Source organism: Pinus tabuliformis, chromosome 1_2, assembly GCF_031772625.1.
Source record: "Pinus tabuliformis cultivar Carrire ecotype Pingquan chromosome 1_2, CPIR1, whole genome shotgun sequence".
Lineage (NCBI taxonomy): Eukaryota > Viridiplantae > Streptophyta > Pinopsida > Pinales > Pinaceae > Pinus > Pinus tabuliformis.
The window spans coordinates 1,182,268,739-1,182,340,827 of record NC_142298.1 but is presented as its reverse complement, the minus strand read 5'-3'; the positions used below and the strand labels follow the sequence as shown (position 1 = coordinate 1,182,340,827).

Sequence of the window (72,089 nt, the reverse complement as noted above, 5' to 3'; positions counted from 1 at the left end):
TTGAAAGGAACATAATGAAAAATCAAGCTGGTAGTCTTGGGTTTGGGATCCAGGGGAAAGTATTTGTGTATATGTGTTTTATGTGTTATGCTCTCACATTATTTATTTTTTGTGTTTTACAATTCGTATGTAGGTAATTTATGCACAAGGTTAAAACCTAGAGGTCAGATAGTATGTGGGAAGAAAAATCACGAAGAAGGTTATCTACGTGGAAGCATTTGACAAGGTGTGAAATGCTTTGAACAAGGTATGCAACGTGCATCGAAGTTTTTGGGACGTACACGTACCCGGACAGACGTTTTTTTGGCTGGTTGATGGAATAGGTGATGTAATGCCTACAGAGTCTATCATTTCTAGTCCATGCATAGTGGCGCTCATAGGGGTAACAGACCAGGGAGCATTGGAAGAAAGGCTCGCACCATTGGAAGAACTCAAAAAAGAATAGTTGGGACTCAATGAAATGATCTAGTAGGGTGATCGTAGGCTCCAAGAACTCATGAATGAAAGATTTTGGTTGAGGGAAAAAAGAACCATTTTGAAGCGGAAGTCAAGAAGCTTGAGGAGGTAATAAAGAAGGACTTTCTTGATTAAAAGTCCTAGTGATAGAGCAGGATGAGCTCGATTACATTGACAAACTTAGGGACCACCGCCGAGAGTTTCTCAGTTTGTTGTATGGGATGGGACCATATGCTATTAAGGTGATCATAGATGGTGACGTGGTGCAGTTGGTAAAATTAAATGGCAAACTCTTCCCACTAAACGGTAGTCGGTTGAATCTATACATAGGTGGCCCGACCATTTCACTAGCCATAAGACGTGCAATCTTAGCACTCCAGGTAGCTGAAAGGAGGTGTAAGACTATAAACTACTATCCTTGAGAGTTTTGCGATGTCAGGACTGCGCACAGTAGCAAGGTGTCACAGGGTCTCCGACAACTCAAGGGTAGTTGTGCTGCCATGCGGTTTGGCTGGAAAGTGACAATTATAGTCATTATTCACGATGTGATGCTTGGTTTGAGACAAAATGGAGCAGACAACAGGCATTTAAGGAAAAATTTATGGGCTAGAGTTGGGAAAATATGCCGCCAAGGGAGCATTAATGGACTGGATTTGGGGGGAATGGTTGAATTCAAATTCACAAGGCACTATAAACACTTGGCCACTTGAGAATTGAGCTATTGCATGCTTAGAGAGTTATGAACTTAGATATGTTTGATTTTTTGAATTCAAATGCATTGTTTGAGCACTTACCTAAGCCATTGAGATTTTTGTGGAAGGGAAATATGACAGCGGCTGAAGAAGCCATGGATATTGGAGAGATGGCCGTTGAAGAGGGTGCACAGGCCATGACAATAGGAGATGCCCCAAAAAGCACTGGGATAGTCGCAAAAATACCTAAATCGTTGCACAAGCCAAGGCCCAAGAAATACAAGTAGTCTATGGTTCCAATGCGCATGTCCCCTAGAAACCCGATGAGGACTAAACTTACCATGGAAGAAAAGGGGAAGGTGATCAATTTGGAAGTTGATGAGGAGGAGGAAGACCTTGAGGAAATCCTAGTGGAAGAGGAGGACGACGAAGAAATGGCAAAAGAAACCCAGCATGCAGACCCTCTGACTAGGTTGCCCACGTATGCTCCTCCACGGAAGGGGAAGGCATGGGTGCCAAAGGACCTAGGTGAGAGAAATATCTCTCTGCAGACCCCGATGTTACCTGATGATATCGTTTTTGATGGAGTGCACTTGGGAGGGGTGTCGGTTCTAAAATTTGATCTCGCAGACCACGAGAAATTCCCACATTTGGCAACCATATAGCTAATGCGGCTGAAGAAAAATACAGCGGTGGGAATCATAGAGTTGGAGCCGCACAAGTGGTTACAAGGAGTAGAGAAAGGAGGGTTGTTAAAATTACTTTGGGTGCCACATTACCATCACGCCTCAATGACTATCTTTATCATTAGGCAGTTTCTCTTCCTAGTGCAAGATGGGTGTTTTTGGCTAGAGTAGCCCATCCCCATCACGGATCATTTGATTCATAGAATTACCCAAATCCCTTGTAAAGGGGAGGATCCAACAAACATATCCGAGGGTAAAAGTGATGACTTCGCCATCGTGGAGGCCATGAGGAAGAAGTTCAAGCCGGAGAAGAAAAAGAGAGTATACACAATCTCCAGTATTAAAAACGTTGCAGTCAAAGTCGCAATGTAGATATTCATCTAGAAATTCATATGGAACTGTCGCGCGGATGAGGTGTTTGCGCTGGTAGTTGCACTTGCCACATAGTGCGCAGAGGGGGTCTAGTTTAACTGGGCGGACTACTTGTGCAGGGAGTTCCTGGAAAACTACCGCGAGGCATAAGAGCAGGGGAAGACTTTCCACTATGCATGGCTTCTGTTGTCCATAATGATCATGGCTTGGGAATTGCTCGAGGACAGCCAGTTCCCAACAATTGTGAAGGATTTGTCGGAGCTAGTGAAGTACGCTTCACTGTGGGAAACTAAATATGCATAGAGGATTAGAGACATCAAGATATTCTGGGTGTTCATGGAGATGAACACCAAAATGGGGATTAATCGCAAGCCACAGTTATTGCCCACAGTTTATAATAGTCTGCAAAGCTTTGCGGAGTTCAAGGTAGAATTTCATCACATGTACATCAGGGCAAGGAAGCACCCTGCTAAGGCATGGAAGGAGATCCCTTATCTAGCAATGGACAATGTCATATTCACTGTCCTTGAGTTGTGGCTACCAGAGTGACGCGCTCTAGCCAACTCTATGGTGGGTGTGGAGAAGTCCGCTGCACAGAGGAAAAAGGAGGAGGCAAAACTATGGATGGCACAATTGACCGAGAAGAGAAGGAATGAAGCAGCAACAACAAAGGCGCAGGAGGCATGGGACACTACGAACACAGTAGAAGAGTAACAGAGGGTAGATGAGAATGCACGTGAGGGAGAAAAGTTGCCTTCACCCAAAAAAGAGACAAAAAGAGAGTAATCACCAATACTCTGACGCTTCACCGGCAACGGCGCCAAAAATAATGGTGGGCCCCAGTATTGCAGAAATAACGTTGCAACTCTTGGGACTCCCTTCTTTACTTTTATAAACCTGGTAGTTCATAACAAACCTGGAAGCGACGATGTTGTATGCACAAGTACTAGCTCTTGCTGCAGCTGTCACTTGGTCAGCTGGCACAAGTCCGCTAGGGGCTTAAGCCAACTTCTATGAGCCCTGAGAAGAAGCTTTTTAATTGATGGATGAAAGCTAACTCAAAGAAGGTTGTTCTACTTGCAAACAAAAACTGGAATGCTGAAAGGAAACGTAAACCCTAGCAAACCCTAATTTTACCAGCTAGCCCTACTGATGCAAGAAAGAGGATGCAAGCTACTAAAAGAGATGCCATTGACTTCTAGGAAAGTAAATACATGTATCTAAGCTACTTCTACAGTAACATCTGAAAAAAACATCTTTTTGTATTTTTGAATAAGTTGCCAGAATTATCATGCATGTGATTTGACTATTTTTTACTATGCAGAGGTGGATTGGCGAGAGGAAATGCTTGGAGGAGGTCAGGAAGGTTCAGAGAGGGCCTAAGGGGTCTCTAACACCCTTCTAGAGTGTTTCACAGAGTTTGGCTATCAAGAAACCTCATTCGTGAGCTTCTACAGGAAGTTTGCAGGGGTTCTACAGGATGTTCTGGAATTTTTACAGGATGTCTGTAATTTTTCTACAGGATGTTCAGAAATGGGATTTTGGAGGATGGATGGAAGAATAAAGATGAAGGAGTGGGTATGGAGGTGAGATAGGGGTGTGAGGATGTCCAGGACTTGGTGAATGAGGCTGAAGAGTGGCTAAGGCGATTGGGTTGGTTCAAAGATAAGAGAAGCAATGTTGTGTGAGAGTATAGGAACTAGGGCAGAGTGTGAAAACGTATCAAATGAGAGACAAGAACATAAGTTAGGGGATGGAGTAGATTGGATTGATGGAGTATAGGTGGATGGAGAGGTATTACAGGCGCTCTGCACGTTATCTTTCGAATTAGACAAATAAAGACTTGGAAAATCAAGAAGCTAATTACTTTGACCTAATCTGACCTAGATAACAACAAAGAAATGGAGCAGAAGTTTATTTGCAATGAAACCATGTATACCAACTATGCAGCAAAGCAATCAAGACTCTGAACATGTAACCAACTTCTGAAAATAAAAACCGAACACTAATGATTGCATGGCGAAGCAAAGACTGTGTTTTTGGTGGCAGCAAGGTCACCTTGATCCCAGCTCTTGATCCCACTAAGGGAGAGGTGAAATAAGAGGTTCTTGATGGCCCTTTTTTTGAAGATCTTCCCTGTTATTAACCTATCAACTAAATCTAAACATGAAAAACCTTTTTAATCATCAAAAGAAATCTAAATAACAAAGCAAGATTTAAATCTAAATAGCAGATTTTATTCTAAGCATGCAGCAAAAACACATAAAGTTAAACAAAGGAGGTATTGGGCACTTGAGATGGGCCCAACCCCAAGAGCTATAGCCTCCTAAAAAGATTTAGAGCTGGTGCAAAGCTGGATTCATCTTTATTGATCAAAAGAATAGTTACATTCCAAAAACTGTCCACAAGGAAAACTTGAAAATGTGTTGAAATGCAGAGCTAACCTATTGCCTAAAAAATGACTAAAATCAAACTACAAACTAGCTAACTTCTGCCTACAAAGTGATTAACTGAAATCAGGCCCTAAGCCCTCTTATTTATATAAATTGAGGACCCCAACAGCCCTCCTAAACTTTAGGAACGCGGCTGCCAAAACTTGTAGTTAACAGCACTGTTACTAGCCCTTACTCGGCTGCCCTTGTGATAATTGATTTGGTGGCCTTTGAACTCCGAGCTGATGGTGGAGAATTCGAGGTAAGGGCCCATAAATGAAGGGGACACCTTCCTAAAAATCCTCTCCACGAATTTGGCTGCCAAGTGCTCATTTAAACCTTTGATTTTGTCTCCAAATTGACCAAAAAGACTGCATAAAGCACACATTAGAATTGTTGGTATAATGACTAACCCAATTCACTCTATTAGCATAAATATAATAAAAAAAATGCAATAAACTAATGAGAATGGCAGATTAAGTCGAATTAGGAGGCTAAATGAGCCCATATAATTATCCATTTTTGGGGCTCATCATCACCCCCTATTGAAAGTGTTGCTCATCCTCTGAGCAACTACTCTATCTCTCCATCTTTGATGGACCTAGTGGCCCCCCTATCATGCCAAGCTTTTGAAGTGATGTCCTCTTCTCGGTCATGAAACCATGCTTTTCTCTCTACTTCTTCCCAATGCCTATGCTCCTTTTCCTAGAGAATTCTTAGCTTCTTGTAGAATTGTCTCAGCATCCTGTAGAGAGGCCTTTATGTCCAACATTTTCATTCTTTCTCTCCAGGTGGATGTCTTCAGGCTTCCCCGTTCATAGGTGATGGATTCCTTTGAGGGATTCCTCTCCTTTTGTGTAGCTGCGGTGTCTAAAATCGTGATTGGATCTTTTGACGGTGGTTGGGGTCTGCCAGTTTTTATCTGCATGCTCCTTCTTGCCTTAAAATACATGGAAAGCTCCCTCTTTCACTTCCCTTTTTGCTTTGGAGATGTGCTTAGGGTGGCCAGCACAACTTCTGCCTCCCTGGCTAAAATCTTAGGTGATTTTTCCTTTTGTTGCCCTGTCTCCATGCTTCCTGTAGAAAGTCATGTGTTGACTGTTTTCTGGCTTCCTGTAGAAACTGTCTTCACTATTTTGGTCTGCTTGGCTGGGGGTGTCTTACCTTTTAATTGTGGTGTGGTTGCCTTGGTTGTGCCTTCACTTGTTTTAACTTTTGCAGTCCTCACCTGCATTAAATTCTGATATGACACCTTACTCTGTTTCAACAATTATGTTCATGCCTGCAAAAGACCCTGACCAAGTTTGTTCTTCGGTTCTCTTTTCTAGAAAACATCCTTAATACCTATCTCAAAACTATAAATTTGATGAAGGAAAGCTCAGGTTTCTCTATTCCAGAAGGCTGTGTCGTACTTCTTGTAGAAGACCCCCCCGTTTCCTATAGAACTCCCTTGCACCTCTGAGTGGGCCTGATATGCTGGAGAATTTTGAACCAGGCTGGAAAGCTCAGTGGAGGATGACGGGTTCATCACTTTGTGGAAGCGGAGGATGCATACTTAAGTTGAGGATGTTGCAAGTGTCAATGAACAGCAAGTGCTGTTTTAGCTGAGCATTTTTTATTACGGCATGATTTGTGGTGAGGGAGTGAAGTGGCCAGGTGTACGTGGCCACATGCAGACAGCAGTGTTGTTTATGAACTATATGTTTTCTACCTGTAATCACTGCCATCAATTGCACTAAGGTTTAAATGGTCACCATTGTCTGTTTTTTTTTTATTTTCCCGTGAATGACTACACACGTGCGCTGGTGATCCCTGGATGAGTGCAATCGAATGGGCTAGCTTTCTGGCTGAATCCCACCATTTCATTCATTCATGCAGTTCTTAAATTAGATTCATGCAATAGAGGAACGAGTTTTAGTCACATACCTGGAAGTCGAATGTGGTTGCCGTGAGGTGTTGTGGCCTTTCATTTGCTGCATGCATTGGTTTCTGTGGTTGCATGATGGCTTGGTGTCTGATTCATGGCTATTTTTTCTTGTGCAGGTATCCTCTGGCTAGATCCATGCTGCAGGAGCTGGCTTCACGTAAAGATCTGCACCCTCAAGCTGCTAATGTTGAATTTTTTCAAGACAGAAACTTGTTTTCTCCGTTGCTCCCGAATGATAGACCGGATTGATCTGAAACTTTCTGAGCATGTTCCTCTCATCATTATGCACCTCCCATAACAAAATTGCGATCAATGGATGCACAGATTTCGAGAAAAACAGAAAATGGATAACGATTATAGAGATCAATTTCTCGGAAACCATGCATCAAAATCGGCCTAAACTGCTTGGGTAGGCTACTATCACCCATGTGTATCTCCCCATGAAACAGGTTTTGAAATGGATGCACGGATATGGAGAAAATGCAAAAATGGTTGAAGGTGATGGAGGCTGATTTCTTGGAAACCGTGCACAAGAATTGGCTAAAATTGCTCGGGCATGTTGCCATCGTCCCTATACAACCCCCCCTGTTTTTGGGAAAAGTATCCAATACGGAATGACCCTATCCCACTCTAAGGGTGATAGTATCTCAACAACAACTGAATGCAAAGCTATTCAAGATTACTTCTTTATGAGATGAGAGAGAGAAGAGAAAGGGGATCCACTAACTGTTATCTTCCGCTAATGGTTGATCCAATCCTCCCTCTTTGCTGCTTGCTCCTAGCTCCTTGCTCTTTCACCGGCCCAGCTACACAAAGATCCTACAAGAAAACTACAAGAAGCATACATCCATACTACAAGAAGCATACATCCATAATCGATTCAGGGATTAGCATAAATCAAATATACAAGCATCAATTCACCATTGAGACACATGCATATAGAAGAACCTCAAATACTTTATTAATGGAAGAAGTAAAGTTTTGAGAGTGTTACAACCATCATAGGCCCAATCCAGCAACACCTCCCAGCAGAAAGAAATCTCCTCTTCACCTCCTTCAAGCAAATCACCCAATAGTTCTATACTCAAACCAACAGCACTTCCTTACTTGCACAAAATTCCAGCCTCCATAGACCTCATGAGAGAGCTCTATATATAGTAGTTTTGGAGAAAGGATGAGTCAGCTTGAGACTGACATGAAGCTGACTAGTGTCCTCTCCCACTTCATTTATTCTTCAGCTCTTGAGTCCACTTGGAGACTCTTGCTTCCACTTGGAGATCAAGACCCTCTTACTCATCACAAGGCGAATTCCTTGATCCAAGTGTCAGTTTGGAAGCTTCCTGGGAAATTGACACCTTGCAGAATGACTGTGCCAATTGGCCAATCTCGCCCAGCGCAGGTAGCTTTCATTAGATTTGACATTCAACGCAGGTACAGAGTGGAGCAGTTGACATTCAGCGCAGATGCTCAGTGGAGCAGCTGACATGATCCAGAAATAGCTTGTTTTTGAGTGTTTTCAGGTGGAGAACTGATTTTCAGTGCTGTGGTTTGCTGACCTTGTTCCTCTAGGGGTAGGAACAACATGTTTAGGGACTTTGGATCCCTCAGATTATTGACATTTCATGCTTCATGCTGTTAGGCACAAAGATGTCTATAACAGTTGCCCCCTAAAGTATGAGGTCGTTTATCGGGTGAAATGCTTTATTAGGAGGATCCGAAGTTCATTCAATCGCTGAGAGGTGCTCTGCAATAAAATACAATACAATACATTATTTTTCATTCTGCTTTCATGATCTAGCTGAGGCGGGCATTCCCATGCTCAGCTTTATAAATTCATTTTGGTACATATGACAGACGATCGTCTGATGGTAGACTGATAATTCTCTGCTGAAATTATCGTCCTTTGAGTAGGATTATCATCTGCTGCAATAATGTACATATCAAATGTCTTTATATTTCCTGAATATATATCGCAGCCCGGATGGATGAAACTAGATCCGGGGTCTTCAAACTTGTTCGATCTTCACTCTAAGTACAAGTCGATCCATGTGAGGATTGCGCTGAAGTCGAACATGGAAAGACATCGCTTGATTACTGGTCAATAATGTGAACTGTTAACAAGCGCGAGAGGAATCACCAATAATGATAATGACCCTCAAGGTACTATAGTACAATTCACATGGTGTGAATATAGGACTTGGCGTCGAACACCACGCAACATCTTCTGGTCGAAGGTCATTGATGTATACCTGTCGCCGGAAGTGAGAAACTTGCCATTGAGGCATGCAAGCTTCAAAGCATTGGGGTGGTTGTTCCTAGATCAACTTCTTGGATAATGAGCTGAAGTCGACAAGAAGTGATCCGTGAAAGGAGGGCCTTAATGAATCCCACATTAGTGACACGGAACAGAGCTAATGATTTTAGTGGAGGTGAAAACAATCTGTGAGATATGATTCAGGGTGGCGATCATGGGTGGATGAAGGATAATGTATGGCAGTGGATGGGACACGGTTGACTCTTCCTGAACAACATCTCTTGAACATATAACGACACTGATGTGATGGATCGGTAGCATTACCCCAAATACGGATGGTTTGGCGAAGACCATGGTGATGAGACCGGTGAATGAAATAACCCAACCCGATGTGATACGGAGGACAAAGTTTCATGTTCAAGAGCGACTTGCTACCATTAAAGCTTTGAGGTTCTCCCAATTTTTCCCCAGTCATTTCTGACCAGTACCTCTTTATTTTTGTCAAGCTTGAGGAGGATAACATATGCTTGTTCTATAACCTGCCCTTCGGGCAGGCCCATCGCTATGTTTTAACGAGGCTAGCGATAGGGAAACTCGTTCTCGTCTAAAGACAAGTTTGTCGCTATTTAATCATTTTAACGAGTCTAGCGACAAAGACAACTCGGTCCTTTTCATTTTTACAGAGTCTGAAGAGGTACAGAAAGTTAACTCCAAATTTCCTTTTTCGTCATCTAATCCCTTAAGTCCGAAAAATTATAAAACAATACAGAAGGGATGAGTTTTCGATATCTTTAACGAGCCGAATAAAACAAGCGCTCGACCTTTTTGTGCAATAATCCCTCAGGTCCAAAAAAGTTTAAAATCTAGAGGAGGGATAGCTCTTCCAGTCCTTTTAACGAGCTGGAAGGCCAAAACTCGGCAAACTTTTCATATTTTACGAGTCAATTGAAAAGAGTTCAAAGAAGACTCATCTTTTGAGGAACGAGTGATAAACATGGATAGCAGCAGATTCCAGGTACAGGTTGGAATTTTCCAATCACGGCAGTGTCACAAGGATGGCTAAGTGAAATCACTCTTCGCAGCTATTCCTCAAAATGGGTAAACAATCATATGAGGGTGAACGATCGGCCAAATGGAATGGAGGTGGCAGGTGCAAACACGACCAAGGCTTTTTATGGCTCATAAATTTACGATCACAATGGTTATTTACCGGGATAGGTTCATTTTTTAATGAGCTTGAACTCTGGTGGAAACCCTTGCTCACACTTTTCTATTTTTTAACGAGCATAAATTCCACAGTAAAACTGCTCGAATCTTGCGTTTATTTTTTAACGAGCATGAACTTTATGCTAAAACTGCTCGATATACCAGTCATAAGATAAGAAATGTCTCCTGTGAGATCTCTATTTTTTATAGAGCTTCATCTTCACTAAGCTTTGCTCCCTCTCATCCTTTCTTTATGCAAGTTTGGAAACGGCTAATCCCAAAAACAGATAAATAACCGCCCCTAGCTTGCACTCCAAAAGGTTTGCATGCCCCCAGGTATAAAGTACAATTTCAAGGCTGCCCCTACTTATCCGATAAAACATTTGTTTTAAAGGGTGAGGCTTGCCTCTTCCTGGTTACCCAAAGATGGTTCTATTTGCTGCCGCAAATCAATCTCTTTCTTCGGCACTGCCTACCGAAGTAGACAATGGTGAATGACTGTTGTCAAACAAGTAACCTTAACAAAAGAATCCTATCCCAGAACAACCCCTCTTCCAAATACGGACGGGGTACGGACTAGTCATATTCTTTCGCGGAAATTCTACCTTATACCCAGGGTTTCCTCTGCCCAAAGCAGACCAGGATGCATGCCCCCTGGGTTCCAGTCCCATCTTTCCGAATCACTCGCACTCATCGGGAAGGAGGACTGGGGGTGGAGACATTTCTTGAGTGAATAGACCATTGAGGGTTGGTATTTGACTATTTGCGATGCGTGATCCCGGAAATGAAAGTTGGTCTATGAGCTTGACCACCCTTCCTTTGTGTGGAAAACACATTACTCTAAAGAGTGAGGAGACTATAGCTCCCATGCAATATATATAGTCACGTCCAAGGAGTAGGTTATAATACAAGGGTCCTTGAACGACCATCACGTTCATTTGAACGGTCTTCCCTTTCAATGTAATAGGCACATTGGGGAGGATTCCTAATGGTCGACTGGTTTCTTTATCAAAGCCCGAGAGATTTCTTATCTCAGGCAAAAGCGCCGGGGAACCCAGTGCTTTCCAAGCAACAGAGGAAAGGATACTCACAGATGCCCCTTCATCAATGATAGTTCCAGCCTTCACCATTCTATAAATTTGGACTATGATTCTGAATGGTATACTGGCTGGCAACCGGGGTCTGCCTAGTTGGTTCCAATCAAAGGACATAACCAGGTTGCTTGGTGGTGGGACCGAATACACGGCCAGATACGATCCTGATGATGTTCCTTCCTGCGATAAAGGAATAGGCGCATTGCCCTGATGCTCATCAGAATCTGTGTTGACGAAAAGAATCTGGATGGTGTCATCCTTATTCTCTTCAGTGAGGGTGTCATTTGAAGATGAATCTTCAGTGACGGTGTCATTTGATGATGAAACCTCTGAAGGAAGAACCGGGTCAACTGCCGTATTGACCTTTAGACTTTCGTCTGGTCTGGATTCAGTAGGTTCATTTTCAATGATAGACGCTTCAGCTGACCACTTGAGCGGGCTAGCTGTGTTTTCAACCAACGAAGGACTTGGCACGAGTTTTTTGTATCCAGGAGGAAGTCTCAACGGTGAAACTGGGCGATCTTCCAAAACTCTCTTCGCTTCGTCTAAGAAGGGACAACGGTGGATGGCATGATCGCCTTCGCACAGTCTACAGGGGGATCTAGCTCCTCCCTTTTTTCTTGAACCTTCACTTTCGCTGGTTGACGGTAAGCACTCAACATGGCTATCAGAGGTTGATGCTCCCGAATTGTGCAACCAAGGGGACCCGTCCCTTAGTATCCAGGGAATACAGGGACAATCTCTATGGAAGTGGTCTCCTCTACATATGACACATGGCGATTTAGGCCCGGTCTGTGCTATGTGTGGGTTTTTGTTAGATGTCTTTTGCTTGCCCCTAGTCGCCTTAGGCTCCTTCTTCTTCTTCTCTTTCTTCTTCTTTTCCTTCTTCTCCACGGGAGCTTGACTTTTGCCAGCCCCACCTTTCGAAGATGAAGGATTGGAGGAAGAGTTATGGGAAGTAGAAGGCCAGTGGGAAGCTCTAGACTCATCTAACAGTTGACTCGACTGTTCAGGAACCATGGTGTTCTGAACTACATTAATTGAGAATAGCCAAATAGGCAGGCCAATTGTCAGTCCTGGAAGCGACAATGTTGCCATGTGGGGCGCACTAACTTCTCCCCAAGAGGAGAAAGGACTAGGATTTCCATCATGTGGAATTCCTTGGTTGGGGCGTTCCATGTTCTCAACCTACAGATCAACGCAGGAATAGGAGGTGATTATGTTCCGTTTAAAATAAATTTTATAACGACGCTTTTAGACACAACTTGCTTTTTCACTTTTTAAGAGTCGAGAAAAAGCTAAAGATGACTCTAGTCCCCTTCGATGTTTTAACAAGCCCGAAGTGACAAATGCTGGGATGGAATTTTTCAGTTATAGAGTTCGAAAAAGGCCAAAAGAAACTGCTCTAGAGTTCTAGGCAGAGGGTGTGCCAAACCTTTTGCAAAACCACAGAATACGTTTTACGGTATGAGTGGTCGATCTTTGCGAATGCTGTGTTCACTGCATTGCGATCAGTAGGGCGGCTGACATGGTTTCCTATGGATAAAGGCTTTGATCCTATAGGGGTCTCCCAATATATACACGATGGTACGTGGGAGCACAAGTCCGTATTGATACTTATCGCTTCACCGTGGAGGAATCACCCAACCACTCAACGCTAAGATATCACGTTTAACGAGGCCAGAACACGTCTCTAGCTTAGACCTCTACGTGTTTACGTTATGTTTCAATGCGTTGTTATGTAAATTCAATTTATTTTAAGGTTGATCTTGTTTAGCAGTTTGCCTTTATGGATCACCACGAGATGTATAGTAACACTCCTAAATGCAGTCTAAGATGATAAGCAAGCTTTTCAATCTTTCAACTTTGAAAACCTTAACTACTGAGGGAAAAGAAAGATAACACCTTTTCACACAGATCATAGAGCACACACTAATGCATTTTTCCTAAATCGACATGCAAACTGTCAAAATGCACATGCACAATGCAAGTATTTCTTTTCTCTTTCTTAATGTTGGTGCAATACAAAAAGAAAGCTGTTGTATAATTTTGAATTCAATTTCAAGTGAAAACAAACAAGCTTGTCCAAAATCAAAAGACACCTTAAGATTTACTTGTTTCGACACTAGAAATATGTAAACTCAAACCATATGACGAAAGCGACAAGCTCAATCAGCTATGAACAACAAACAAACTAACTCTTAAGATCAAAACGACACTTAATCACAGGTCTAGATCTAAGAGGCCACAGCAAGACTGGTTCACTTTCGTTATGGGAAACTGTAAATGTACAAGAAATACACAAAGAACAAACACAGTTTCTTTATACAACCGAGGCGGAATAGTGACAAGGAGAGATGGTTTCAGATAGGCACATTGACTGGTAACAAACAGCAAAAACAAGAGTGAAAACAGGGCAAGAAACAGCAGGAAACCCCAGTAGCACAAGGCAAGACTGGTCCAGCGCAGGTGGGACACTGTCTGTTTTACCTTTAGCGTAGGTAGCCCCTTCGAGAACTGCGCTGAAATGTAGACAGCCTTTGTACAGCCTGCACTGAAGAACGAAACTTTCGTTTCTCTTGGTTTCCGGGTCACAGATTGCTCAAAAATTCACAGTTTTTGCTCAAATCAGAAGCTATCAGTCAAGGACACACTAAGGGATGGAAAGGAGGATGAAAATCTATCACTAAGAGCTTATTAGAGTCCTTGTGGATCAGCTCTTCAAATCATAAACTTGCCCAGAAACTGAGCTAGAGTAGCTGCCCTCTACTTTGTATTTGAAAGATCCAAATACAGTTCAATTCGGTACTCCCTTTGTTTATGAAATGAATAGCAAAAACAAAAACAACCAACAAGATACGATCCCCAGCGGAGTCACCAATTTGTTGTTGGGAAAAGTATCCAATACGGAATGACCCTATCCCACTCTAAGGGTGATAGTACCTCAGCAACAACTGAATGAAAAGCTATTCAAGATTACTTCTTTAAGAGATGAGAGAGAGAAGAGAAAGGGGGTCCACTAACCGTTATTTTCCGCTAATGGTTGATCCAATCCTCCCTCTTTGTTGCTTGCTCCTAGCTCCTTGCTCTTTCACCGGCCCAGCTACACAAAGATCCTATAAAAGCACAAGAAAAGGAAACTACAAGAAGCATGCATCCATAATCGATTCAGGGATTAGCATAAATCAAATATACAAGCATCAATTCACCATTGAGACACATGCATATAGAAGAACCTCAAATACTTTATTAATGGAAGAAGTAAAGTTATGAGAGTGTTACAACCATCATAGGCCCAATCCAACAACACCTCCCAGCAGAAAGAAATCTCCTCTTCACCTCCTTCAAGCAAATCACCCAATAGTTCTATACTCAAACCAACAGCACTTCCTTACTTGCACAAAATTCCAGCCTCCATAGACCTCATGAGAGAGCTCTATATATAGTAGTTTTGAAGAAAGGATGAGTCAGCTTGAGACTGACATGAAGCTGACTAGTGTCCTCTCCCACTTCAGTTATTCTTCAGCTCTTGAGTCCACTTGGAGATTCTTGCTTCCACTTGGAGATCAAGACCCTCTTACTCATCACAAGGTGAATTCCTTGATCCAGGTGTTAGTTTGGAAGCTTCCTGGGAAATTGACACCTTGCAGAATGACTGTGCCACTTGGCCAATCTCGCCCAGCGCAGGTAGCCTTCATTAGATTTGACATTCAGCGCAGGTATAGAGTGGAGCAGTTGACATTCAGCACAGATGCTCAGTGGAGCAGGTGACATGATCCAGAAATAGCTTGTTTTTTAGTGTTTTCAGGTGGAGAACTGCTTTTCAGTGTTGTGGTTTGCTAACCTTGTTCCTCTAGGGGTAGGAACAACATGTTTAGGGACTTTGGATCCCTCAGATTATTGACATTTCATGCTTCATGCTGTTAGGCACAAAAATGTCTATAACACCCCCTGTAACAGTTTTGCAAATGGATGCATGGTTTTCAAGCTAGGGAAAAAACAAATTCTGTTCTATGTATTTTTTCTTCAAAGCATTCTGCAAGTTTTTGCATGGTAAAAAAAAATGAGCTTGGGCTATGATGCAGGCATGGAGATGATGGGGGAGGAGTTTGAATATTGCAGGAGGACTTCTGAACCCTTGAGGAAGCTATCATGTTCGCCAAACTACCTTTTTGAAATCCATTTCTGGCTTCCTGTAGAAATCCTGTAATTTCTACAGGAACTTCCTGTAGAACACACAGTTTTTAGGAAAGAAGCACAATGAGATCGAAAAAATGATGGAGAAGGGTGAGGGATGGAAACATGGATGCTTGCAGGCCTCATGGATAGATTCCCAGCCTTCAGGTCATATTCAAAGATCAATTTTGGTGTGTTTGTAGGCTTCCTGTAGAGGACACAGAACTTTCTGTAGAATGCACAAAACTCTCTCTGTCTTTGTTTTGAGTGATCCCCCTGACTTGCAATGTCCTTCTTGCAACCTGCAATTATGCAATGGAAATTAGGTTTATTTTTATTTTTCTTTTTCTCTTTTTTTTTGAAAACAACTAGGGCACCTCATGGAGGTTTTCACCCTAATTGCCTGCCCTGGGCGCCTCCAAGGGAGGTTTTCACCCATAGATCTTATTCTCCTTTCTCTTATTTCCCAACCCATTGAATGCCTCATGGAGGTTTTCAATCAATGAGCCAATCTAAGGTGCCTCCGAGGAGGTTTTCATCTTAGGTTTATATTTTCCTCTTATTTTCATTTTTTTTTAATCTTTTTTTCTCTTGTTTTCTTTTTTTTTTCTACCTTACCCTACTTGAAAAACAAAATCATTTTCAAGTATAAGAATACTTCCAATGGATCCATGTGCACATCGAGATTAGAGACAAGATGATGTGGCGACTTGAGATGCATGCTTTGACAACTATACGGATTTCAGAGACCAAATGATTTGACTTTGAAGGGATCAAACATAGCTGAGGAAGAGAGTATTGCTACAACTTAGTGACCGTCTGAAACCATATTTCAATATAGCTCTGATATCGTTGGTCCTCTTGCTGATCTGGATCATTCTTCATGTCACCTTCTATCATGACCTTCTCATCTTCCTCTTTTTGCTGATTTTTCTCTTGAGTTCATAGAGGATTTGATGGTAACCATAAGGGAACTCTCTCGATCTCTGATTTTGATGTCTTCTCTTCATTAAGTACAGCCCATGGTTCTTTGATCTCCCCTTTTGAATCTTCTTTTGCTGGATGTGGTCCTTCAATGGTTTCAAGATAATCTCTTTTTTGAAATTCTCTTCCTGAGCTATGGTGAAGACCGTTGGGCTCAAGAGGAGTCATTTGGAACTATTGTACCTCAGCTTTGCAATTGGGTTGAGCTACTCCATTGTATGGTTTTGGAAATGGTGGTATGGGTAGTTGAGTGGGGGTGTATATTTGAGATGGATGTGGATGGGGTTGTGGTTGGGCAGGTGGTGGAGGCAAATGAGTGAGATGAGAGTTGTACTGGGGCCTCCACCCCTGATGAGGTGCATTCCACTGAGACTATGGCTGAGCATAAGAGTGAAACGAATGAGAAACTGGAGAAGCATGGTATTGAGTAGGATACGACCAAGGAGTGGGTGTGGACCAGGAAGGATGATCAGGGGGACCCCAAGAAGGCATGGAAGTGGCTTGATAGGGGTCGTAATAGGTCTGGGATCTCCCTTGCATTCCCTGCTAGTAGGGTATGGGTCCATGTGGCCTCCTTTGGTTCATATAATGGAGTGATTCGGTGGCTCCTTTGGCTTTCTGATATGCAGCTTTAAGTCTAGGCAAGGAAGGGCACTGATTCGTAGGATGCTATTCTTCACAGATGAAACACACTTCTAGGGAGTGCATTGGACATTCATCCCTAGGATGCTTTCTAGTGCACCTGGGACAAAAGATAGCCAAAGCCCTCTTGGATTTCTCTTGTCTCCTTTGGATCTGTAAGGTATCCAGTTGCATGGCAAGAAACTGCCTCATCTCGCTCTTGAAATCTTCCATCTGATTTGAAAATTTGTTTTTGGATAAGGTACTGCTCCCAACATTTCTGATTGTAGCCATTTGCTCCAAAGGAATGTTTTCTTCTTCTTCTTCCCTTGAGGTTCTTCAAATATGTCTTGTTGTCCACTAAGGGTTCTTTAATCACATCCATCGCAGAAGAGAGAAGGTTGGCAGTGTGAAGCAGTGGGGGTGTTCTGCAATCATTTTTCTGAATTATCTCTTCTCCTACAAGGCATGAAAGGAAATCTTTTTGGTTGATTTTTGCTTTCTCTGCTTGTACCTGCAAAAACTAAAATAGATTGAACTGCAACTAACTATCTTGCTAAAATGAAAATGCGGAATTGAAATGAAAGCAGGAAAGGACTAATCTATTTTGCTAAAATGAAATTGCAGAAATGAAATGCTAGGCTACGCTTGCGGAATTGAAATGCCAATCTACGCTTGTAGAAATGAAATTGTGGAATTGAAATGTTAATCTACGAAAGCAGGAAATGTCTACTCTACTTTTTCGGAAATGAAATTGCTAAATGGAAATGAAATAAACTACTTAGCATAAGGTTGTAGTAGAAAATAGAAGAAAAGAAACAATCACCAATACTCTGATGCTTCCCTGGCAACGGTGCCAAAAAGAATGGTGGGCCCCAGTATTGCAGCAATAACGCTGCAACTCCTATGACTCCCTTCTATACTTTTATCAACCCGGTAGTTCGTAACAAACTTGGAAGCGATGGTGTTGTATGCACAAGTACTAGCTCTTGCCGCAGCTATCACTTGGTCAGCTAGCACAAGTCCTCTAGGGGCTTAAGCCAACTTCTATGAGCTATGAGAAGAAGCTTTTCAATTGATGGATGAATGCTAACTCAAAGAAGGTTGTTCTACTTGCAGAAAGAAACTCGAATGCTGAAAGGAAACGTAAACCCTAGCAAACCCTAATTTTACCAGCTAGCCCTACTGATGCAAGAAAGGGGATGCAAGCTACTAAAAGAGATGCCATTGACTTTTACGAAGGTAAATACATGTATCTAAGCTACTTCTACAGTAACATCTGAAAAAAACATCTTTTTGTATTTTTGAATAAGTTGCCAGAATTATCATGCATGCGATTTGACTATTTTTTACTGTGCAGAGGTGGATTGGCGAGAGGAAATGCTTGGAGGAGGTCGAGAAGGTTCAGAGAGGGCCTAAGGGGTCCCTAACACCCTTCCAGAGAGTTTCACAGAGTTTTTCTATCAAGAAACCTCATTCGTGAGCTTCTACAGGAAGTCTGCAGGGGTTCTACAGGATGTTCTAGAATTTCTACAGGATGTCTGTAATTTTTCTACAGGATGTTCAAAAATGGGATTTTGGAGGATGGATGGAGGAATAAAGATGAAGGAGTGGGTATGGAGTTGAGATAGGGGTGTGAGGATGTCCAGGACTTGGTGAATGAGGCTGAAGAGTGGCTAAGGCGATTGGGTTGGTTCAAAGATAAGAGAAGAAATGTTGTGTGAGAGTATAGGAACTAGGGCAGAGTGTGAAAACATACCAAATGAGAGGAAAGAACCTAAGTTAGGGGATGGAGCAGATGGGAGTGATGGAGTATAGGTTGATGGAGAGGTATTACAAGCGCTCTACATGTTATCTTTCAAATTAGACAAATGAAGACTTGGAAAATCAAGAAGCTAATTACTTTGACCTAATCTGACCTAAATAACAGCAAAGAAATGGAACATAAGTTTGTTTGCAATGAAACCATGTATACCAACTATGCAATGAAGCAATCAAGACTCTGAACATGTAACCAACTTCTGCAAATAAAAATCGAACACTAATGATTGCATGGTGAAGCAAAGACTGTGTTTTTGGTGGCAGCAAGGTCACCTTGATCCCAGCTCCTGATCCCACTGAGGGAGAGGTGAAATAAGAGGTGCTTGATGGCCCTTTTTCTGAAGATCATCCCTGTTATTAACCTATCAACTAAATCTTAACGTGAAAATTCTTTTTAATCATCAAAAGCAATCTAAATAACAAAGCAAGATTTAAATGTAAATAGCAGATTTTATTCTAAGAATGCAGAAAAAACACATAAAGGTAAACAAAGGAGGTACTGGGCAATTGAGATGGGCCCAACCGCAAGAGCTACAGCCTCCTAAGATAGATTTAGAGCTGGTGCAAAGCTGGATTCATCTTTATTGGTCAAAAGAATAGTTACATTCCAGAAACTGTCCATAAGGAAAACTTGAAAATGTGCTGAAATGCAGAGCTAACCTACTGCCTAAAAAATGACTAAAATTGAACTACAAACTAGCTAACTTCTACCTACAAAGTGACTAACTGAAATGAGGCCCTAAGCCCTCTTATTTATACAAATTGAGGACCCCAACAACCCTCCTAAACGTTAGGAACTCAGCTGCCAAAACTTGTAGTTAACAGCACCTTTACTAGCCCTTGCTCGGCTGCCCTTGTGATAATTTATTTGGTGGCCCTTGAACTCCGAGCTGATGGTGGAGAATTCGAGGTAAGGGCCCATAAATGAAGGGTACACCTTCCTAAAAATCCTCTCCACAAATGTGGCTGCCAAGTGCTCATTTAAACCTTTGATTTTGTCTCCAAATTGACCAAAAAGACTGCATAAAGCACACATTAGACTTGTTGGTATAATGACTAACCCAATTCACTCTATTAGCATAAATATAACAAAAAACATGAAATAAACTAATGAGAATTGTGGATTAAGTCGAATTAGGAGGCTAAATGAGCCCATATAATTATCCATTTTTGGGGTTCATCAAGATCCGCAAACAGCGACCACACAGCTAAAGTGACAGCGCCCGAGAGAGCAGGTGGGGCCGTGGAAGAAGTCAAAGGCCTCAAAGACTTCTTTCGACCTGATGACCCCAACTGAGGGGGATCTCTATGAAATAGGGGAGATGGTGCGGGACGTCACTGTCGAGGCACTCCAGTAGTTCATGGAGGAAAACCAGATAGTTTTGGGGGCCCTCTGGGCACAGATATAGGAGTTGCAAGTGCACACTCCTTAGGCTAGTACTCTGTCGACTAGCCTCACAGTAGGCACAGCGGCGGTTGGGGAAATGTTATGCACCTGCATGACCAACACTATAGTGCTGCCAGAGGGTGCACTAGTTATAGAAAATGAGGTCAACAGGCCTATGGTCAGTGCGCTGAAGAGAGTTGGGATAAACATGGTTGTGCTCCCTCATGAGATGCTCTATGTTCTAGAGGATGGAGTGACTCCAGAACTATAGGCTAGAGAGGGGTGCGTGCTCCGGGTGACGAGTGAAAACAGATTAATATTGAATAATTGAGCCTGCATCGTGGTGAGGTAGTGACACAGAATAGACAACTTGTGCAAGTGGTTGAGGAAGCCTTCCAAATGGTCCTTGAGTTGGCCATTCCAACAGAGGAACCAATGGAGGCGCATATCCGGAGACTCACAGCAGAGGTGCGTGAGGCAAAAGAAAAAATGGCTAAGGTTCAGCTAGAGCTGAACCTTCATATCGTTGAGCTAGAATTTAACGTGCAGCCTTCAACTCCGCCTGAGGTAAAGGTACAGCACGCCAGCACCATTACAGCAGGAACAACAAATATCAACAGTGTAGTGAAATACTGCACCTGACTTTTTGAGGAGTCATTCGAGGTTCTCACTACCCTGTAGGAGGACTGGAACCTACAACGCTTAGAAATAGAAGCGCGTGAGCTACAACATAAGTATGATGAAGTCAAAGCGACCACACAGACGGTGGCCCTCATGCAGAGGCTTGTGCGGATGCAACAGGAAAAAGCACTCAAGGAGAAGGTAGACACTGCGTTACATAAGGAATGGTCTTGAAGGCGCGCGTACAAACATGGATCGATGAGGCATTCGTCATTACCGCCTCAATTGAATCCAAGCTCGCCAGATGCTGGGAACACAGGAACAAGTGCAAGGCAACAATTTAGCTACAACAGTCTCTGAAAAGCGCGTCCAGGAAGTGCAACAGGCAGTCGCTCAGTGCACTAGCAATCTTGCAGCAGCCTAGGAAGCGTTAGGAGGTCTCCACGCGAAGATCTCCGTACCGACAGAGTGACTCGAGGGCGATTAAGATATTTGTGTTGGGGGCCTGTTGGGCGCGGGATCCCTCGAGGGAAGTTTTGGGGCTTAAAGCCTAGATTTTGGCTAAAAAGTGTAAATCAAATGTAAAAACTCTGCATTTTGTGGGCACAGAGTGCAAAGTTGTAAATGAATCATAGGGTTTTACCCCCTAATTTTTGTAATATAATGTCGTCTTTAGAGATCTACCCATGGTCCGCAGACCATGGGACTATATAAATAGAACGAGGCTCTCAGTAGTTGAGAGATAAGTCTAAGGATGAAGATTTGAGGCATATCTGAGGTGACAAGTTGAGTCTCTGGGTCGTAGAGTAGGATAAGGCTCTACAGCTAATTGTGCAAAGGCCTAGTAGTTCACAGCTGAGTGCGTGGAACCCTACAGTTGAGTGCGCAGGGTGAGTCGAGTCTGTAACTGTTGGAAACATTAATAAAGAGAAGTTTTCATATCAATTCTGTGTATTTACTTCCTATTTTTTGTATCGAATATATTGGGTATAAAATGAACTTATGTTGTCTATATGGTGCAAAAACATATATAACTGTCTTGATTAAGTAAATGTGAGATAAAGTATCTGTTTACACAAAGTTAACTAGCAATTGTAAGAAGATAAGTAAGATATGTGGTGTATCTTGGAAAAATAGCACAGACTGCTACCATAGCAGCGCGACAGTATCTCAACCCCAGGTTAGGGCTTCACAAAAGGTGATTCTAACAGATCGCAAAATTCTCGCAGGTCAGAACAGTGCGTGAAAAAACCTGCACGAAGATAGGCACAGTTGGACTAAATTGGCACCTCAGACATATCAAGGGTGTGGAAACCTGGTTCTAGCATCCCCCCATACTGATTTGAGTGAGAGTTCAATTCGTGCTCCATGGGCTAATGCTGAAAGGGCCAGTAGGGTAGGGATTTTTTTGGCTAATTAATTCCGAACATGGGTCAGACCCCCTCAAGCCAACACCGGATGAGGGAGATATTGTTGATTTCAAAGTCAGCTGTGTTGCAGACATTTTTCATGGCGGTGAATTTGTAGATCAGATATGTATGTTTAGGTGAAAAATTTGTAAAATATAATTTTATATTTGGGTTTTTTGTGAAAAAATACCCAATTTTAAAAACAATCGGCCGAATCGGAGTCCGGATGAGGGAGATATCATTGATTTAAAAATTAGTTGTGCTGTAGACATTTTTTGGGGTAGCATGTTTGCAGATCATATATGTACATTCTGGGGAAAAATTTGTAGAATCTAAATACAAATCTGGGTTCTTTGCAAAAAATTCCCAATTTCAAAGAAAAAATCGGTTGAATCGGAGTCTGGATGAGGGAGATATCATTGATTTAAAATCAACTCTTTTTTCAGAAATTTTTGTGACAACGGAAGAGTTGTCGCGCGAATCGGAAATTACAGTGCCTTGATCAGGATTTCTATCACATGGGTAGATGTAGAATGGTCATTCCATTTCCAAAAATACGTCCTATAATAAGGATTCTGAGCAATATTTACTGAATTGTGGCGATTTTAAATTTTCGCCAGAAATATGTTTTCAAGAAAAAATGATGTGCCGGCTATTCAAAATTTTATACAAGAGAAGAAGAATGGCTTTCCAGGGTATTGGAAGGACAAAATAGGTTATTATTTATAATATGAGGCTACTATATGGTGTAAATCACTTTACAGTGAGTTTCTGAAGTTATGTAGTGCTGATGAAATTGAAAAACTATTGTTGGACAAATGGTCTCATACTGGAAAGAGGAAAGCCAAAAAACCTAGCAAAGATTTTATTTTTACAGGAAAAGATAATGGTCCTACTATTGAAGAATTCATAAAATATATTAAGGAAAACCATCCAAAAAATTGGAAAAGTTTCCTATGGCTTACTTTGAAAGAAGAGGCTACGATATGGTGGCACTCACTTGGCACCTAGCAGTTCAAATTTTTAGATGAAGAATTTGAAAAAGTCCTTTTGGACAAAAGGTCTCATGCTAGAAAACTGGGGAATGAGACATGTAAGGGGTTTTCTTCTACTGGTATCTCCTTATTACAGGTTCATGGATATATTCAGAAGGATAAGATCAGTGTGTCTATAAATCCTAGTTGCAAACAAAATCTTGAAAATGTCAATTTGGCAAAAAAATTGCAAGTTCCAGCAAAACAAATGGAGCACAAATAGGTTAATAATGAAGAGGTGCAAATTTATAAAGATTTGAAGATTTCTATGGACAAGTATGTATTGAATTATAATTTTTATGCTTCAGATATGGCTAATGTGGATGTTGTTTTGGGATACCCTTGGATGGAATCTATGGGTACTATCAATATTAATGTGCAAAAGAAATTCCTGAAGCTTTGGTATAAAAAGAAGAAAAATACATTATAGGATATTTCCATCAATAAACAAGTAGATTCCGATGAGGCTGAAGCAGAAGATGTTCCAGGGACTGACACATCAGATGATGAGCCCTTGATGGTCGACAACCAAACACAAACATCAAACCAGGTACCAGAAAAACAAGTAGAGTCCAACGAGGTTGAAGCAGAAAATGTTACAGGTATGGATACATCAGATGAGGAATCTATGGTTGAAGTAATATTAGAAGATAAGAAGCAAAAACAGATGCCACAACATGTACCAGATACCAATCAGGCTCAATTAGGTGGTGAATTAAAGCAAGGATACACCGTTGGTTAAAACTTCAACCTATCACCACCCACATCACCCCGCAAGAAAACAACCAACACGATGGCAACAAATTAGCCACAAGGAAAACAACCCCTGCATAACAAATAGAAAGGGGTGACGATCTACCCACAACACATAAACATAGAAGAGCTGCCAGGGTCAACTTCCATCTCAAGCGAGCGAGGCACCAGCTAGATCGAAGGTTCACCTTTCTCTTGGATGGCTAGATGCATGTGCATGGTACCAGTTGACTACTCTTTTGAGTAGATCTTATTATTTGTGTCCTTCTTATGTTTCGGGGACGAAACATGTTTAAGCGGGGTGGAAAGTAGTACACCTAGGGGGGATAGTATGGGGTAAAAAGGGAGGTACCCAAGGGAATAATGTAATAATGGGATGGGACATAGTAATAAATAAAGTGGTTAACCTGTATCATGTAAGGGACCACAAGTAGTTAGCAATAATGTAATAAGTCCATTGTATTAGATAGATGGTATTGAGGGAACCATGGTAATGACCCATGGTATTGTATGTATGAGGCCTATATAAAGGCTACAGACTCCCCATTGAGAGAGGTCAAGGAATATTGCATGAACAAGTGTATGGCTTATGGAGTGTTCTCCTTCCTTAAGGAGTGATTGTATGGTGTTTCCCTACCTAAAGGGTTTGATATCAATAAATAAGAATTTCTATCTATTTATATCTTGTTATTTCTGGGAATATTTGTATTCCCATATATTTCTGGATCAAATCTATTACACTATAACTCAGTCATACATTCAGGTGAAAAATCATCTACTGTTGGAATTTGATCATTTTCCTCTTGATCCATGATCATTGGAGGTTCATAAAACTTCAATTTATCAACATTTACAATTGAATATATGTGCATGTATGGAGGAAAATTCAACTGTAATGCATTGTGCCCAATATTTTCAACAATTTTAAAAGTACTATACCTTGTATGTTTCAACTTTTTACCTTCACCTTTCATCCTTTCTTTGTTGATGTATAGCCATACTTGATCACTAAACTGGAAGTGATGATCCATCCAATGCTTGTCATGATGCATTTTGTACTTGGCCTGACTTTTTTCCAATTGATCCTGCACTACTTCACGAATATTTTGGATTCTTTGAATGAACTTGATTCATTTTTTGGCATATCGATGTCCATCCTCCTTATCTTCTTCACCAAACATAAAGTCCATTAGTGATTTTGGCAGGTATCCATAACATGTTGCAAAACGAGATCTACCAGTAGAAGAGTGCAAGGCCTGATTGTAAGCTTGTTGGATATAATTTAAGGATTCATCCCACAACTTAGGATTTTTTCTACAATAACCTCTGAGAATACGTACCATTGTTATGTTCAACACCTATGTTTGACCATCTATTTTGTGGATGCAAAGTTGTGCTCTTTTTCAACTTAGTGTCCATGAGTTCCCACAAAGTGGACCAAACCCCCCCAGGAAACGAAAGTCTTGATCTGAAATTATAGTAGTAGGCAACCCAAAAAGAAAGAGATGGAAAAGGTGAAGTGGATGATCATGGATGGAGTCCGAGACAATACAGTCTCACATATATCTGATAAGAATATTGTCAAGGAGATATGGGATGCTCTTGACCAGCTATATCTGAGTTCTTTGGAGTGGTGGAATATCTCACTTCAGAAGAAGCTAAGAAGCATCAAGATGAAAAAGCGTGAAGGCATATATCCCTTCCTCACTAGGATAAAGTAAGTTCAGGATTAACTTGCAGTTGTTGGGGAAGCACCTCAACCGATGGAGATTGTACGTTTGGCACCGAACAATGTCTTAGAGGAGTGACAAGTATTTTTCAAAAGTATCTTAGGCTGAGAAAAATTTCCTAAATGGGACATGATGTGGGAAGACTTGTAGCAGGAAGAGTTAAGGTGATCTCTAGTGAAGAGCACCATTAGAAGAAGCAACAACACCAAATTGAAATGATCCAAGGGATCAATTTAGTGATCAAAATGCAAAGTGTTCAAAAATGCTCGAAACCTGTATGATTGGATTGATCTTGATGATCTAAATCTAATGCAACTCGTTTCAATCAAAACCGATATCGCACACTCCCCATATCGTGTTTTGATCGAATTTCCAAACAACTAAAAGTTTAAAAGATGGGTTGTAGGGACAGCTAGTCAGCAATCTGTATGCTAACTAGGCAGGTGACTACGCAGTTGACTGTGTACAATTTGGTCAATGATATGTTGACAAGTGTCTCTTATTTATTGGCTCATGAATGACACAATTATATTTTTACAGGTTCGTTTATGTGGGCCAATGAAGGAGGGCCACGAGGCCAATGGATAACTGCCACATGGCCTCCAGACAAGGCATTAAAATTTTGTTAGGTATTGAGCAAAGAAACCCACTGAGGTCGAACCTGTGACCTAGAAGTAACCAACCACATGCCATACCACTATGCCATCACCATGCACTTGATAATCTATGTTCACGACTTATATTTAAATGTTAATGTTTCCATATTTGGAGGTAGGGTTGGGGCTAATCCCCAACCCTGGTCACCACACCCTAGCCCTATGGTCACCACCAACAAAACATGCATCAGGAGCCCTTAGACAAGAACCTCAAGTGAAGGAGTAAAGGGGAAAGTCTTGGGGTCACATGACCCTCTATAGGTTTGGGTCTGCAGAGAATGAAGGGCCTAGCCCATGGAGGGCCAACCCAGGGCTACATGGTCATCACATGACCACACCACCAAATAGAAAGGAGTGCCCGATAATTAAATCCCCCAACATAGGAAAAGAAGGAATACCTCAAGGTTTTATGGGGCCAATATGACTATGTATCTAGCAGTTGGGGGCCCCACTAGCTGGGGTGGGAGGTTAGCCCCGCCCCTGGACATGTGGCCCCCATACAACCTTAATTTTCATAAAACTAGGCGTTAGTGGAAAGTTTAACTGTTTGATCATTTTTTTCATCAGATGGGATTGTAGGCTAGATTTTCATGTCAGTTCCGGGTTTCGGGCACTCAAGCTAGGTTTGGGTCGAATTGGAGGATGATTAGCTATGGAATTGGGTAAAAGCTTGTAACAAGCATAACTTTCTTAATGTCTTGCCAAATGAGGTGTAGAAAGAACCTATATCAGGTTTTTTTACAATTTTGGATCTCTTGTTGACATTTTTTTTTTAATTCTGATCATTTTAAGATCATGTAAACACATATTTTTTAGTATAATGAAAGATACCCTACATTGGAAGCTATACTAGGAGATGTAGCCCAAGAGAGGGGTGAAATCCTTTATCATGTTTTGTTGTTGTGTTTCTTAAATGGTTTACTATCTCTGTTTGGTTTTTAATTATGTTTAAAAATTACTTGTTTAAGTGTTTAGTAACTTGATCCATTCCCCAAAACACATATAAAATTTCACTTTCAATTTGTATATCACCTTCAGTTTTCAATTACAGATCACTTTGGTATCAAAGGATCATGTTTTAGTAAAGTTTTGATTTTGTTTGCAAGTGTTTTTCTGATACTTACAAATTTGAAGCTTAAAAGAGGAGAAGGAGAACTTTTGGAGCCAAGATATCAAATTCTTTCAAGGAGAACAAACATACCTCAAGATTTAATAGTCATGGCACATGAAGAAGGTTCTGATTGGATGTCTCAAGATGAAAGAATTTTCAGAAAATATTTCTTTGAGATGTCTGAAATAGTGAAGGTTCTTTATGAAGAGAGATATGCAAGGTTGCATGGAGAGAGCTCAAATCATTGAAAATTAGATTCTAGAAAAGGAGACAAGCTTACAAAAGGGAATGGAGGGAATGGTGACAAACCACCACCTTAAACTCCATCCTGATCCTCACCTTCTACTTCTTATACCCTTTCACATACACCTCCAAATTCTCTAAAGGGATATGTGTTGGGTGTGGATCCTGATTATCTTCCTGATTTAAAGGTATCACTACATTAGACCCCAATTCATAATGGGGCAGAAACGTTGTTTGGTCAATTTAGAGTGTCCTAAATTTTTATATTAATTGTCAATACGGGAGTCGTAAACTACTGAAGTGAGGCACACTATATATGCAAGATAATCGATTTCTTACCTTTTGTCGTTTTTGATTTCTAGTTTGTTTTTGGGTTTATCTTCGTTGATTCCATAATGTGAGATGGCAATTCTAGAAGACAAGTATGGATAAAAACGTTCAAAGCAATGATGTATTTTAAAATGATTTCAAAAACTTCAAACTTGCAAAAAGGTTTTAAAACATGCAATGATGAAATTAATTCCTAAAAGAGAATGAAAATATGCCACTATTCTAATTAAACAAACAGTGAGCTAGTGACCATGAAACCCAGTATCCTTGCTGCTGTATAAATGTAAAAGAAACTGAACTCAAAGAAATCCAAAAATTTCAAGCAATGTAAACTAAAATCACATTACATCAACTCATATTCTAACCCCTCACCATTCGACTCGCTCTGGCTTTCGGAGGTAATCATAAACAACTTGAGCAATCTGATATCTAATTTGCAGAAAATAAAACTAATATTAAACTACAAACTCATACTTCAATCCCTCACTATTTGTCTCGCTCTGGCTTTCGGAGGTAACTGAAAATGACATGAGGAATTCAATAACTAGCTTGCAGGAAAATAAATTAATATCAAACTACACACTCATACTTCAATCCCTCACCATTTGTCTCACTCTGGCTTTAGGAGGCAACTGAAAATGACATGAGCAATTTAGTATCTATCTTGCAGAAAAGTAAATGAGCAAAACTGAAATAAATAAAACAATGCTGGAACTAAGGACTAAGAAAAATAAATCAGTAGAAGGACAAGAATAATTCCATGTCATTAGTCATTATAAAACTATGTGCAATTGCCCAGGCTGCCTACTGTAATCTGAAACAAAGACACTGATCAGTTAACAACATTAGAAAGCATAAAAACTATGGACAACAATCAACGTGAATACCATAAGCAGTGCAATATATACAAGTAAATGATTATGGCATAAGGAATGTAAAGAAATAAAGCATGAAACTATATAGCAATTAACAAAACCTTGGTGTGTACAGGGGCCCTCTGCACAACCTCGGACAGTTAGCAATCAACCATGAATTGAGCTTATAAACAGAGTCTTCTCATGTATTAAAATGCAGTCATAACACAGAAATAAAGTCACGACATAGTGGGCTCGTTAACAGTCAAAATTGCATTACCAAAGCTAACTACTATGTGTATGAGAACGCTTTATTTATACTAGAGGATGACATAACTACTTTCCTAAAATCTGCACTGATAAAAGACACATGAACAACCACGTCCAGAAATCTAGCATTATGGCAGTCGTGAAGATTAAATCTATGGAGGGTGGCTGTTGGATTCGGTTCATGGAGCAGTCCATAGGTGTTGATATGTCCGCAGAAATCTAGGAATGGCCACGCAAGTCTTCACTTGGTGAAAAACAGAGTTTTGTCACCGTAGGACTCTTAGGTTGACCACCGCTTAACTATCTTTGACCACGACCTTCTTTGATGGATTCGACTGAGCCAATAGGACACAGTCCATGTCCACGTCATACGCAACTTGCCCATGTGGCCAGCTTTGCATGAAGACACCTGTAACATAGACTTTAACAAAAATACTGCGGAAAGTTGAACTGGCTGCGGAAAGTGACAAGATTTCGCAGCTGAATAAGAAAAAATATAATTCAAGCAGCAGACACAAGACATAGTTAGGAAACCACATTATATGCTCTTTTTAAACTAATATTCAATGATTTGACAGCTTAGGAAGTTCAGGTAAATGGAAAAAGGCTAGAAAGGTGTATAGGGAAAATGCAAGTTTGGAGCTCAACATACCCCCACTGTGAAGGTGTTGCATGTCCCCATGCAACCAAAATTTTGACTATCCCCCTTCAAATCATGTGCTCTGAGGCTTCTGCCAGTACATCTAGCCCTCTTCCTCTTTTCTTTGGTGCTGCTAACATCCTGGGCTTCTTCATCAAGCATCTGAATTTGAGATTAATCAGTGCTCTACTTATCTTCCTGCACTTCTTCTTCAATTTTCTGTTCTTTTTCTGCCATAGTCCCAGATGTAGCATAGTATTATCATGAATGATCTTGTCTAGTGCACTTTGTTCCTTTAATGCTTCATTTTCATGTTTAATATATCTATTGAGGACCTCTAACTCAAAAATTTCATGCTTCAATGATTGGATTTGAATGTCCTGCGCTGAATGAGGCTGGATGGATGAAGTGCCTGGACCTGTGGCTCTCTTTTCCAAGTTTTCTATATAGTCATACATTTCCTGTTGATTTGGGTCTATCTCGGGTGAAATTTTCCTTGGGCTTTCCCCAAAGTCCTGTTGAGGAGAGATAATTTCAAAGTCTGGCCGAGGACGTATGTCAACATTTGGAGGACTGGTTTCAATATTTGGCTGCTGGAAATGAGGTGGGCTACGACCAGCTGGAGGTTTCTCCGGTGTTTCCCCACCGAAGTCAATAAAGTGGGGTCCTTTTGTTTGTGCTTTCCTCCACCTTCCTTTAAGCTTGTTGCTTCTTCTTAAATGTTGTGGGGTATTGCTCTCTTCTCCTAGACTATGTCTTTTTCTTTCTTCTTGGCTGTAGCCACTTGTTTTCGAAGATGCACTAGACTTTCAGACAACACTTGATAGTATTCTTCTAAACATGGTTCTAGTGATTCGTAGACATCCTCTATGCTTCTTTTCCCTTTCAATTTTCTCTATTTTCTATCCTTGGTTCTTTCCTCCCTCTCTTTTTGATCAACTTCTTTGGTTTTACTAATAAGAGGGTCTTGAATTATTGCACTTTTCTCCTTTCTTCTACTCCTTCTTGGTGTACTACTTTCAGGTGCCTCGGATGGCTCTTGAAAGTAGTTTCTCACCAAAAATCATTCCCAGGTATCCCCATTTTTCTTCAATTGGTCCTCAATTAGAATTCTCACAAGCCCATGATGATACAAATGACATTCTATGTCTTCTATTTCTTTTGGACTATTGTGCACATCTTTTTCAAGCTCAACAATAAAAAGTAGGGCAGATTGAGGGTTTGGTTCTCTAAAAAGTTCATCAATAACTGAGTATGATACATGTACATTGCCCCAAAACGGCCTTCACAAGTAATGAACCTTTGAATGATTAATAGTAAGCTAGCCCACTCCTCTTTTAATGCATGAACAAGAATTCCTCTTGTGAATACAGTTACGTCCATACCTAGGTTACGTAACATGACTCTCCAAGTGTGTTCATCCAAGCTCTTGTTCTTGAACGAGAGTTCACCTTCGTGGGGTAGGTCTGTAGCAGCTGCTATGGATGCCTCGGTTATTGTAAGCTTAAGGTCCCCAATTTCCACCACCTGGCCGTTAAAAGACCTTGCAAAAGCTTTTGTAATTTCCTTATTATGGCCCTTAAATTTTTGAATGAAGGGTAGCCATTTTTCCTTCTTCAGTAAGTCTTTTACTTGAGGATATCCTTCTAAAAACTTGGGCCCTTCCGGTTCTGCCCTCATAACTGACCCATCCTTTCTTCTATTTGAAATTCATCTTCATGTGAGGGGCTTAGTAGAGGTAAGATGGCTAGGTTACGGGCTTATGGAGGAGAAAACAGTGGCTGAAAATGAAAAATGGAGAACAGGTAGCAGGAGTGTTCAGGGACTGTAATCAGAAAACAGAGGACAGGCAGCCGAGGTGAGTTCACGAAATGGAGTGGAGACGTATGTGAACGAGGTGGTAATGTAGCCGTGGCTGCAATAAAATGGCAGGGGAGTGAAGTGAACTCGGCAGAATTTTTAAACTAAATGGCTGCGGAGGAGATGTTAACACGTTTATGAAATGGCAATGGAAATTATGTGGTGGAGAGGAGCCGTAATTAAATCGGTCACGTCCCATGATAACAGGTATAATGTGAAAGTGCAGTTCAAAGATGAGTCAAACCCGATAATTAATCATGAGACAATTTGGAAAATAAATGCAAGGATTGTGGGGGAATGATATAGAGATTGTGGGGGAATGATATAGAGATTTTGGAGCTATCACGATAATCATTGCACATAGTGGAGCTTATGGTTTTAATAACTATGAAAAAATGTGCTTTGAATGTTGTTCGAAATAAATTTTTACCCATACCTTGGAATCCTTGCCGCTTTTTGTCCATTGATCAGCTACTCCTTATTGATGCCTTTAGGTGCTTCATGTCTTCATAATATGTCCTTAGTCATACCTGGATTTTCTTTCATGATTATTGAACTAACATCTTGACTGTCAATTTGAAGAAACAGAGTGGTGGCTACAGAAACTGCTTCTGGCTGCGGAAACTGATTCCAGCTGCGGAAACTGACACAGCAACCACTTGGCTGAATGAAGATGGTCAGATAATAACTAACTGAATGAAAATGGTCATGAAAGAGACTTTTATTGATGAAATGAAATGAAATAGATGAAATGGAGTGGAGTGGAATGAAAATGAAATGAAGTGAAGTGAGAATGGGAAAGAAAGAGAGATTTTTTTTTTTGGAAAATATAGGGTGTTAGGTGTACCTGTGTTTCGCTCTATATTTTCTGTATAATACTGCCAATCAGTGATTGGTTTTCAGGCTTATACAATTTTTTTTTTTTTTTAACATAAAGGAACAAAGACTAGGCTGGTGGAGAAGAAGGATTCTTCTTCACCAGCCTTATTGCTGAATTCTCTTGAAACATTTTGACAAATTCCTCTTTTGAGAGTGGCTTATGATATATCTTTAATATATGGCCATTCACAATAAGAGGAGTTTGAAATTCATCAATGGTTTGATTCTTACCGCTCCATTGCTAAAGATTTTGTCAATCTCATATGGCCCAAGCCAATGAGCCAGAAATTTTCCTTTAAAATATTTAAACTTGGAATCAAATAGTAATGCCCAATCTCCTTCTTGAAACTTCTTCTCTTTGATGTATTGGTCATGCCACTTAGCTCTTTGATGCTAAACTAGATCAGTTCTTAGGATTGCTTCTTTTCCGATCTCATTTAGCTCATTCAACTGCTCCATTCTATGCTTTTGGGCTTCTGATAGATCCATCCCCAACTGAACTGCCATCTTGAAAGTTTTGACTTGAAACTCAATGGGGAGTAGGACTTCTTTCCCATAAACAATTTCATAGGGAGAATGTCCTGTTTTATTCTTCCATGTAGTTCTGTAGGCCCACAAGGCTTCAGGAAGCCTTTCTGCCCAATCTCTTCTATGTAGATGGACGGTTTTGGTGATGATGGCTTCAATGACTTTGTTTGTAGACTCCACTTGGCCATTTTCTTGCGGATGGTAAGGAGTAGATCTTCTGTGCTTGATTTTGTATTCTTCCATCAGCTTCTCCACCATGTTGGATTTAAATTGACTTTCCTGATCTGTCACAATTTCTCTTGGAACACCAAAGCGAGTAAAACTATCATCATAAAGAAAATGAACAACTGAATTTTCAGTAGCAGCAACTAATGATTTGGCTTCTACCCATTTAGTGACATAATCAGTACATACCAATACATACTTCTTTTGTTTAGATGGTGGATTAATAGGTCCAATGAAATCTAAAGCCCATTTTTCAAAGGGTTTGATGAGTACCTGTGGCTACAATGGCATTTCATTTGAACGGGTAGGTCTCCCTACTCTTTGGCAGCTGTCACACCTTTTGACATACTGTTTTGCATCTTTGAAAATGGATGGCCAATGATATCCCAAATAAAGGATTTTATAGGCTACCCTTTTGTCAGCAAAGTGTCTACCGCATGGTTCATCATGACATGCCTTGAGGATGTCAGGCATTTCATCTTCCCTAACACATCTTCTGATCACAAGATCTGGCCCTGTTTTAAACAATTCGTTAGAAATCCATGAATATTTTTAACTCTCCTGAATAATATTTCTTCTTTCACTAAGAAATAAATGTGGAGTCAGTTTCCCTGTAACCAAATAGTTAGCAATATCTACATACCAAGGGGTCTTAGTAGTTACTGCAAAAAAATATTCATTCGGAAACTTATCCTCTACAGGAGAATCTTCTTTAGTATTCTGAATCCTAGACAAGAAATCAACTAGTGTATTTTGTTTCCCTAGTCTATCCAACACAGTAATATTGAATTCCTGTAAAAGTAAGAGCCACCTTGTAACTCTGCCATTAGTAACAGGTTTGTTCATTAGATATCTAATAATAGAATGATCAGTATGAATAAAAGTTTCATAGCCTGTTATATAATGTCTAAATTTATTGATTGCATGAACAACGGCTAAGAACTCTTTTTCAGTGACAGTATAATTCAACTTAGTGGGAGTCAAATTTTTACTGGTATAGTAAATGGCATAAGGAACTAAATCCTTTTGACCCATCATAACCCCCAGAGTTGTATCTAAAGCATCTGTAGAAATATGGAAAGGAAGTTTCCAATTTGGTCCTCTCAAGATGGGTGCTTTATATATTCTTGTTTTCAAAGTTTCAAATGTTGATTAACAATCAAGATCCCATTTGAATTCACAGTCTTTAGTAAGAAATTTGAAGAGTGGAGATGTTATTTTAATGAAGTTCTCTATAAATCTTCTATAGTCCCTAGCAAATCCCAGAAAACTTCTAACATCTCTTTGACAATTTGGAATATGCAACTTGGAGATGACTTCAACTTTTGATCTATCAACTTTAATCCCATACCCTGAAATATGATGTCCTAAAACAATACCTTTGGTAAACATCATAAAGCATTTTTCATGACTTAATGAAAGGTTTGTCTCTTTACATCTTATAAGTACTTTTTCCAATTTTTTTAATGCTTCTTCAAATGAGTCACCATAAACTGTAAAATCATCCATATAAACCTCTACACAATCATGGATTAGATCAGAAAAAATTCCTGGTACTGCTCTTTGGAATGTTGCGGGTGCATTACATAACCCAAAAGGAAGCAATCAGTAGGAAAAAGTTCCCCATGGACAGGTAAATGTGGTCTTATCCTGATCTTCAGGTGCTACCTGAATTTGATTATACCCACTAAAACCATCGAGAAATGAAAAGTACTTTTTGCCTGCTAGTGTATCTAATACATGATCAATAAAGGGAAAAGGAAAGTGATCCTTCAAGGTTGCTTTGTTCAATTCTCTGTAATCAACAGATACCCTCCATTTACCGTTCGTTTTAGGTACTATAACCAAAGGAGAAACCCATCGGCTATCTAAAATTGGATAAATGAAGTTTACATTGAGTAGTTTTTGGAGCTCTTCTTTCACTATCTCCCTAAGGTTTGGATTAATCCTTCTTTGAGGTTGTCTGATTGGTCTACTGTTTTCCTCAATGTAGATGTGATGGATGGAAGTCTTAGGGTCAATACCTTTCATATCAGTATACTCCCATGCAAATGCAGTAGAATTCTTTTACAAGATTTTGGTTAGCTCTCCTTGTTGTGAATTTTCCAAATTTTTGTTGATATTCAATGTTTTTCCTGGAAAAATCTCAATGGTGGAACTACCAAATTCTTCCATAGAGTAAAGAGACATTTGTCTAGATGATATATACTCAATGTCAGAATCTAACTGAAATTGTGTGTGGTCATATTCTGAAGATGTTTCAAAGTTTTCTAATGTGTTCAGAATTTGACTATCTTCACTAATTTCAGAAATGGTAAAGACAGGTTGTATAGTGTCTTCATCATTGACCCATTCATTGTCTCCTACTTCTATGATTGCTTTTCCTAGAGGATACAAATTGAATTTCTTTGTCGAACTACCATAAAAAATGTACATATCCCCTGATCTACAACTAATGAAAGCATCAGTTGTGGCTAGCCAAGGTCTTCCTAAGATAAGTGGATGCCCTCCTAAATTACTCTTGGGAGTAAAAATCATGAAATCTACTGGATATTCCCAAGAATCTAAGGAGACTGAAATATCTTCTAATACACCATCTGGTTTGATTATTGATCTATCTGCAAGTTGTAGTAAGGTAGGTGTAAAAAGAAGATTAGGAAGTTTTAGCTGTTCCATAGTCTGTCTACTCATAATGTTGATAGCAGCCCCTAAGACAATCAAAGTGTTTGGAATTTCTACCCCATTTATGTGTGTCTTGACAATTGGACTACCGAGATCTACATACTTCTGCATGGTAATTTTTCCCATCATGATATCTGCAATTTTTCCTACCAGGTGGATTCTTCTTGTATCTCTTGGTTTCCTTCCTAGTCTTTTGAGACTCAACTCCTTTATTGTTTTTGCTAGAATAGGAATCTCTTTAATGGCTTGTAGCAAGGGAATCTTGATATAGACATTCTTTAATTCATCTAGGAAATCATAGTCAGGCAACAAGATTTGTTTCTCCACTCCTTTGTCAATTTGTAACCTTCCACAGAAAGGAGGTGTGGATGAAGATGCAGGTTGCTCAACTATAGTAGTTGTGGGGATTGACTCTTTTTCTTTTTCTTTTTGAGTGTTTGGGTTTTGAAGAGATGCTTCAGAACCTTTATTTACCTTAAGAGAATCTTCCTCAGAAGTACTTTTCTCTTGAACATCTATAGAAGGCTTTTCTAAAACTCTACCAGACCTGAGTTGTACATCGTTGAGAGGAACAATCATATAGATAGGAAATTGTAGTCCTTCTACCATGTAAGCATTATGAGTTTTTTTATTATTGGGATTTGGAAATGGCTAGGCTGGTAGTTGATTTGGATTTTGTCGGAATGGAAGCAAGAGTTGAGAACTTTGTTGAGGAGGTTGTTGTTGTTGTTGTGGAAATCGCAAAGAAAGTTGTGGGTTCTGATTTGGAAGTTGCAGAGCTTGTTGATTTTGAAAAGATAGAGGATATTGATAAAATTGAGCAAATCTCCCATAAGGATTTTTCATACCTTGTACCCATGATTGATATGGATTTTGAGGTTGGGACCAAGGTTGTTGCCAAGGATTCCAATTTGGCAGAGCTTGAAATTTCATGGGATTGTTAAACCCTTGATTTTGTTGCCCCTGCCATGGTCTCCTTGTAACAAAACAGAGAGACTCCATTAAATTTGGATCTTCTTGAAAGATAGATTTGAGTCCAGGAATTGAAGGGAAATCCTTGGTCTCATGGCTTTCCAAGAAAATCATACATGTTTCTACAACTTTTGCATCCAAGGTGTTAGACTCCGTCTCATGTCAGAGATTGATTCTTCTTCAAAACCCTGTTTTGAAGAAGAAATAATTTAATGTATTGATTTAAATTATGTAATTTATGCTCCAGTTCTTCAAAAGGGAGCAGCTTCCTCAGCTCCTATCTCTGCAAAAGCACAAACACAATTCAAAACATCATCAGCAATCAAAGTCTGGAAATTTAATAATCAAATCAACAATGCCTTCCGCTCCTTCATCCTCACAGGTGGTTCCCATTGCGAGGCATGGTGTAAATGTCATTCTAGATATCTATCATTTTATCATTTTCAGGATCAACAAACTATGCTGATATGAAAACCACAGAAACAATCTTGATTCAGAAGAATAGCAGTGGAGAAGGCATCTTGCAGGATCCAATTCTTGGACCTTTCTCAATCCTTAGAATAGGAATCAAGTTATCCATATGCATCTAGATTTTCAGGGCAATGGTACCATGGGAAAATTAATTCTATCCATTATTATATTGTGCATTATACTGGTAGCCATAGCACTTCTTGTCTCTGCGGCCTGCTTTATACACTACAAGGACAGACTAAGAATCCCATTTTCAAATGTCTCATTTGATAATAGCACAAACAGTTTTACTAATCTAATAAGCCAGGGGTCATCTTTCACGGAAGAGTTTCATGCTCATGACAGCTCATGCCTCAGATCTATTACAGGATGCATGGGAAGAAAAATCTTTCAAATTCAACAGTAAAAGTGAAATGGTACCAGGCACAATTGTACAACATCTCTCTTATTCACCACTAGCTGAGGCAACTGAGCAATTTTCAACGTTTAATCTCTTTGGCGGCAGGAAGCTCTGGTGGTGTTGATGTGCCTCTTAGTAGTGGATCATTTCTCTCAAATATTGAGCGGAGGCACAAACTTATGAGCAAGGAGGACTCGGGCACGCTACAGAGGGACTGCTTTACGATTAGTATTGCAAAATGCAGGTCCAGATCTTGAATCAAATATTCATAGCCTCATATACCCTTGTGTAGTGTTGCTGGTTATCTTCTTGGTATGGAGTTTGAAAGAGGGAGCCACAAACATATGGCTTTTGTTATGTTTATCACTGTCTTCACAGCATTACTGGATGCTCTTTTGCTTCGGGAACAAGTTGACAGTTGCGATCTCAGTGTGGATGAACCAAATGGGGCATTTGACATTCCTGATGGACTAGCTCATTTCCGAACGAATATGGAGGAACTCCTTATTGATATTTTTCACCTTTTAGGCCCTGCACAATTCATTCAAAAGATGTTTGCTGAACCATGGAGCTCGTTAGAGGGACCAATACCTTGGCAGGAAGTGGAAGTTAAGGTGTTTGTCCTGAATGTGGTGGCCGAGATAGTTTTGCAAGATGCACAACCTTTTGACGTTTCAGTCTTAATGCACTTGGTTATGGTTCTGTCGAATAGCTCCTCTGGTGGACATACAGGCTTTATGTGTTGGGTGCAAAAAGTCAATTGCTGAAGTTGTGGGCTCATACTCAAAGTGGGTTTGCTCTTTTCATGAGGCTATTGTACCTTTACTTTTATTTTTGGCTTCGGGGCTGGGTCGGTCTGTGGCTGCCAGTGCATGTGCTAATGCCTTACGCAGAGTTTGTGAAGATGCTTCCAAAATGCTGGCTGAACCATCAAATTTGGAAGTCCTTCTTTGGATAGGAGAGGGTCTGGAAGAAATGCATTTACATCTCCATGAAGAAGAAGATGGGATTAGTGCAATTGCATTTGTTCTTAATACAGTTCCAAACAGAGAGCTGGTGAATAAGTCCTTGGAAAGATTGTTGAAGTCCAGCTATGAGGCTATTGAACTTCTTCTAAAGGTAGAAAGTGAAGGCCCTTTGACACAGCATTCAATTGGTTATGCTCAACTTTTAGAGTCAGTTGCGAGGGCATTCTACAGGATGGGTGCAATTTTCACCCAGCTTTCAACCCCTGGTTTTTCCTCATCACTTGGAGATGAGACTATTATCCTCATACTGAGACACTTCTGGCCACTCCTTGAACGTATATTCAGTTCTGATCATATGCAAAATGGTTGTTTGTCAACTGCTGTTTGTAAAGCCCTGTCACAAGCTATTCAAGCCTCAGGTCGGAACTTCTCAGCACTGTTGTCAGAAGTGATGGATTGCCTTTCAAGAAATTTTCTCTCCTTCCAACATCATGAATGTTTCATAAGAACTGCTGCTGTTGTTATTGAGGAGTTTGGGCATGAAGAAGAATATGGGTCATTATTCATTAGTACATTTCAAATGTTTACTGCAGCAGATTCAGTTTCTGCATTGAATTCCTCTTATGTTTGTGATCAAGAGCCTGATCTAGTTGAAGCATATACAAGCTTCACATCAACATTTGTCCGATGCTGCCCCAAGAAGGTGGTGGCCGCAGCTGAATCATTGGTTGAAGCATCCTTCCAAAAAGCAGCTATTTGTTGTGCTGCTATGCATCGTGGAGCAGCTCTTGCAGCCATGTCATATATGTCTTGTTCTGGAGGTTTGCCTCTCGTCGATATTGGAGTCAAGCTCTTGTATTGTTGAAGGTTCATTTAGCAATGTGGCGTTGAGAATATGTTCTCATTGTGGGGTGGGAAAAGAAAGACGCAACGTGGAAGAAGAACAAACTTCGTGGCACCAGTTTCAAATCGTGATAATATGACAAGTTTGGCAGAGGAGAGAATTATTCTATGCTCAAATGCTCTCGATGAAAGCCGTGGCAAAGAATTGCAACTTTGTTGCGATAAAGTTTTAGTAGACTATTTGAAAATCTCAGTTTTTGTCACGATGTATCAACATTTTCCAAAAGAGTTGATTGAGGAATGATGGGTTAGGCCAATCTTTTCTGCGATTATTGTGCGTCTAGATGAAATAAGGCCTTTATGTGTCAAATAGAGCTTGCTGGCATTGATCGCATAAGTTTTAATCCGTTGTCAACTAAGGAAAAATATGGCGCACGTCTTTGACAACTGCTCTTCACTTCAAAGTCACCTGAAGACACCTGTTACCAGATGCATAAGAGTCTGCGCTCCAATTGTTAGGCTTTTTGGTTAGAGATTTTCGAGGGGAAAGTTATTACATGTTCTATTTATGTAATTCAGGTGAGACAGCGCAGGAGTTTTTGGGTTGATTTGTTTTCTTTTACAACAGAGACTTATTTAATGTATTAAAAGAAAATCATTAGAGAAGGAATCAACAGGCAATGAACGCTTTGTGACCGCTATTCAAACGGTGCCAGAACAACAGAATAGGATTCGATGCCTATTTCCAGACTTTATTCAATGGGATCAGTGCTCCGGTTTATTAGCCATCAAAGGATTTCAAGAGAAACGAATTATCCCAATGCTCCGGTTTATTAGCCATAGGATTTCAAGAGAAACGAATTTGTCTATTTCGATCCTTAATCCTGATTTCATGAGATTTTTGCTCCAGATTTTGTCTCCTAATAAGCCAAATCATCAGCAGATTTAGGGGAACACTGTTCTATTTGTGGAATGGATGTAACGCTTTTTTGTTAATTTTTGTAGTGCTAGTTAAAACAGCGCCCCTGTTTTTGGGCAGCATTTTGATTTTATGGTATTAAAAATTCATTTGTAAAGGGAGTTAGTCAGGGGAGAGTTTCTGAGTGCTGAGTGCTGGAACAGAGCTTTCAATGTACAGTTTTCTGCAGGGATTTTTAATGAAAATTTCACAGCTCTAACTTCTGAGATTCATGTGGTATGTTAATTTAGCATAAGTTTTCCCTTTGTCTCATATGTAAACTGTTATGTTTCATTCACTTCATGATCATTTCTAATTGAGCAAATGAAGTGTTTAGGTAGAATTCATAGTATTATATGCTCTGCCTATAAGTTTGTTCAATTCAATGTTTTCTTCTGTTTGACAAGGATTCAGTTCTATGCCCTTGTCAGCTCCTCACCAGTCTTGCCATCCTATTTAAAATCTAGATTTGATGCTAAATTCCTTGCCTACCTTGCCTCAGTCGTCAACTTGTGTTGTTCATTATATTTCTCTGTTTGAAGCTGTGATTTTGCCCATGCAGCTCAGAAAGACCCCGTTATTTAATTAAAAACCCCAAAAACCCCCAAATCAACCTTCAAATCAGTTTACTAGCCTAATATCAGTGTTACCTTGATTGGTCATCTCTTCCTATTGAAAATTTACCGAGATTGACCGGAGAGAGCCTTCTCCTGCCCCGTAGGGCTAGCTACGAGGCTGAATGGTTTGATGTAGCTTTGAGATTTGCCTTTTCAGCCTGAGGTGAAATTTCAAACGCTAACACAAGGGACATTCCCTCAGAGCATGTTTCTTCCTACATTTTGGACAAAAGATGGCCAAAGCTTCAGCTTCTGCTTTCTGCTTGTTTTGTATTTTAAGGGTGTCTAGTTGTTCACTAAGGCCCCCTATAATATCAGTTTTGAACTCATCAAGCATATTGCCAATCTCTGCCCTACTTACTGAACTAGTTGCAGATTTGTTTGCTCTAATCAGAGAGGGATCCCTAGGCCCTTTTGCAGTTTTAAATTTTCCTCTTAAGAGATGGACACATAGTTCTGCTATGTCATGAAGTGGAAGTTGAGAGATGTGTCCCTTTCCCATCATGTTTAAAATGTCTATCCATTCATCTCTAATGGCTTTCAATAGAAGGGCTTTCAAGGTTTCCTCATCTAGGTTACTCATTTTTGCTATTTTTAAGTTGTATTGAATCTTTCAAGTAAATCTTCCAAGTTTTCATCTTCTTTTTGCATCATCTTGAATACCTCATCCTTATGATTGGTGGGCATGCAATAGTCCAGGTATCTATCCAAAAATGTTTGTTTCATATCATTCCAATTACTAATAGACTGAGTGGCTAATCCCATGAACCCTTTCAAAGTTGAAGGAAACAGTTTGAGTTTTTGAGAGTCTTCCATATATTCATAGGTTCGGCACAAGACTTCAAACTCAAACAGAAATGTTTCAGGATCCTCACTTCTCAACCCATGAAAATTTGGGAGGACAGATGGTGAAATGTTTTTCATTGTTGTATGAGTTTCCTCATCGGCTATAGGGAATCCAAATGAGTTATCTCCATCCTTATTTCCTCCATTGTTACCTCTGCCTCCTCCATTATTTTCTCCTCCTCTACCTCTACCTCTACCTATACCCCCTCCTCCAAATCCATCTACTACTTCCTCTGTCATGATAGCTTCCTCAGAGTCCTCTGGTTCTATTAATGGAAAACGAGGAAGAATTTCTCCCTCCTCTTCTTCAGGTAGTTCTACTTCTTTGATTATAATGTGTTCTCCTATAGAAGTGAATAAAGGTTCTTCTTCTAGATCATATTTGATGGATAGTGTGGGAGAGTCTCCTAATTCAGCTGCTGCCCCTTGAATTCCAGGAATCCTAAGGCTGGGAGTGTGAGTTGGAGATGATGGAGGTGTATCTTGTCTATGCCTTGAAGTAGATGGAGTTGTGAAAATCGAACTCTTGGCCCTAGCTATAAACCTTCCCCTAGAATCTCTTGCTCTATGCATGTCATTTTTATTTTTATTTTTATCTTCAAGTTGGGCTAATAATTCTCTTTCTGGTCTTCCAGATCACACTAGGTGCAAGAAGAGAGCATACTCAAGAAATTATTGAACCAATAACTCTCTTTTCTGATCCTCCATATCACACTAGGTGCAAGACGAGAGCATACTTTGAGAAGTTATCAATTTATTTACCTTCCTTGAAATTTTTCTATTTTTTTTAAGAAATTGGCTACCTAGTTACACTTCCTCGACAACGGCGCCAAATGTTTGGTCAATTTAGAGTGTCCTAAATTGCTATATTAATTTTCAATCCGGGAGTCGTAAACTACTGAAGTGAGGTGCACTATATATGCAAGATAACCGATTTCTTACTTTTTGTCGTTTTTGATTTTTAGTGTGTTTTTGGATTTATCTTCGTTGATTCCCAAATGTGAGATGGCAATTCTAGAAGATAAGTATGGATAAAATCGTTCAAAGCAATGATGTATTTTAAAATGATTTCCAAAACTTCAAACTTGAAAAAAGGTTTTAAAACATGCAATGATGAAATTAATTCCTAAAAGAGAATGAAAATATGCCACTATTCTGATTAAACAAACAGTGAGCTAGTGACCATGAAACCTAGTATCCTTGCTGCTGTACAAATATAAAAGAAACTGAACTCAAGGAAATCCAAAAATTGCAAGCAAAGTAAACTAAAATCACATTACATCAACTCATATTCTAACCCCTCACCATTCGACTCGCTCTGGCTTTCGGAGGTAATCATAAACAACTTGAGAAATCTGATATCTAATTTGTAGAAAATAAAACTAATATTAAACTACACACTCATACTTCAATCCCTCACCATTTGTCTCGCTCTGGCTTTCGGAGGTAACTGAAAATGACATGAGCAATTCAATAACTAACTTACAGAAAAATAAACTAATATCAAACTACACACTCATACTTCAATCCCTCACCATTTGTCTCACTCTGGCTTTAGGAGGTAACTGAAAATGACATGAGTAATTTAATATCTATCTTGTAGAAAAGTAAATGAGCAAAACTGAAATAAATAAAACAATGTTGGAACTAAGAACTAAGAAAAATAAATCAGCAGAAGGACAAGAATAATTCCATGTCATTAGTCATTATAAAACTATGTGCAATTGCCCGGGCTGCCTACTGTAATCTGAAAAAAAGACACTGATTAGTTAACAGCATTAGAAAGCATAAAAACTATGGACAACAATCAACGTCAATACCATAAGCAGTGCAATATATATAAGTAAATGATTATGGCATAAGGAACGTAAAGAAATAAAGCATAAAACTATACATCAATTAACAAAACCTCGGTGTGTACAGGGGCCCTTTGCACAACCTCGGACAGTCAACAATCAACCACGAATCGAGCTTATAAACAGAGTCTTCTCATGTATTAAAATGCAGTCATAACACAGAAATAAAGTTATGGCACAGTGGGCTCATTAACAGTCAAAATTACATTAGCAAAGCTAACTACTATGTGTATGAGAACGATTTATTTATAACAGAGGATGACATAACTACTTTCCTAAAATCTGCGTTGATAAAAGACACGTGAACAACCATGTCCAAAAATCTAGCATTATGGCGGCCGTGAAGATTAAATCTATGGAGGGTGGTTGTTGGATTCGGTTAATGGAGCAGTCCACAGGTGTTGATATGTCCCCAGAAATCTAGGAATGGCCACGCAAGTCTTCACGTGGTGAAAAAAAGAGATTTGTCACTGTAGGACTCTTAGGTTGACCACTGCTTGACTATCTTTGACCACGACCTTCTTTGATGAATTCGAATGAGCCAATAGGACACGGTCCATGTCCACGTCATCTGCAACTTGCCCATGTGGCCAGATTTGCGTGAAGACACCTGTAACATAGACTTTAACAAAAAGGCTATGGAAAGTTGAACTGGCTGCGAAAAGTGACAAGATTCCGCAGCTGAATAAGAAAAAATCTAATTCAAGCAGCAGACAGAAGACATAGTTAGGAAACCACTTTATATGCTCTTTTTAAAGTAATATGCAATGATTTGACAGCTTAGGAAGTTCAGGTAAAAGGAAAAAGGCTAGAAAGGTGTATAGGGAAGATGCAAGTTTGGGGCTCAACAAACGCCGCTCGTTTAATCACTACAAAGGGGGACTATGGGGGGGGGGGGGCAATGATGATTTTTATGAGCTCCCTCCCCCCCTCTCCCCCCCCCCCAAGGTGGAAGTTTAGGGTCAGCGCCCCTGAAGCTAAATATAGATGTAAAAATTCCTTGTAAAATAATCTAATTTCATAGTCAATCTGAGCTATTTATTAGGCGGATGATATGATAGTAGAAGTTATGTTTAGTTTAGGGTTTTTTTACCCTAGAAGGCAACCCTCGCTATATATGAGAGAATTGTATTGCGGCTAGTGTATTCTGAGTGAAAAAAGGAGAGAATATTGCGTGATAGCAAAGAGGAAATTACAAAGGATTTGTTGTAGGTTGTATCTCTTCATTTTGTTGAATAATATAAAGGAAGGGTTGGTTGTTTCTTCATGGACGTAGCCCAAAGTGGGTGAACCACATAGATATGTCTCTCTTCTTTTATTCATTTTTTGTGTTTATGTCTCTACAATATTTTATGTGTTCCATTGCTCTATAATATATAATTTTCTAACAAATGATATCAGATCCAAAGGTCTATTTGGCTGATAAACTCGCAGGAGAGAAGGATTCCTGGTTTGAGTGGGAGAAATGGAGGAAGATGGCAGGTTTAGGGTCGAGGAATTTAATGGCCAAAACTACCATCTATGGAAGATGCATGTGGAAGATTATCTATATCTGAAATATATGTACCTACCATTGAGGAGAAAGACAAAGAAGCCAAAGGGTATGTCAGACAAATAATGGGATATTCTCAACAGAATGGAACTTGGAACAATACGACTGTGCCTAGCAACATCGATAGCCTTTAATATTTCAAAGGAAAAAACAACATAGAGTTAATGTCAACATTGGAAAAACTATATGAAAAACCCTTTGCCTCAAATAAGGTATTTCTTATGAAGCGTTTATTTAATATGAATATGTTAGAAGGTGGATCTGTTGTTGATCATTTAAATGAATTTAATACGGTTATAAGTCATTTAAGTTCTGTAGGGGAATTTTTTTATGATGTAGTTAAGATTCTATTATTTCTGTGCTTATTTCCATAAATTTTGAATGGTTTAGTTATGGCCATTATCAACTCTATTTTTGGTTCTAGTACTTTAAAGTTTTATGATGTTATCGGTGCAATACTTAACAAGGAAATGTGATGGAAAATCTCCATTGAGAGATCAAATAATTCTATGACTGTAGAAAATAGAGGAAAAAATGGAAAGAGGAAAGAGCCCAGGATATTGTAGTAAGTCAAGGAATGGTAGATCTAAGTCTAGATCGGGGATAATTTGCTGGAACTGTGGGAAGAAGTCACACCTGAAGAAATACTATAAGTCTCAGAAGGGAAAAGGAGATGCGCAACAAGAAAACGATCATGAAGCGAATGTGACAGGTGATATGTTGCAAGATGCTATGATTCTTTCATTAGAAAATATTATTGATGCCTAGGTGGTATATTTAGGGGCCTCATTCCATACGACAGCTAATAGGAAACATTTACATGATTATGTTCAAAGATATTTTGGATAGGTTCGTTTTAGTGATGATAAACTCTGTAAAATCATTGGAATGGGTAAATGTTTCATAAAACAAAAAAATGGAAACCAATGGCTATTGAAGGAGGTAAGGCATGTTCCATATTTGAATAAAAATATAATTTCAATAGGGTAGTTGACAAATGAAGGCTCTGTAACTACTTTTACAGACAAAACTTGGAAGGTCACTAAAGGATCCCTGGTAATAGAAAAAAGGAGAAAAGGTTGGAACATTGTATATATGCAATGGTATTTCTAATTCCGTTAATTATTTAACCTCTACATGAGAAGATACAACATTGTGGCATCATAGGCTCAGGAAGATGAGTGAGAAGGGGATACAGATTCTTCAAGAAAATTGTTGTCAGATTTGAAGCATGTTGATTTGGAATTCTGTGAGAATGGTGTTTATGGAAAACAGAAGAGAGTTAGATTCCTCAGAGTTGGGAAGGAAAAGAAGAGAGAACAATTAGGGCTTGTGCATATAGATGTATGGGTACCTACTCCAGGTATCATATATCAGTGGCTCTCATTATTATATTACTTATTTTGATGATGCAACTAGAAAAAACTTGGATTTATTGTATTCGAAATAAATTTGATGTACTTGATACCTTCAAGAAATGGAAAGATTTTGTTGAGAATGAGATAGGAAAAAGGTTGAAGTGTCTCAGATCAGAAAACGGAGGTGAATATTGCAAAAAAGAGTTTGATAAGTATTGTTCATAGCATGAAATTTGTAGAGAGAAGACATTTTCAGGAACACCACAACAAAATGGTGTGTGAGAAAGGATGAACAAGAAAATCATGGAGTGTGCAAGGTGCATGAGATTGCATGCAGGTTTTCCTTTACAATTTTCGGCAGATGTTGTAGATTATGTTGTTTATCTAATAAATAGAGGGCCTTCAAGTTCCTCAGATGGAGGTATTCCAGAGGAGGCATGGACAGGTAGAAGTTAAACTACTCATTTTTAAATACTTTTGGTTGTGAAGCCTTTTTCAACATTATTTCTTATATGATTATGAAAATAAAAAAATCATTAGGAGTAGAGATGGAATATTCAATGAAAAGGTTTTTTATAAGGATCAGCTACAGGAAAATAAACAGGAAAAAGAAAACATAGAATGAATAGTGCTTGATGAGATCACAGAAAAAGTAAAGGTTCTTGAAAATAATAATTATCAATAGACAGAACAACAACAACAACAACAACCACAACAACAACAGGTATCTTAAACACTTGAAAGTGGTGATAGAAGATCTACCAGGATAAGTAGACCCCCTCAACAATACTCTCCATTATATTATGTATTGTTGACTGTTTCTGGTGAACCAAAATGTTATGAAGAATAAGTGCAGGTAGAAACCAGGAAGAATTGGGAGCTAGCCATGAAAGGAGAGATTGAATCTTTGGTACATCACCAGAATTGGGACTTAGTCAAGTTTCCTGCAGGTAAAACAACATTGCATAATAAATGGGTTTACAAGTTGAAGGAATAATATGGAGGTAGAAAAAGTTATAAAGCTATACTTGTGGTGAAGGGGTTTATATAGAATAAAGGTATAGAATTTGGTGAAACATTTTCTACTGTTATTAAAATGACTTCAATCAAAACTATTTTAAGTCTAGTAGCAGTTGAAGATTTGCATTTTGAGCAGTTAGATGTAAAAACGATATTTCTCGATGGGGATTTAGAGGAAGATATCTATATAGTAGCCACAAGGATATGAGTTCAAAGGGAAGGATAAATTAGTGTGCAGGTTAAAGAAGAGTTTTTATGGATTAAAATAGGCTCGAAGGCAGTGGTATCTAAAATTTGACCGGTTTATGTCTGAACAAGGTTATACTAGATGTCACTCTGATCATTATGTTTATCTCAAAATGAAAAATGATGGCATCTATATTATATTTTTCTTATGTGTATATGACATTCTTGTTGTAGGGTCTAACATGCAAGAAATAACTGTGATCAAATAAAAATGGCAAATTCATTTTCAATAAAGGATTTGCGTGCTGCAAAACAAATCCTTGGTTTGAGAATAATTGGAGACAGGAAAAATTGCAAATTAACATTGTCTCAGAGTGAGTACATACAAAATGTGTTGGAAAGATTTAATATGCAGAACGCAAAACCAATTACTACACCTTTGTCTAGCCATTTCAATCTAAGTCAGGAGATGTGTCCCAAGACTCAAGAAGAGATGGATTATATGTCTAAAGTTCCATATGCATCAGTAGTTGGAAGCTTAATGTATGCAATGGTCTGCACGAGGCCGTGATATTATACATGCAATGGGAGTTGTAAGCAGGGACATGAGCAATCTAGGAAAAGAACATTGGATGGAAGTTGCGTGGATTGTCGGGTATTTGAGAGGTACGACATATCAAACATTATGCTTTGGTCATTCAAACATTTCTCTACAGGGATATGTTGATGCATATATGACAGGTGATAGAGATAATAGGAGGAGCACCACAAGGTATGTGTTTACTATAGGTAGAAAAAACATCAGTTGGGTTTCAAAATTGAAAAGTTTTGTTGCACTCTCAATGATATAAGTAGAGTACGTTGATACTATAGAGGCTAGTAAAGAAATGATTTGGTTACAAAGGTTTTTGGATTAATTAGCTAAGAAGCAGGAGTTGGACAGGCTATACATTGATAGTCAGAGTGTCATTCATCTTGAAAATAACTTTGGATTTCAGTCCAAGACTAAACGTAAACAACTCAAGTACCATTTCATACGGTTAGTGTTGGAATATGTACAGTTGAAGCTAGAAGAGATACACACAAGCCAGAATCATACAAATATGTTAACAGAAGTTGTAACCAGGGAGAAATTGAGATTTTGATTGGTTTCAATTGGTCTTCAGGTATTATGATGAAGATGAGAAAAAACCAGGTCCCAAGTGGATTCATTGTCCAAAAAATGAAGAAGCAATGGAGTTGATATGATCAGTCTCCAAGTGGGAGATTATTGGGTGTGGAGCATGATTCTCTTCTTTATTTAGAGGAATCTTCGCATTGTACCCAAATTCACAATGGGGCAACAAAGTCACTCGTTTGATTGCTTCCAGGGGGTATAGGGGGAGCGACGACGATTTTTATGATCCCCCCGGCGGGGGTTCGGGGGAAGCGCCCCTGAAGCTAAAAATAGATGTAAAAATGCCTTATAAAATATTGTAATTTCTTAGTCAATTTGAGCCTTTCATTAGGCAGATGATCTGACGGTAGAAGTTATGTTTAATTCACTGCTTTTTTTTCCTTAGAAGGCAATGTCTCACTATATATGACATAATTTTATTGTGTTTATGTATATGTGTATTCTGAGTGAGAAAGAGAGAGGATATTGTGTGAGAGAGAAGAGGAAATTACAGAGGATTTGCTATAGGTTGTATTTCTTCATTTTGCTGGATAATATAAAGGAAGAACTGGTTGTTTCTCCATGGATGTAGCCCAAATTAGTTGAACCACATATATCTGTCTCTCTTGTTTTATATGTTTTTTGTGTTTATGTTTCTGCAATATTTTATGTGTTCCATTGCTCTATAATATATAAGTTTCTAACAACATGGTAAAATTCCTTTGCTTAAGCTTTCGAAGGATGTGATGCAAAGTTAAAATATGATTTATATGAGGTTGTTAACACATATAATGAGATATTTCATGAACCCAAAGGATTGCCTCCTAAAAGAGGTATCTAACATGAGATCCAATTGCAACAAGATTTTCCTCTTCCAAAAATTGGCATGTACAGGATGTTAGTCATGGAGAATGCAGAAATCAAGAAACAAATCCAAGATTTTCTTGACAAAGGGGTTATCAGACCAAGCACATCACCATGTGGGTCACCAATTGTTTTAGTACCAAAGAAAAATGGTACATGGCACATGTGTGTGTATTTCAGAGCCTTGAACAAGATTGCGATAAAAAATAGTTACCCTCTTCCTCAAATTGATGATTTCCTTGATCAATTGAAAGATGTTGTGTATTTCACTAAGTTGGACTTGAGAAGTGGTTATCATCAGATTAGGATTGATGAAGGAGACACATGGAAGGAAAATTTACAAATAAAGCAAGGTTTGTTTGAATGGTTGGTTATGCCATTTGGGCTTTGTAATTCTCTTGCAACATTCATGAGTTATGAATGATATCTTAAGTGTTGAGAAATGACAACAATAAATTCCAGTTTAATTTGTCATTGAACTAAAGTAAGAATTAAATCGAATTCTATTCTCATAAAAACTTGTAAATAGTTAATTAACTTAATTATCTTAGGAATATCGATTTGGAAGACTTTATGAAGTCATGTATATCTTCCCCCTAAGTTTTATGGGTCTAGTATGAGTTTAAATTGAGTTGGAAATTAGATCACTCAGTTTATTGAGTTAAGTTCAATTAAATTAGTTCCAAACTATCTGTGGAACTAATAGAGAGTTAACATTTAGTTGGTGAACTAGTGCATCCACTAGCGCTACTCTACTTAACTGAAGATTCCCTCATGAGAAACTCATGCATGTTGATTCTGAGAAAGACTTGATTGGGATTAGAGTGCAGAGACAGTGTACTATCAATTGTATTATTTACAGGAGTGTAAATATCATGCATGCATTATAGATTGATACTATGTTTCGATTACGAGTTTTTGGAAGCATGAATTCCCTTTAATATGGGCTATTCATCCTAGGAATTACACAAGGGATTAGGGGATTGGAGAGTTGCATAATTGACTAAGTGTTGGCCAAGAGCGAGCTTGTGAGCCGAGAGAGTTGAGAATACTTGTGCAGAATTATTCTAGTGATAACAAGATTTGTATCTTAACTCATATTTCTGATATATGCAATAAAAATAGTGTGTTTTAGACCAATGGGTTTCCCTAGATACATCTTGTGTTATGTGCCATTGATTTATCTTCTTCTTGTTCATATTGTTTTTAAACGATCTATTGGTTTCCGCTAGTTGAAAGTAGAAGCTGATTCATGTCTTGTGCTTTAGTACATTGCATGAGCTTGTGAATATATAGGATTTTATACATGGTATCGGAGCTGAAGATATTATACTAGAGGAGATTTCGAATTTTTGAGTTTTGGGTTATGGGCGATATTCTTATTTGCAATACATAGTTCAAGATAAATTGATGGTGTTCTACAGTTTGTGGTTTGAGTATGCCTTAGAAGGAAACTTGAATTTTATAGCCAGGAGGGATAGAATGGTGATTGTGCTAGAGGATAATGGCTTGAAGGAATCCATTGATCAGGAAATTCCTATGCCAACAACATTAGATGCATAGAATTTGGCCGAATGGAAGAAGTGTGTGGCGAAGGTGAGGTAGATAATCCTTGAGGGAGTTTGAGACCACATTGTCTCGAATCTCCATGGCAAGGAAACTCCATATTCTATGTGGAAAGAATTGACCGACTTGTATCAGAACAATAGTGAGAAAATAAATTGGCACTGAAGGAAAAACTTTGAAAAATCAAAACGGAGAAAGGCGAGACTATTCCAAAATCCTTGACCAAGTTCACTCAATGTCATGATGAAATTGGAAGTATTGGAATCATAGTTTCCAAGGATGATATGGTGATTCTTTCTCTTCTAGGACTCCCAAATATTTGGCATAGTTATCAGGACTCTTCCAATGGTCGGGAGAATCTGCCAAATTGGGAATGACTGTGGTTAGATTTGATGCAGGAGGAGATCAGGAGGAACACCAGGGATGGCTCCTCATCAAATACTGATGATGAATAGAACTGTGCCTTAGTGATTAAGGGAAAGAAGGGAAAAGGGAAAGCTTCCCATTCCAAATGGGATTCTTATCATGGAGGTAAGAATAAATACATGATGAAATTTAAGTGCTTTGATTGTCATGAGCTGGGCAATTTCGCCACAAATTTTCCACTCAAGAAGTTGAAGAAGAATTCCTCAGGAGGAGTGGTGGGTGAGGCTTTGGCCCCTCAATTTGAATTGGAATTTTCCCTCATTGCATGAATGGTGTCATCAATTATGGGAAGTGTATGGCACTTAGACAGTGGAGCTTCATTCCACATGACTGGTGACAAAGAGTTATTCAGTGACCTGGAGGAGAAAGATCTCCGTATACATATCAAGATGGGTGATGACCAGAGGTATAGTGTTACTGGATTGGTCACGATTACTTTTTAGAAAGAGCATGGGGCTCCTCTCACCTTGAATATTGTTATGTATGTTCCTAGGCTAAATAAGAACTTGGAATTCGTTGCCATGCTTGAGGATAAAGTATATGATGTGATCTTATTGAAAGGAAAGGCATTCTTTCGACACATAGCCACAGGTCAAGTAAAGAAGATAGGGATTTAGGTTAAGAATATATATAAGTTGTAGGTAGAGGAGTGAGTTTCTTTAAGCACAAAATAAGAAAGGGTGCAGAGATGAGACGTTGGTGATTTGTGGCACAAGAAATTAGGCCACTTGCATCATGGGGATTTGAAGATATTGCAGCAGATCTCTATCGGTCTTCCCAAATGTACACTTGAGCAAGTTGATACATGCAAGGGGTGTACTTTGTGTTGGGTTGTGTTATATTCTTTCCACGACTAACCCACCTAGTTAATAGGGGAGTTAGAGGGGGGTCGGAGCCCCCCTTCATTGTGCTAATTTTGTAGTGGGGGGAGGGGTTCATAGGGGGTTTGAGGCGTACCCATAACCCCATTTTATGGGGTCCAGGGCAGCACCCCAAAAAATTTTGGTTTTGGACCCTATGTTAGGTTGGGCAGACCCACCTATGGTTTTGTGCATGATTTTCACACATGTTTTTGGATGCGATGGTTTTCGGTCCATGGTATTAGATGCTTCGGCATGTATAAATATGTATTAAAACATTGAAAGGAACATAATGAAAAATCAAGCTGATAGTCACGGTTTTGGGATCTAGGAGAAAATCTATGTGTATATGTGTTTTATGTGTTATGCTCTCGCACTATTTATTTTTTGTGTTTTAGAATTCATATGCAGGTAATTTCTGTACAGGGTTAAAACCTACATTTGGTATCAGAGTAGTTTTGGATTCAAGGGGATGCCTTTGTTGCTGAGGGGTTTCGGTCGGGCCTGTGGTAGACCCTATTCAGTGGGAGATCTGTGAGATCGATTTTGGTGGTGAAAGAAGATGACGAGTGGTGGAAAGATAGATATTGAGAAATTTAATGGTCAGATTTTTGAGTTGTGGAAACTCAAGATGGAGGATCTATTGGTGGATAAAGATTAGTGGATCATGGTAGATCCGGGTACTAAACCAACGGGAGTGTCCAAAGAAGAATGGAAGAAGTTGGATTAGAAGGCAAAGAGCACAATACTATTATGTGTCTCAGATTTAGTATTGTTGAATGTATCAGGAGAAGATACAGTGAAGGCTTTATGGGACAAGTTAGGGACTTTGTACTAATCTAAGTCTCTCGTGAACAAATTGTTCCTGTGGAAAAAGTTGTATAACCTGAGGATGAAAGATGGAGACTCGGCGACAGAGAATTTGAATGCATTTAATACTCTGGTAAGTCAGTTAGCATCTGTTGATATTAAAGGTTCAGATGAAGATAAGTGCATTAGTTTGTTGTGTTCTCTACCAGATTCATGGGATAGTCTGGTTATTGCAATAGGTAGCAATACAACTGCCTTGCAGCTTGATGAAATAGTCTCATCCTTGCTGGTGGAGGAGACGAGATGGAAAAATATGGAGAGCCATAATGGTGATGCCTTGTCTGTACGAGGACCGTCCCAAAATAGAAACAAAAATAAGTCATCGAGTGGGAGATCTAAATCTAGAGGGAGATCTAAATCTCCAGGAACTCCTGTAAAGGTGGTGTGCTCGAAATGCGGAAAGGAAGGGCTCTACAAAAGGGACTGTAAATCTAAAGCTCTTGATAAAGGAAAGGGATCTGATGATGCTCCTTATACAGAGGTGAAAACCACCTTAGATGAAGGTGGGGATGTGTACTTGGATTCTTCAAGTACACATGTAGATCATGAGGCATGTTTGATTGAATTAGGTGCATCATTTCACTTCACTCCCCATAGAGAGTGGTTCCGCGAGTATGATAAATATGATGGTGGTGATGTCTTCTTAGGGGATGATATGAAGGCTAGAATCATTGGTGGCAGAAAAGTAAAGTTGAAGTTGCTAGGTGGAAGGGTTAGAACACTTCCGGGTGTTCTGCATATTCCTGCATTGGCTAGAAATCTGATTTTTGTAAGCAAGCTAGATGATGTAGGTGTGAAAATAGTGTTTGAGAAGGATACCTGCAAAAATGGTTCGGGAAGCACTGGTATTGATGCGGGGAGTTCAAATTGGAACTCTGTACAAGATGCAAGGTAGCACTGTTATTGATGAGTGCAATGATTCTGTGGTTCCTAAAAGTGGAGCAGAAAATCTATTGGTCTATGGAGAGAAGACCATGTTGTGGCATCAAAGGCTTGGACATATTGGAGAGAAGGGCCTTCGAATACTTCATGGTAAATGGATGGTAGAAGGTATGAGTAGTAGCTCTTTGGATTTTTATTTCTTTGAAAATTGTGTATATGGGAAGTAGAATCAGGTGAGTTTCCCCTTTGGTGGTAAAAGGGCGAAACATATATTAGAGCTTGTGCACAGTGATGTGTTTGGACCTGTGAAGGTTCCATCACTGGGTAAGTCTGTGTACTATGTATCATTTATAGATGACTTCTCAAGGAATACATGGATATATTTCCTAAGAAGAAATCTGAAGTCTTTGACAAGTTTAAAGAATTTAAGGCTCTAGTGGAAAACCGGATAGAGAAGAAGATAAAGGTGTTGAAGTCAGATAATGGTGGAGAGTTTTGCAGCAAGGAAATTGAAGAATTCTGTAAGAAGTGTGGTATAGCACAACAGAAGACTACTCCATATACACCTCAGCAAAATGGAGTTGCAGAAAGAATGAACAAGATGTTGATGGAAAGGGCAAGAAGCATGCTCAGTGGTGACGGGTTAGGACAGGAATTCTGGGCAGAGGTAGTGGAGACAGCATGTTACGTGATCAACAGATCACCTTCATCAGTGTTGAAGGATGAGACTCCACAATAGGTATGGACTGGTAAGAAACCCTCTCTTTCACATCTGAGGGTATTTGGAAGTGATCCATATGTACATGTTCCAAAGGAGAAACGAACCAAAGTTGGATAGTAAATCTGAAAAGTGCATCATTACTGGGTATAAGGATGGTTTAAAGGGTTATAAGCTTTGGAACCCAGTAACAAGGAAGGTTGTGGACAACCAAGATGTGGTGTTCAGAGAGGTGAAAGTGTTATAACTCCAAATATCACTCTTGATATTTGTGATGCTGCACTTATGGCCTAGGGCAACACCTCCTTCCAGACCTGGTCCACATACTTAAAGAACAGTGTTTTACTCCCTATACGCGACATTTCCTTGAGCTAAACATGTGTGTATGTGGGTATGTGTATACCCAACCCAGGTATATGTATTAAAACACTTAAAAAATTAAATCTCCTCAATTTCAGGCGGAGATCACGGGTTTTACCTGTTGATTACCTATTAGTGCCTATGGCCCAACTGTTCCCAACGAATTCCCAACTAAAAAAATACTTTGGGAGAAGTATAAAAAGGCTTCAATGGGAAGACCTAAGGAGGAGATAAGAAAGAGAAAAATCACTCTGCTAACACTGATTTCAGAGATGGTAAAGACAGGTTGTATAGTGTCTTCATCATCGACCCATTCATGGTCTCCTACTTTTGTGATTGTTTTTGTTGGAGGATACAATTTGAATTTCTTTGTCGAACTACCATCAGAAATGTACATAACCCCTGATCTAAAACTAATGAAAGCATCAGCTGTGGCTAGCCAAGGTCTTCCTAAGATAAGTGGATGCCCTCCTAAATTACTTTTGGGAGTCAAAATCATGAAATCTACTGGATATTCCCAAGAGTCTAAGGAGACTGAAATATCTTCTAATACACCATCTGGTTTGATTATTGATCTATCTGCAAGTTGCAGTAAGGTAGGTGTAAAAATAAGATTAGGAAGTTTTAGTTGTTCCATAGTCTGTCTACTCATAATGTTGATAGCAGCCCCTAAGTCAATCAAAGTGTTTGGAATTTCTACCCCATTTATGTGTGTCTTGACAATTGGACTACCGGGATCTACATACTTCTGCATGGTAATTTTTCCCATCATGATATCTATAATTTTTCCTACTAGGTGGATTCTTCTTGTATCTCTAGGTTTCCTTCCTGGTCTTTTGAGACTCAACTCTTTTATTGTTTTTGCTAGAATAGGAATCTCTTTAATGGCTTCTAGCAAGGGAATCTTGATACAGACATTCTTTAATTCATCTAGGAAATCATAGTCAGGGAACAAGATTTGTTTTTCCACTCCTTTGTCAATTTGTAACCTTTCACGGAAAGGAGGTGTGGATGAAGATGCAGGTTGCTCAACTATCACTGGGTAAGTCTGTGTACTATGTATCATTTATAGATGACTTCTCAAGGAATACATGGATATATTTCCTAAGAAGAAATTTGAAGTCTTTGACAGGTTTAAAGAATTTAAGGCTCGAGTGGAAAACCAGACAGGGAAGAAGATAAAGGTGTTGAAGTCAGATAATGGTGGAGAGTTTTGCAGCAATGAAATTGAAGAATTCTATAAGAAGTGTGGTATAGCATGACAAAAGACTACTCCATGTACACCTCAGCAAAATGGAGTTGCAGAAAGAATGAACAAGATGTTGATGGAAAGGGCAAAAAGCATGCTTAGTGGTGACGGGTTAGGATAGGAATTCTGGGCAGAGGTAGTGGAGACAACATGTTACCTGGTCAACAGATCACCTTCATCAGTGTTGGAGGATAAGACTCCACAAGATGTATGGACTGGTAAGAAACCCTCTCTTTCACATCTGAGGGTATTTGGAAGTGATCCATATGTACATGTTCCAAAGGAGAAACGAACCAAGTTGGATAGTAAATCTGAAAAGTGCATCTTTATTGGGTATAAGGATGGTTTAAAGGGTTATAAGCTTTGGAACCCAGTAACAAGGAAGGTTGTGGACAACCGAGATGTGGTGTTCAGAGAGGTGAAAGTGTTATAACTCCAAATATCACTCTTTATGTTTGTGATGTTTCACTTATGGCCTAGGGCAACACCTCCTTCCAGACCTGGTCCACATACTTAAAAAACAGTGTTTTACTCCCTATACGCGACATTTCCCTGAGCTAAACGTGTGTGTATGCGTGTATGTCTATACCCAACCCGAGTATATGTATTAAAACACTTATTAAATCTCCTTAATTTCAGGCGGAGATCACGGGTTTTACCTGTTGATTACCTATTAGTGCCCGTGGCCCAACTGTTCCCAACGAATTCCAAACTAAAAAACTACTTTGGGAGAAGTATAAAAAGGCTTCAATGGGAAGACCTAAGGAGGAGATAAGAAAGAGAAAAGTCACTCTGCTGATATTATCCCTGACTAGGTCTGAAGATCCTTGTGCTTCCAACACTTCCCCCATTAGAGGAAACCCTTGTTTCCTTGAGTTATGATGTCTTTCCATTTGTTGAGATATCCTTTAGTGAGTTATGGAAGGAGCTTGTTGAAGGCTTGAGATTGGACGAATCTAGAGGATGGTTCCGTTTGGAGCCAGCGAAAGGAAGAATCAGATGAAATCATTCCTTTTTTTACTTTAGTATCTATAATAAAAGAAACACTTGTCTTGTTCCTGATATAAATCTTCTTCATGTTTATGATATCAATGTTATGATTCACATATGAATGGTTGTTTTAATTATATAACTAAGTACCTTTCAATATGTTATGAAGATGATTTCTTTATGATCCTTGGCCAATATACTGTTTTGCTTTTTCGAATTGGTTGTTTTGCAGGTTGAAGGATCGAAAGGAACTCCAAGAGGGTTTGGACCCTGGCTGGATCTTCCCATGCGAAGGACCCCCAGGTGCACCTCTCTTCGTGTAGTTTGTTTATATTAGCATCATGACTGTGTGGAATGCTTGCTTTTATTTATAGATAACCCCCGATCTGCTAGGGTATCAACCCAAGCCCCTAGGGGAATTTATCCCTAAATATAAAGATGTTATTAAACATGAAGTCCAACCAAAGGAACCTGAGAAGATAGAGTTTGAGCTAAAGGAGTAAGAATCAGACTCTACAACAGAGGAGGAATCAAAAGATGAAGAGCCACAAACTCCGAGTGTAAGAAGATCAGTTCGAGAAAGAAGGCAACTAGAAATGTATAGTTCATCTACTTTCTGCTCAAATTTTTCTTTATCTATTACTGATGATGATCCTATAACTGTGAAGGAACCAGTGGATTTAGAGGATGGAAATCTCTGGAAAGAGGCCATGGTTGATGAAATGGCATCTTTGCACAAAAATGAGGCTTGGGATCTGGTGGAGCTACCGGCTGGAAGGAACCCATTGGCAGCAAATGGGTGTTCAAGAAGAAGACAAATGTAGAAGGAAAGGTGGAGAAATATAAAGCTTTGTTGGTAGCAAAAGGTTATTCCCAGGTGCCAAGAATTGATTTTGGTGATATTTTTTCTCTTGTTTCCAAGGTAACTTATATTAGATTACTTTTATTTGTTGCTGCTACTTTTGATTTTGAGGTAGAACAAATGGATGTGAAGACAACATTTCTTCACGGGGATCTAGAAGAGGAAATATACATGAAGCAACATGAAGGCTTTGCGGCGAAGGGTAAGAAAGAATTGGTATGCAAGTTAAAGAAGTCTCTCTATGGGTTAAAATAGTCACCAAGGATGTGGTATCAGAAATTTGATACATTTGTATAGGGACTTGGCTTCACCAGAAGCAAAGCATATCACTGTGTGTATTTTAAATTAATTGGTGACCGTGTCATTTATTTGGTCTTGTATGTGGATGATATGTTGCTGGTTGGAAATGACAAAGAAATTATCCAGGATTTGAAGACCCAATTGTCCTCCAAATTCGACATGAAAGATCTTCGTGCTGCAAACTATATTTTGGGCATGGAAATTAAAAGAGATTAGGCAAAGAGAAAGCTCTGGTTAAACCAGAGGAATTATGTCGAGACAATACTACAGAGGTTTAATATGCAGGATCGTAAACCGGTGAAGGTTCCTATTCCTATAGGTGTGAGGTTTTCTGTTGAACAGCGTCCCAAGACACAAGAAGAGGAAGAGGACATGTCCCATGTTCCATATGCAAGTGCATTTGGTAGCCTTATGTATGCAGTGGTCTGTACTAGACTAGACATTGCACATGCAGTGGGAGTATTGAGCAGGTTTATGTCAAAACCAAGGAAGGAGCACTGGACAACAGTGAAGGGGGTTTTCAGTTATTTGCATGGCACTAGTGATTATGGTTTGTGCTACCAAGGAAGATCAGGATTGGATAGAATGTTGGATATTCGTGGCTTTTTTGATGCAGACTAGGCTGGAGATCTGGATCAGAGAAGATCTACAAGTGGGTATGTGCTTAACCTATTTGGAGGTACAATCAGTTGGATGCGTAAGAAACAATCTGTAGTAGCACTATCAACTACAAAGGCAGAATACATGGCAGCCACTCATGAAAGAAAGGAAGCAGTTTGGTTGCAGAGATTATGTTCAAGTATGGGCTTAGTACAGGGAGCTAAAAGGATAGACTGTGATAGCCAAAGTGCAATTTTCTTGGCAAAGAACCCCACATATCATTCAAAGACAAATCACATTGATGTTCAGTATCACTTTGTGAGGGATATGATAGAAGACAAAAAGGTGTTGCTGGTAATGGTGGACACTTTGAATAATATTGTAGATGCATTGACAAAATATGTGAGCTCTGATAATTTCTCTTGGTGTAGAGAGACAATGGGCGTTTCAGGGCTGGAAAGATGACTAAGCTCTCTTGTGGCCCCTTGTGGAAAGAGAAAAACAAGTGGGAGAATGTTGGGTTGTGTTATATTCTTTCCACGACTAGCCCACATCATTAACCGGGGGGTTAGAGGGGGGTCGTAGCACCCCTTCGTTGCGTCAATTGTGTAGCGGGGGGTTCACAGGGGGTTTGAGGCATACCCGTAACCCCACTTTATGGTGTCTAGGGTAGCGCCCCTGAAATTTTTTGTTTTGGACCCTATGTTAGGTTGGGCGGACCCACCTATGGTTTTTTGCATGATTTTCGCACATGTTTTTGGACGCGATGGTTTTTGGTCCATGGTATTGGATGCTTCGGCATGTATAAATATGTATTATAAAGTTGAAAGGAACATAATGGAAAACAAGCCGGTAGTCCCAGTTTTGGGATCCAGGGGAAAATCTCTGTGTATATGTGTTTTATGTGTTATGCTCTCACATTGTTTATTTTCTATGTTTTAGAATTCGTATGTAGGTAATTTCTAGACAAGGTTAAGACCTACACTTTGGGAAAATAAATCAAGTCTTCCTTTCACGAAAGAGACAGTTGAGGAAAGGCTATTCTAGAGAGAGTCAATTCAGAAGTGTGTGGACGATTCTCGACATAATCTACAACCAAACAAAAGTATTATGTTATAATTGTTGATTACCATTGTCATAAATGCTGGATATTTTTCATGTAAAGAAAGGGTCAAACTTTCGCAAAGTTTTGTGAGTTTAAAGATTTTGTGGAGAAAGAGTTGGGAAAGAAGGTTAAAGCTCTATGGAGTGACAACAGTGGTGAGTACGTATCAAATGAGTTTAAGAACTTCTGTTCAGCAGAATGGATTAAATGAGAGTAGACGACACCCCATAACCCTCAGCAGAATGGGGTGGCTGAGAGGAAGAATAAAATCATACTAGGTGTAGCAAGGGCGATGCTGCCTAATTAGGGCCTACCACTAAACTTGTGGGTTAAGGCATGCAACATAATGATTTATTCTCAGAATTGTAGCCACATCAGATACTTGAGATGAAGACATCAGAGGAGGCTTATTCTGATAAAAGGCAAGATGGTTGTCACTTCAAGATTTTTGGGTCATCCGTATATTTCAATGTGACCAAATATGCACTGAAGAAGCTTGAGCCTACAAAAAATTTCAGGATATTTGTGGGGTACACTAATACACCTCACAACTATCACGTGTACTTGTTGACCAACAGGATGATAGTGGTTCTCAGGGATGTCAGATTTGATGAGGAGAAGGCCATTTGAGTTTCCCTTGAGAGGTAACTTGACATATATGCGGATGAGGAATTTTTAGCTCCTAAGGTTGAGGAGCCTCAGATTGATGTGGAGTAGCCACATGGAGAGGATCCGGGAGTGGAGGCATCAACTCAGGCAAAGTCTTCCAGAGAGGGAAGAAAGTGCATCGGAGAGGGTGAAAAATTGTTGGATGATGCACGGGAGAATGTGGGAGAACCCACTTCTTTGCACAGGAAGAGGAGGTCACCTCAGAGGTACACTGGATACATGGCTCTTATGGGTGAATGTGTTGTGACGTAGGCATATTCCTTTAAGGAAGCAGTGCAACAACTGGTTTTGGTTGATGCCATCGTGGAGGAGTATGACTCCATGGTTCATAACAGTGTTTGGGATGTGGTCTGAGACCGAAGGACAAGTCAGTGGTGAGCTCCCGTTGGCTTTACAAGGTAAAGAAAGCTACAAATGGTAGTGTGGAGAAGCATAAGGCTAGATTTGTTGCCCATGTATTTTCAAAAGTAGATGGGATTGGCTATGATGATACCTTTGCTCCTATTGCAAGGTACTCGTCGATAAAATATATATTGTCACTATCAGCACAAATGGGTTGGAAGATACATCAGATGGATGTAAAGATAACCTTCCTTAATGGCATGATTGAGGAAGAGGTGTACATATAGTAGCCTAAAGGTTTTGAGACCTTTTACCATGAGTCACATGTGTTCTGGCTCAAGAGAGTGTTGTATGGGATGAATCAAGAACTTTGTGCTTGGTACACTAGGATAGATAGCTACTTCACTGGGTTGGGCTTCACGAAGAGTGACGGGAATGCACACCTGTACCACATAGTGGTGGAAGGTAAATTGTTGATCATTGTAATTTATGTTGATGATCTCATACTGATAGATGAGGATCAACTAATCAAGTGTTGCAATGAGGACCTTATAAGAGAGTTTGAGATAAGGGATATGGAGCTCATGCATTACTTTTTGGTCATGGAGATATGGAAGGGAGATGGGGAATTCTTTGTGTCTCAGGGAAATTATGCCAACGAGAAACTCTGGAGATTATGCATGTAGAGTAACAAACCCATGGAGAATCCTCTAGTAGGTAACTGGAGGAAGAAGGTTGTTACTTCAGAAGAAGTGGTGGAAGCTACTGTTTACAAGAAGCTTGTGGGTTCACTCATGTAGTTGGTGAACAAACGACCGAATATATGCTATGTAGTTAACTAGCTTAGTCAAGCAATGGTTAAGCCTACCAAGATATATTGGAAGGTGGCAAAGCATATTTTGAGATACCTTAAGGGCACTTCTCAGTATGGGATTATGGTATAAATGGACTGAAGGATTGATGTTTCAAGGCTTCACCAATGCAGATTCGATAGGGATTCCATTCGAGAGGAAGATCACATTGGGAGGGATCTTTAGTATTGGGTCAGCAACAATTTATTGGTACAACAAGAAACAAAGATCGGTTGCACTCAGTTCAGTAGAGGCAAAGTACATGGCTGCGATTTAGGGGCCATGTGAGTCCAAATTGACAAGGAAGATCCTAGTTGGTTTGTTTGGTCAGCATATGGATCCAACGGTGAATTACTGTGATAATCATAGTTGTCTCAAACTCTCTGAAAATATTTTTTTCATGATCAGTCCAAGCATATTGACATCTAATATCATCACCTTAGAGATTGTGTATTGAGGCAGATTATGTTGTTAGAGTACATTCCCATGGAGGAGAAAGATGCTGACATTTTTACAAAGGAATGTTCAAGATGTAAATTGGATATTCACAGAGACAGGATCGGGGTAGCTAATAATCCCTTTCATGGTGACAGGGAGTGTTGAGAAATGGCAACAATAAATTCCAATTTAATTTTTCATTGAATTAAATTGAGAATTAAAATCAAATTCTATCCTCATAGCAACTTGTAAATAGTTAATTAAGTTTAATTAACTTAATTATCTTAGGAATTCCGAGTTGGAAGTCTTTTTGAGGTCATGTATATGCTCTCCCTAAGTTTTATGGGTCTAGTATGAGTTTAAATGGAGTTGGAAATTAGACCACTTAGTCTACTGAGTTAAGTTAAGTTAAATTAGTTCCAAATTGTTTACGGAACTAATAGAAAGTTAACAGTCAGTTGGTGCACTAGTGCATCCACTAGTGATACTCCCATTAACTAAAGATTCCCTCAGGATAAACCCATGCATGTCGATTCTGAGAAAGGCCTGGTTGGGACTAGAGTGCAGGGACAATGTACTATCAGTTGTATTATTTACTAGAGTGTAAATATCATGCATGCATCAGAGATTGATACTATGTTTGGATTTATTAGTTTTTGGAAGCATGAATTCCCTTTAAACATGGGCTATTCATCCTAGGAATTATGCAAGGGATTAGGGGCTTGGGAAGTTGTAGAATTGGGTAAGTGTTGGCCAAGAGCTAGCTTGTGAGCTAAGAGAGTTGAGCATACTTGTGCAGAATTATTCTAGTGATAACAAGCTTTGTATCTTCACTCATATTTCTGATATATGCAATACAGATAGCGGGGTTTTAAGCAGTGGGTTTCCCCATATACATCTTGTGTTATGTGTCATTGATTTATCTTCTTCTTGTTCATATTATTTTTAATCGATCTATTGGCTTCAGCTGGTTGAAAGTAGAAGTAGATTCTTGTCCTGTGCTTTAGTACATTGCATGAGCTTGTGAATCTATAGGATTTTCTACATTAAGGCCTTTTGATGATTTTGTAATTGTCTACTTAGATGAAATATTGATATTCAACAAATCTCATGAAGAACATGTCAGGCATGTGAAACAAGTCTTAGATGTCTTGAAGAAGGAAAATTTGTCTTTAAAGATGTCTAAATGTGAGTTTGGAAATACCTCATTAGTTTATTTGGGACATATTGCTGGAGGGGGTGAATTGATGATAGATCCCTCAAAGTTCAAAGTCATTGTAGATTGGCCCAAGCCCAATAATGTAACTGAGGTTAGAATATTTTTAGGAGCAGCCCAATATTGGAGAAATTTTATTTCTAATTTTTCTTCAATTCCAACTCCATTACATGCGTTGTCAAGAATTAAACATGGTTTTTAATGGGGAGGCTTGGCCCAAGCCCAATAATGTAACTGAGGTTAGAATATTTTTGGGAGCAGCCCAATATTGGAGAAAGTTTATTTCTAATTTTTCTTCAATTCCAACTCCATTACATGCCTTGACAAGAATTAAGCATGGTTTTTAATGGGGAGGAAAGCAGCAAAAGTCTTTTAATGCATTGAAGGAGAAAATAAGTATATATCCAATTCTTTCACTTCCTAATTTAAGACAACCATTTGAGATACAAACAGATGCAAGTGACTATACCATGGGAGAAATCTTGATACAACATGGTAAGCCCATATTTTACCATTCTGAAACTTTTAATGGTGTGGTATTTAACTATCCTACATATGACAAGGAACTGTATGCATTGGTGCAAAGTGTGAAAAAGTAGAAACACTATTTGATGGGAAAATAAACTATCATTCACATTGATCATCAACCATTGTAATACTTGCAATCACAAACTAAGCTACAGAAAGCAAGGCACTTCATATGGATGTGTTTCTGGCAACAATTCCACTTCGTGATAAGGTATAAGAAATCTATCTATAAGAAGGTTGCTCACATGCTTTCTAGACCAATTGTTAATGATTTAGTTATTCTTAAGATTAATTCTATCATGCATGAGAGATATGTTGAACAATATGATTTAGATGATGACTTTAAAGATGTATATGCAACTTTGTGTTAAGGCAACCAAGTAGAGGAATTGGATTACCATGTGCATAATAATTTTTTTTATCTGATATGAAACCACCTCACAAAAGATAGAAAGCATAGATCAATGCCTTAGAAACCAGTCTCTTCGAGGGGGAAACCTCCTTTACATTACACAGATGAACAATTCTTCGATGATTCAAATGAAAAAATCTCCTTTCTATATATAGGAGTCTAAGGGGTCACAATATAACTAAAGCCAACCTAACAATAATAATATAAGGGCACAAAAATAACAATAGTGGGCTTCTATGGGGCACAATAATAACAATATGGGGACAATAGGGGCACAACAATAACAATAAGGGATACAATGACAATAGTAATGGGGGAATCACTAGTATTATAGGGACCTAACATGCCCCTCTCCTTAAAAAACGTGTTATCCTCAATGCTTCAATAGTTTTGGATGCTTCTGTATAAAATTCTCATCTTCCCATGTGGAATCTTCAATGGGTAAGCTCTTCCACTTGATGAGATACTTTGAAATTGATCAATTTCGTAGCTATCGAGTTCTTGTTTCTTTGACTGCTTCAGGTTCCAATATGATTTTTCCTTCCTGATCAAGTTTTGGCAAAATTGTTTGAACTAGGAGCTTGTCACCTATAACCTTCTTTAAGCATGAAACATGGAAAACTGGGTGCACTCGGGAAGCTGCGGGAAGCTCCAACTTGTATGCCATAGTACCTATATTTTGCAACACCTTGTACAAACCATAATACTTTGGTGATAATTTATTATCTTTATTAGCTTGCTTGAGGGACATTTGTTTATATGGTTGTAGTTGTAGGAATACCCAATCACCTACATCAAAACTTCTTTCGCTGCGATGTTGGTCTTCTGCTATTTCGTTCTATTTTGTGCCAAGGTGAGGTTATCCTTTAAGAGTTGGAGAACTTGTTGTTGATTCTCAGTGTGATCTTCCACTCCTTGAACCTTAGAATTTTCTCTTAAATATGATGTGATGGATGGTGGATGATATCCATAAAGTGCCATAAATGGGGCCATTTTTGTTACAGTATGGAAGGAAGTGTTATACCACCATTCAGACAGAGGCAACCATTTGACCCATTGTGTCTGTTTATCAGATACAAAGAAACTAAGATATCCTTCCAAACATTTGTTTACTATCTCAGTTTGCCCATCAGATTGAGGATGATAATATGAGTTATGAGCTAACTGAGTACCAAGATAATAAAATAATTTTGTCTAAAAATTTCCAGTGAAAAAGGGATCTCTATCACTTACAATAATCTTTGGGTTTCCATGTATCTTTTGAATTGTTTCCATAAATGCAGTAGAAAGTGTACTCGCTTTAAATGGATGAGATAATGCACAAAAGTGTACATACTTGGTAAGTATGTCAACTACCACCATGATAACACTCTTTCCTTTGGACTTGGGTAAACCTGTGATAAAATCCATTGAGACCTCCTCACAATGTTGGCTTGGAATGGATAAAGGTTGTAGTAGAATTGGGGTCTTAATTGTTTCAACTTTATTTTGTTGGAAAACCAAACATTTATGGCAGCTGATATTTTTATTGGATCCCTCTTGTCGAGAGGTGTAGGATTGATCTAAAGATCATCCGATTCCGATAAGTATTTATGGAGATATGAATTTATTTTTATTATGGAATTATTGTCAAGTCGGCCAGCATCTTATGTAGGCTCAGAAGCCCAATAGTCATGTCTATTCATCATCTACATTTTAGTATAAATAAGAGAGGACTTGAAGTCATTTGGGACACACTCTTCATGCAATCTCCTCTCCACGTCTTGGGTTTTTGGAGAAGGAGAACGCTGGCCTAGTATGATGCCCTAGATGTAGATGATGCCCTAATTCGTTGCCAAGGAGAGGCCTAATATGAAGGTCATTGATGACACTAATATAGATATCAGGGAGCAAGTCTTCTTATACGCAAATCTTGGAGACCTTATACGGTACATATACGCGACTCATTGTGGATGATATACAATGTTCATAGTGACAACGTGTGGATGTTAATGCTGGGTTCACGCAGTCATATATGATATACGTAGTCAACATGTGGATGTTAACGCTAGGTTCATCAGTCATATATGATATACGCAGTCAACGAGTGGATGATAACTATGTAGTCAATGTGTTGATTATACATTGTAAAATTCATGCAGTCATATCCAATATGAGACATTGTTAACGTGTGTATATGATACGTTGTTATACGTTGTCATATTCACGCAATCATATATGATATGAGACACGCAATCAACGTGATTCCCTAATCACTATCAAAGTGAGGTAGCCGCAAACCATACGTGAAGGAGCCATAGACTCCTGTGTGTATCCTGTAATGAAGAAAGCTGGATGTATGTGATCTAGGCACATCTAGTCCTGATGTGCTAAGATCACAACAGCTATAAATGTTGAAAAATGATCTCAATTTCAATTGGATAAAGAAGATCTCAGTGACATACAACAACCTTGAAGTATTAGATGATGTTTCTATATGCAGTAGTGATCACCTCTGAAGAAGGTAAGAGACAAGGATCATAATCTTACAGTATAGTAAGATGCAGTTATGATCTCAAGGTTCAAAGATCATCTCAGCCTCTAGGAACAGTCATGGTGTGTAATCACTCATCAAAGCAGAGATGAATCATGAGCATGGACAGCATAATGATGTATGGACAGCATCATGATGAATGAGATCATGAGCATGAGAAGCATAATGAAGCATGATGTAGATCATGGGCATCATAGTGATCATGGGCAACATGATATATGAGCGGCATGATCCATGAAGCATGAGCAGTTTGATGATGAATAAGATCATGGACATAAAGGGCATCATGAGATCATGGTCATGGGCAGTACGTTGATAATCATGATTAGTGCAACATGGTGCAGTATGCAATGGTGCAACAAGTGGACCAGATGCTGTACTACAATAGGTGAAGCCATCACCTTGGAGAATCTATTGAAGTAGAATGTCTTCAACTGATCTCATTGTTATACGAAATTATCTATGCTAGATCTAGATAAGTCAAAGTGTTGACTTATGTTGTAATTGTACTATCTCTTTCTCTCACTTTCTCTGTTGAACTTTGAAGAACATAAAATAAGAATTGATCAAGGGTTTCCCCACATTGTGGGGTTTGTCCCTGGCTAGCACCACATGTGTGTCCTCTTGTCTTGGCTTGTCTTCTGCAATTTATATTTATGTTATATTTATAGTTTACTTTAATGTTGATGTGATTGCTAATCTGGAAAAGATTCTGTGAAAATTAAATAAATTTCTCTAGCATAGAACATACCTAAACTTAACATGGAATCAGAGCAAAGGTGAAGACAATGCCCAAGCAAGAGTGAAGGATCAATCACCAAAGACAGTTGGGACAAGACAAAAGGATCAACGAGTTCCTAATAATTCACCCAGGGCGAAGTCGAAGCAGAGAATGTTATCAGAATGGTGCAGCGGAAGTTTCTGATGGCCCACCTTAATATCACTTCATTGGGAAGTTCAGATCTAAGGGTGGAAGGAAAGGTGGATGCCTTGGTTGCAATAAGTTTGGCCATTATGCGGAGTGTCCGAATGGTAGAGACACATCTCTTGATGAAGATAAAAATCATTCCTGGGACATCTTCAATGATCAAAGGAATGACTGGTAATGTAGGTCATCAAGGAAATGGTTGACTCTTCAAAGAAAGCAAGGAACCCCAGAATCTTTTTTATGTACCTAATAGAAAGAAGAACTTGGTATCCATCTCAGAAATGGAAGTCAAAGGTTTCAGGGTGGCACTCATCGATGGGAAGGTACGTGTTTGAAAATAGATCTTTCAAAGATGTTTTTGAGTTCAAGGTTGTATCATGTCCACTGGGGACCATGTCCATTGACTTAGCACCGAAGGTCTATGAGTCAGATGGTGACCGGGATGCCTAAATTCAAAAAGAGCATGAAGGTACATGTCTGATATGTACCAAAGGAAAGTCTTATAAGGGGACCATTCCCTCATGCCACAGGTCCACAGGTTTGGAACAACCAGTGGATTTTGAGATTCATGATCAGGAATATCATGTATGAAAGTGGTAGAAAGCCCTCTATGGCTTGAAGAAAAACACCCCCAGGCATAGTATGAGAGGATCAACAACTATCTAATGAATTTGAGATTCACTAGGAGTGAAATTGATCCAAACCATTACTCAAAGGTTGCGGATAATAGATCTCTCATACTAGCACGTATGTCTAACAGGTGCAGACCCTCTCATTTGTAGAAGACAGAGGGAGTTGGATTCCAAATGTGGAAAGATAAACTACAGGCCTGTGACTACCTCGAGGATCTTAACTTTCAAGAAGTTATATGGTAGTGATGTCAGACCAGATTTGGGAAATAAACTCACTCACGTTGATGTTCTTGGAGAACCTCGGTTTGGACATATGTGTTGCAATTAGCATGGTGAGCTCATATTTGGTTGAGCCTCACTGGGCTGGTGCCAAGAATCTTCTAACATATCTTCGAGGCACAATCTCACATGAAATCAGATACACTGCCAGATATATGAAAACTGCATGATTATTCGAATGCAGACTAGTCAGTGAGTACACATGATGAATACCACTGTGATTCTCTGTGAAAACCAAAGGTGGGATTTGATTATTGAGGAATAATGTATTCAACGATTTCTCTAGCAAACAAACATCAGATACTACTTTATCTGGGATATGGTAAGTCGATGAGCAAGGAGGCTCCATCACATTAAAATGATGTACAAGGGTCCTGCATGTTGAATACATTAAGCGCTGGGAGCTCTGGGGGCTTGTGGTTCTTATTGGAGCAACATACAACCACAGGGTGACTCACCCTCCCCTGATGGTGTGCACTGGGACAAGATGATTCGCTCTCTTGTGGGATAGTATGATTCGCTCTCCTATGGACAGGATGATTCCTCTCCTGTGAAACAAGATGACTCGCTCTCTTGTGGGACAAGATGATTCGCTCTCTTGTGGGACAGGATGATTGCTCTCTTGTGTAGCAGGATGATTAGTTCTCCTGTGAGGTCTGGATGATGTGTTCTCCATGATGATTATGTAGCATGATGATTAGTTCTCCTGTGAGGTCGGGATGATGTGTTCTCCATGACGATTATGTAGCAGGATGATTAGTTCTCCTGTGAGGTTTGGATGATGTGTTCTCCATGATTATTATGTAGTAGGATGATTAGTTCTCCTATGAGGTCTGGATGATGTGTTCTCCATGACGATTATGTAGAAGGATGATTAGTTCTCCTGTGAGGTCTGGATGATGTGTTCTCCATGACGATTATGTAGCAGGATGATTAGCTCTCTTGTGAGGCCTGGATGATGTCGTTGGGTCCCTATAATACTAGAGATTAACCCATTAATATTGTAGTTGCATCCCTTATTAATATTTTGTGCCCCTATTATCCCCATATTGTTTTTACTGTTCCCCATAGAATCCCTCTATTGTTATTTTTGTGGCTTTATATTATTATTGTTAGGTCGGCTGGGTTATATTGTGACTCCTTAGACTCATATATATAGAAAGGAGGTTTTGTCATTTGAATCATACAAGAATTGTTCATTTATGTAATGTAAAGGAGGTTTCCCCCTCGAAGAGGCTGAATTCTAAGGCGTTGATCTATCTTTTCTATCTTTTCTTGAGCTGGTTTCACAACATTTGGTATCAGAGCTTTGGATTCTAAGGTTTCCCAGCTCCAAACAGGTCATCGTGGCATTGTCGCTATAAATTTTTTTCTGCAACGTTTCAAAAGCTAAAAAAAAACTCGTTTGAGAAGAAATCACATTGAATCTTGGGTCCGAATTTCAGATCTTTTCGTGCTATATTTGCAGAGATATGATCTGAGGAAGTTGGTCTTCTTGTCGACTCCTGAATTTCATTCCAAATAGGTGACCTAGGGAAAATCATCATAACTTTCTCTCTGAGCATCTGATTGAAATTTCGTAAGAAGGTACATAAAGAGGATAGACTGTAGTTTCTTGTATATATTTTTCAAAGCCAAAGGTCGAAACAATGACTCGTGGCATGTCGTACAAGTTCGCTCTACTGAACTAGTCTATAATCAGGTCACTGTGCGAGATTTTGCATAACTCTTCCTTGGAGAATCCAATTTGGATAAGATTGGTGGAATTGGAAAGAAGACGCAAAGGGCTACATCAGGTCGCAAGTTGAGAACTGGATGATCTGAAATTATATAGATACATCAGAGGCAATATCGAGCTCCTACAAAGAGAAAAAAGGTGTGTAGATTCTTTTAAATTTTTTCTTAAGATTGGTTTGAAAATTTATTTTGAAGGAATTCAAAGGGAATAGTAGAGAATTATTATCGGTAACGGATGCCTCGAGGAAAGAAAATTCAAACACCTAGTAAGGAACCTGAAATCCCTAGCATGACTCATAAAGAAGAGGAAGAAATGCTACATGATATATCAAAATTACAAGAACAAGTGCAACAAATGTCACACTCACAAAAGCTAATAGAAGATAAGATAAATGGCGTGGAATCAAAGATAAATGGCATGGAAGCTAAGATGGATGATTTGAAGATAGATTTGAAGCGATACATGGCAGATTTGAAGACAGATTTGAAGACAGACATGGCAGATTTGAAGGCAGATTTGACAAATTTTCTACAAGAAATATTTACTAATGGTGAAAAGGTTGTAAATGAAAGTCATGATGCGAACAAAAGAAATGTTAATCATGATTTCATAGACTCTAATGTGGGATCAAAGACCCACCATATTCCAAAAATTGATATGAGGAAGTTTGATGGCAAGGATCCCGCAACATGGATATTACAGATGGAGTAATTTTTCGATCTCAATAATGTGCAA

The 72,089-nt window shown here is 39.3% G+C and overlaps 1 pseudogene; it reads left to right on the top strand.

The window, feature by feature from the left end:
• The first annotated feature begins 20,543 nt into the window (after positions 1-20,543).
• LOC149210447 (uncharacterized) lies at positions 20,544-39,727 on the top strand (annotated as a pseudogene).
• Positions 39,728-72,089: the final 32,362 nt, after the last annotated feature.